Here is a 57,256-nt window from a genome sequence, read left to right on the forward strand (position 1 = left end):
GTGTTCCTTGGCCCATCTTTGATCTCTTGGAAGTCAAAACGTCAGAAGACTGTTTCTTTATCATCAGCAGAGGCAGAATATCATGCAATGACAGACACATGTTGTGAATTGACTTGGTTACGGTGTTTGCTTAAAGACTTGGGATTGTTACATCGTGAACCAGCTTATTTGTATTGTGATAACAAGGCAGCTCTGCATATCGCAGCCAACCCCGTATTTCATGAGCGAACTAGACACATCGAGATGGATTGTCACTTCATTAGAGACAAGATTCTAGATGGCTCTGTAGTTACCAGGTATGTCAGTTCAACTCATCAGCTTACTGATCTCTTCACTAAGCCCTTGTGGAAAGATCACTTTGTTCCTATGACGCGCAAGTTGGGCGTTCAAAATATTCACTCTCCAACTTCAGGGGGAGTGTTAGGAAATAAATCTGTCATATCTTTTGTATTGATGTAGAATAATTTGTACAGATTGTGTATTATCAATAGCTTTCTTTTCTTGTACTATAGATATCAATCAGTTCCTGATCTCTAGCATCGGAACATCTTTATACTGTAATTAGTCCTATATAAAGGATACCAGTTTGTATCAATGAAATTCAATCCACTCAGTCGTATCTTCTTCTTTTCAAGACCCCCTAGCTTCTTAAATTGTCCAATTAAAATTCATTATTTATGTTAATTGTACCTTATTTCATGCTAAATTTTATTAATGAACCCCTCCTAGATTAGCAAAATAACATCTTATTACAAAAAGTTAAGAGAGCTTATATTAATACCTTCTAAAACAACACTTAGACCTCTCTTTTTTCCCAAGTTTATTTTGATTTTTTCAACGCATGTGAAATTACCAAAAAGACATATAAGAGTGAAAAATGACAAAAAAAACAAGAGAATTATCAACTTGCCTATTTAAAAATAGTGAATATAAATGATTTTTTCCTTTTTCGTCAATTCATTATTTATGTATTTATTTCAGAAAATCCTAATTCGGAATAATAAATTGAATAAGATGATGTAATTACTTTCATTTTTTTATTATTAAAAATATAATAAATAACATTATAATCTTCATGTATCAATTGAAAAACTACATAGAATTTTTTAGAAACGTCAGGTAGGACCTAAGAAAAAAAATTGTTTAATAGATATTAGAATTTTTCGTGTTGATTTACTATTTGATAAGTTTCAAATCAATGAATGAAAAAACAGAACGATATTATAAATTATAAATTTAGTAGTGAAAGAGAAAATTAATTTGAGAATATGGATTATGTAATTATTAAGAATTTTTTGAGTTATTTATAATAATTGAATAAAATTAGAATTGGAACAATATTAATTATGAGTATTTTCGAAAAAGTATGGAGGTATATATAACATTTTAAGTATTTGTAAAAATAAAATGGAGGCTTACAAAGTGAAGAGGTCCAAATACCGTTTTTAGAGGTATGAATAGTGTTGATACCTGTTTTTCCACAATCCCAAAACCAAGGCTTGACATGCAAAGGTCCGGGTCAATGATCCTAAAGTCACATCAAGCTTAATATCAAGCCTAGTGTAGATTAAACAAGTCATGCAATTATTGTAGACCCAAGCTATGATTTAGGGCTTACACGAGGGGTCGTGGTTTGGAAGGTAACCGATCTTTGAGGCCCATCGTCGAAATACAATACATAAGCAAATTTTGGGCTTAGGAATCAAAATTCATGCATTATGTGACTTTAAATTTGACATTTGGGCTAGTAGATAAAGATATTTCGACCCAATAAAGCCAAAACTCATTTCTGACCCAAAACCCATCATATGACCCATGGCCCATACCCATTTGAACTGCCTCTTCTTGAATGGGTAAACACATTCTATTCTTTAAAACCGTTGGGACAGGTGTTCAGCCAATTCTAGCAACACCAGAGAATCAAAAAGAAGTAATCACGCACAAATCCTCCAAAATCTCTTCGATTTCATGACCGTACAATCCATTAGAGCGTGATTGAGGGGGTTTTGAAAACCAAAGCTTGAGCAACGCCGGTCTATCTCTTTGTCACCACCACCCCTATATGTTGAACGAATCTCTCCGGCGAGATGAAGAGGAATCCCAAGAACCACCAGTCCTCGAGGTTCCTTTTCTCTTCTCAGCGTCACTATAAAGAGGGAGGTATCCGCTGCACAATCCAACCGATCCCAACCCAGAAAAACCTAAAAGCTTCAAGCAAGGGAGCAAACTTTATCTTTCTTATCCAAACCATTACCCACCTCACCTTAATCATCACCCAAATCATGCAATCATATCTCTACTGAACTCCCAAGCATCTAGCTCCCATACCACACCTATAAGTTTCATTATTGTGAGTTTGATATGCTGCTTTTACAATCGAGTTCGTCATGACAGAGCTGTTCTTGGGTCTTCCCTGGATTGGCTTTGGGCCTAGCCGCTCTGCTCTAAAACACCCACTTACATTTTGCGACTTCACTGGAGAGGCTAGGCTTTGATTAGTGAAAATGGCTCCGTCATGAAGAAAGAGGAATAACAGCATGCTATCGCAAGAACCAATCCAACCAGAGGGTTCTCAAGCACCAGGTCGGTTAGTGAAGGCACTGTCAAGAATCTCTCCTAACTTTGCTTACTCAGTTCATGCAGTCCTTCAGTTAATTCAAGCTTGCTCAAGTTATTCACAATTGATGTTTGATACAAGTAACAGGGGCTCAGCTTCTAGCATCATTCACAATTGTTATGCCTTTTGTTTTACTGTCGATTCTTCAACTCTATGCAAGCCATGCGTGCACCTCAAAAGCTTATTCTTCTTATATATATAGCCATAACTCTGCAGTCTCGATTACATGCTTGATACCAAAAACTAGATGTCAAAGAGGAAGAGTTCTTGCTTCAAATTCTTTTCTCCACATCAAGAACTAGAATCTTCACTGCCTTAGTTGAAAGTGCTAATTCAAGAAATCTTTGTTACAAGATATTTCTCACATCAGAAATTTTTAGTGCCTTACTAAAGTTTTAAACATCTTAGCCGAATCACTGTTGTTAAAGGCAGAACTTAAATTTAATTTTTGTGTGCTGTTATGAGTTATGACATATACTCTATTAGTCTTACATATTGTTCTGTTATTGGGGTAGCTTTCACTGCAGTATGGTGCAGTATGGTTAGAGGAGACACAACAGGCTTAGCATATAGTTTGTCTATTATGCTCAGAGCGAACAAGCAAATATAGTTCTCATGCACAAGCGTTCATGCTCTTGGATAGCTGCGGTAAAACTGTTTGTAACTCAAAGACTAGTATATAATGCAAGAGTTTGTAGCTGTAAAAGCTTATTTATTGAATAACCAGACTGTGGCTTATATAGCCATTACAAACAGGAATGATTCAAAGATGCATCCACGATTTACAAGACTATATCGTGGCTAGGATAAAGGAAGAACAATTCAAAACAAACAACTACTCCCTACAAACCAGGGTTATTCAACATAAACACAACAAACTTAATCCATGAGTTGCTAGGACTTGGTCAGTAAGTAACCAAAATTCTAACAAACCCTCTCTTAAACTGAACTGCCATTCAAGCAGTCAGTTTACCTCATGAACATAGCACATACCCAGCAGCTCCCTCATCTTCAAGAATGCATCTAACTTCAAAGGTTTAGTCATTATGTTAGCCAACTGATCTTTAGAGCCACAATGCACCAAATCCACTACACCATCTCTGCTCAAGTCTCGAAGAAAATGAAACCTGATATCTATGTGTTTACTTCTTCCATGCATGACAGGGTTCTTTGAGAGCTTAATAGCTGAACTATTATCACAGTGAATAAAACACCTTTTCTGACTGAGACCAAGCTTCTCAAGAATTCGCAACATCCATGCACTTTGACAAGCACAAGAAGCAGCTGATATGAACTCAGCTTCTGTAGTGGAAAGTGTTACTACTGGCTACTTTTTTGAACTCCAAGCTATAGTTCCAGAACTTAATTTAAACACATAACCTGAAGTGCTCTTGCGGTCCTCAGTGTCTCCTGCATAGTCACTATCAGATAAAGCAACCAACTGTTCTTCTCCTTTATTCTTGTAGAGTACTCCCAAATCAGTTGTTCCCTTTAGATACCTGAAGACTCTTTTCACTGCTGCTTGATGTAACTCAGTAGGAGCTTCCATATAACGACTTATAAGACTCACTGCATACATGAGATCAAGTATGGTGGCAGTCAAGTACATAAGACTACCCACCATTTTCTTGAAAGTAGTAGAATCCACCTTTACACCACCTTCATCCTTCGTGAGTTTGCAACCAGGTTCAATGGGAGTCCTAACCGGGTTGCACTCTTCCATTTTGAACCTTTCAAGCACCTCATTGGCATATCTTTTCTGACTAATGAAAATCCCACCTGAGCCTTGCATAATTTCTACTCCAAGAAAGTATTTCATTCTTCCAAGATCGGACATGTCAAACTCCTGCATCATTGACCTCTTGAACTCTTCAAACATCTCCTCATTGTTCCCGGTAAAGATGAGGTCATCTACATACACACTGACTATAAGTATAGCTCCATCTTCCCCACACTTCACGAAGAGAGTATGTTCACTTGAGCACCTCTCAAAGCCTTCATTGAGAAAATATGACTCAATTTTGCTAAACCAAGCACGTGGGGCTTGCTTGAGCCCATACAATGCTTTCTTGAGCTTATACACCTTGTTCTCAGCACCCTTTACCTCATACCCTCTTGGTTGCTCAATGAACACCTCTTCATTGATCTCTCCATGTAGAAAGGCACTTTTCACATCAAGCTAATACACCAACCAATCTCTACTTGCTGCAAGTGCAAAAATCACTTTAATAGTATCCCATCGAGCAACATGAGCAAATATCTCATTGTAATCAACCCCATGTTGTTGAGTGTACCCTTTTGCCACCAACTGAGCTTTGCATTTGTCTACCTCACCTTTCTCATTCAGCTTGGTCTTGAAGAGCCACTTAACACCTACTTTCTTTAGGCAACTCAGTTAATTCCCAAGTCTCATTCCTCTTAATAGCCTGAATCTCCAAGTTCATTGCATCTCTCCATTTTGAGCTCTTGATAGCTTCTTCAAAAGTAACAGGATCATTTGCTGAAGTGAACATGACAAGCTGTTGGATCAGACCCTCCCTGGACAGGCCTTCACCACTCACATAGTCTTCCATCCAATCTGGTCTTCTTCTAACCCTCCCCTGGATCAGTGTACTCACATTAATTTCACCTGAGTCAGTAGATGTGGATGAACTTGAGCCACCACTACCACCCTGTGCATTATGTCCTTCAATATCACCTTCTTCCACGGTTGGACCCCCTTCTTCTTCTACTTCTTCTTCTATAGTTACTTCATTCTCTTCAGTGTCACCCCATTCTAACACATCACCAATAGCTTCTTCTTTTGTTTTGCTCCAACTCTATTTTTCTTCCTCTTCAAACACAACATCACGACTTATGACAATCTTCTTTGCCGCCGGATCATACATTATGTAAGTCTTGGATTCTTCACTGACACCCAGAAACACACACCTGAAGCTCTTGTCATCAAGTTTCTTTCTTTTGACATCTGGAATGTGAACATGACCTACACACCCGAATACTTTGAAATAGTGAACTGAAGGTTTGTATCCACTCCAAGCTTCTTCAGGGGTCATATCTTTCACTGCTAATGTAGGACAACGATTGAGGACATGCACCGCCCAATTGACAGCTTCCGACCAGTACTCTTTTGGAACTTCTTTATCAGTGAGCATACAACGTACCATGTTCATTAGGGTTCAGTTTCTTCTCTCTGCAACTCCATTCTGTTGTGGAGAATAAGCTGCAGTGAGTTGTCTACTAATCCCATTTGAACTACAAAACTTGTTAAACTCCAAAGAGGTGAATTCCCCTCCTCGATCAGTACGTAAACAACATATGAAGTTCCCTGTTTCTTTCTCTACCACACTTTTGAAACTTTTGAAACTTTTGAACATAGTAAGCGCTTCTGACTTAGCATGCAAGAAATATGTCCACATCTTACGGCTATAATCATCTATGAACGTAACTATGTACCTCTTGTGGCTGTTTGATTCAGGAGTGATCGGGCCATAAATGTCGGAGTGTACAAGTTGTAAAGGTTGAGTAGCTCTCCACCTGCCCTTCTTTGGAAATGGATCACGATGTTGTTTGCCGGTCACACACTCTATGCACAACTTGGAGGAAGATTTGAGAATTGGTAAGCCGTTGACTAGATTTCTGTATGCCAATGTTCTCAACCCTTTCATGTGCAAATGCCCAAATCTCCTGTGCCATAGACTTGTGTTTGTATCCTCAGAAGTCATCTGAAAACACGTTGATCCTGTAGGTATAGAACCTGTAGGTATAGAAGTAAGCAACACGAATATTCTATTTGCTGACATGTTTGTTTGCATGATCAAACCTCTTGTTGGATGAAAGATCTTACATGCACCATGTTGAATTAAGATGGCTAACTTCTTCTCTTGGAGCTGACCAATGCTAAGTAGATTATTTTTGAGCTCAGGAATATAGTATACCTCAGTGATTACTTGAGTTGTCTCTTGAACTTGCATTCTGATGCTCCCCTTCCCCATGACACTCATCTTTGTGTTGTTGCCAAGCTTCACCATATGCCTGAATGTCTCATCAAGCTCAATGAACCATTGCTTATCACCACTCATGTGATTACTGCATCCAGAATCCAAGAACCATACATCTTCTCTCTTTGACCGGTTCACCTCTACATAAGCCATTAGCAACATCTCCTCACTCTCATCAAGTTCAGCATAGTTATCATTCTTCTCCCAGCTAGGACACTCATACTGAAAGTGTCCTAGCTTGTGACACCTGTAACACTCCACGGTTTCCTTGTTGAAATCTCCTCTTCCTCTTCCACGACCTCTGCCCCTAAAAGCTCCACGTCCTCTTCCTCTACTGCTTCCCTCTCCATTGGTGATCTTTAAAGCTTGCTCTTCCCTTGAAACTCCATTGCTTCGATTCAATCTTTGTTCATGCACCAAAAGACTACTTTGCAGTTCTTCCAAAGTCATTGAGTCTAGATCATTTGATTCTTCTATGGAGCAAGCCACATAATCGAATCTAGGAGTTAATGATCTCATAATCTTTTTTACAATGTCAACTTGTGACATGTTTTCTCCACCATTCATCTTCAACTTGTTCACCAAGGTAAGTGTACGAGCAATGTACTTGTCCACCTTTTCTCCTTCTCTCATTTGAAGCACTTCAAAGTCTCTCTTCAAGGCTTGTCTGTGTGCACGCTTCACTCGGTTTGTGCCTTGATATTTCTGCTTCATGGAGTCCCAAATGCTCTTGGAACTCGACTTATTAAGTATGGTTTCCATGATAGTCCTATGGATGGCTTGGAAGAGGAAGTTCTTGACTTTGAGATCATCCTCCTTCAGCTGCTCCACTCTTTGACGCAGCTCTTCCTCTCTCTTTCTCTGTGCCTCAATTTGTTGTCTTCCCTCAGCCACGACTGAAGAGAAGGTTGCAACCTGTTGATCCACCTGTGCTGTGGTAGGGATGCCTTCATCCACAAGCCTCCATAGCTTCCTTTGACGCAGGAAGTTCTCCATCAACATAGACCAATGGTCATAGTACCCATCGAAGATAGGTACGGACACAAGGGCTGAACTACCTTCAGCTAGCAATTTCAATTGCGCAGCACTACTCTCAGCCATCGACACTCTCTCGTCTTTCACTCTTTTGTTCTTCACTCACACTCATGCCCGTTTCAGGGCTCTGATACCACTGTTTGTAACTCAAAGACTCTAGTATAGAATACAAGAGTTTGTAGTTGTAAAAGTTATTTATTGAATAACCAAACTGTGGCTTATATAGCCATTACAAACAGGAATGATTCAAAGATGCATCCACGATTTACAAGACTATATCGTGGCTAGGATAAAGGAAGAACAATTCAAAACAAACAACTACTCCCTACAAACCAGGGTTATTCAACAGAAACACAACAAACTTAATCCATGAGCTGCTAGGACTTGGTCAGTAAGCAACCAGAATTCTAACAAAAACACCCCGCGAGTATGGTTAGCACAACAATTGAAGTCGTGCAAACAAGCTTGATAAACAATAGTGGTGCTTGTGATGTATGCTTATTTAGATCCATATTCTAATTCATGCCAATAGACTTGGGGGCTGAGGGAGGTAGATTCAACTCTCCACCACCACAAGATATATTCATGCCAGGATGAAAATTTCATCCATTTAGTTATTATGTTCAAGCCCTCAAGAGAAGCATTTATAAATTACACCACCAAATCTTTCAATCCCATTATCATACCCAAGAAATTGCTACAAGTCCCATTATATCTTACAAACTTCCTCATTACAAGTCTCATCAAACCAAAATAGATTATGCCACAGCTAAAACCTCCATTCCAATGGTCAAATACATATTCATTTTTCTTTCACATACATATATGTTCCAAGTCCAGACAGAGTCAAAATTCTTTTAACAAGTCTTTCTCAAGCCAATGTTTGTACTTATTTTATCCATCCTTCGAGTTTATGGGGCTTGTCCGATACAAAGTTTTGTTTCCTAAATTAGATGCCTGATTTCCACACTCTGATCAGTGCAGTAATGATCTCAGCTTCAAAAGTATCCAATTAAATCTCATAAGCTAAAATTCATTTCTTCTTTGCCAGCCAGAGGTTCAACACCATAGCCTCACCTGCATGCCACAGCCAAATCACTGCTTGGTCAAGACAAATCCAAGTTTCAAATTTGCAAAAAAACAAAAACAAAAACAAAAACAAAAATCTAAATCAAAAGCCATACCGATGTTTGTAATTGTGTAATCATTTGTAGTGCTGCACCGACATGCCAGTTCTCTTAGGATGAAAGCCCTTCTTTTTATCATCTAATGATGCCAATCAAATGCCAACAGATTCAATAAAGGCAATCATGCTCCACTCTAAACATGTGTTCTATAACCAAACATTTCCGAACAATTTGGCAGCAACCTCATCCCCAAATTAGTGGCTTACCTCAGTTGTTTTGCTTCAATAATATCATCACCAATCAACCAGGTCCTTATTACCTTGAGACCTTCATCCTCTTTTACTACTTTGCACAAGCAAGTAAGCTGCACCTTTCATGTTGAAGATCACCAAACCTATGCTGCTATGTCAAAGATATGGCAACTCTGTAGATCACTGCTTGAGAGAAGAAGAATATAATGATTCTTGCAAAAACATATACAGCAAATCAGAACAACGAATTTAAGCATCATGTCAGACCAAGTAATTCAAGCATTCTAAGCATTGTTCTCATTTTTACCGTGCACATTTCAGAAAACAAGTGCACTGCTAAGTAAAGCAATTCGAAGGCAAGCAAACCAGTGAAAGCAGTTATTCAACAAACCAAATACCTCATCATGCGAAGCTTTATTTTTCTAAGTAACCAAGCACCCAAACACTAACCAGATACTTAGTCAGCTTTATACATGTGTATAACCCAAGCCAGCCTTGTGGGTATCATTACAAAATTTTCTTAACTTACTATTACACAAGTTTATCCATTCAAGCTTTCATGTCACACAAAACAAAACGCCAGCCAATCCATTCATGCTCTTTTCCAAACCTCATTTTCCCAACTACATTAGAGTATGCAAAAATATTTGGTCCGGCCAAACCATCATGGTACTGTATGCAATACTCAATGATCTAATATGGGTCACTGAATTTTTTAAATAGAAATTCATTCATGTGATCATCTTATCTTGTACTTCATGCATCGATCTTCTCCTCTGTGTTGTGTACAATATCAATAAGCTAATACCTCTAAAGCTTTTGTGGAAGTCATAATCATGGACATGCGATAATCAGGTACTGCGTCCATCCAATCCTAAAGTCAAGAAGACATGCATTCTAAGTTTTTCTCCAAGCCAACGCTAGCCTGTACACTTTTATTTGTATTCTGGATTATTTCTTCCTCCCCACAGCTCCAGATCATGTCTCAACACTTAAGTTTTTCTATAGACAAAACTTCTACTGCAAAATAAATACTAAACATTTTTACTCAGTGCCTACCGAACCATTTCACTTCCTAGACTTGGCCAAATCCTCTATTACTGTAGTATACCATGCTTATCCAGAGAAATTGACAAAAGCAGTTCCTCAAATGTCGTCTAATGCTCCCGCCTCCCAGTATCCTATATTTGTCGTCTAATGCTCCCAGTATCCTATATTTGACGATTACTACATGCTTAGAAACTCGAGGACTGAGTTTTAAAGAAAAAAAGAAGAGAATTCCAACTCTTAGTCACCACAATATATGCTCATGCTTACATCATACTTGAACATTTAACTACTGGTTACTGCAGTCAAGCCTTGTTTAGCAAAGCATTCATAGCTTTATAAATCCTTTACTACTATACCAAAATCATTCCATAGCCTCATCACAAGCCTCCTCAAACTAAACCAAAGTATGCTAGAGCCATAATTCCTATTGTAGTAAGTAAAATTCTTTTTACGTCTACTCAAGCCTGATGTTAACTCGTACCAAAACAGAGCCAAAGCTTACTACAGTAACCAAAACCTCACCTGTAACGCAAATTGATCCTTAAGCTCTTTCAGCAGAAAGCATAGCTCAGTATTGAATCAAATTCACTACCCCAAACCTTCTTGAAACCTAAGTATTTTCCTTTAGAACTAAAAACTTCCTTTGCAGATTATTGTTCCACCCTACAGAAAACAGAAGATATATAAAAATCACAGTATGACATGAAAAGCAAGAAAACTTTGATTATGTGAACCATATACTTTGTAGGTTGCCCTCCTTTATTTGAGTTGCAATTGAACCTCCTGCAAAACAATAAGAATAAATTTCAGTTTACCTTCCTAAATTTTACATCCAAAATCAGTTCACTTATTAAATTTTTATTTTAATCAGTTCACCTCCTATACTTTCAAATAACATTAAAGAATGACAAAATTTAGATTTTCTTGGTTAAAATCTGATAAAAAACTATCAAAGAAGGTTTCAAATCATATATGCAAGACCAAAACAAATTCCTAATAATTTTACAACAACACTAAAGCTTTAAAATTAGGTTTCGTAGCATAATTATCAATATAATCTATATAAAAAAATCTGAATTTTGTTCTTCTTTGATGTCATTTGAAAATATAGGGAGTGAACTGATTATTTAAATACAAATTTAAAGGATAAACTGATTTTTGGTGTAAAGTTTATAAGAGTAAACTGAAATTAATTCATATAATAAACATTATAACGGATGATCGTTAGCGGCACTTGTGAGGGAGTAGGGAGCAACGTCGTTGTGTCTGAGTGTCTGACGGCTGCGAGATTAATGTTTGGGTGTCTAGTTTTTTGGGTGCCCTTAGCAAACAAGACTAGACCTTTCTCTGGGTCTTCTCTTGGGTTTGAGCCTCCTTCTTGGCATGACTCTTGCATTGTCGGGCGGGGGTTCATCATAGAAATTGCTAGATTTGTAAGTTTCAAAAAATTTAGTAATTTTGTATATTTCGATTTTAACGTAGCACGTGGTAAAATGTTATGATGTTGTCTCATACATACAATCAATACAATGCTTTCAATCTTTTTGTTCAAAAAACAGATTTACAGATTCAAATCCGATTCGTCCAGAAACTCTTACTCATGCTAGCTAGCTAGTGACTGACTCTCTTGGCATATATTTCGTCATCCACTACGTAACTTCTCTAAATTAGTATTACACTTTGTCCGATAGTTATCCTAGTCTCCATACCACCAGTACCCATCAGCTCTTCTTTCATGACCAAATTGTTCATTAGTGCCCAGTGCCCACCTTTCACCGTATATTCGTCGACTCTGAAAACAAATTAATATTAATAAACATTCCGCATATTTGGACGGCCATCGTATCCAAGCGCGCGCGCTCTCTCTCTCTCTCTCTCTCTCTCTCTCTCTCTCTCTCGTATATTAAACTTGGCAGTTGGCACCCACAAAAACAACCAAAGGTGCAAAACTTCATTAGCTCAGTTAACTATGGAGGACGTGAAGCAGTCCAATACTGGCTCTTTACACTTGGTGGTGTTTCCATGGCTGGCCATGGGTCATCTCATACCCTTCTTCCACCTCTCCAAGCTCATAGCTCAAAAGGGTCACAAAGTCTCCTTCATCTCCACCCCAAGAAACCTCCACAGACTTCCCAAACTACCCCCACGCTCCCCCCTCTCCTCTCTCATCACTCTCGTCCCTCTTCCTCTGCCCCGCGTTGAGAACCTCCCGGACGACGCCGAGTCCTCCAACGACTTGCCGTACAGCAAGCAGCAATTACTAAAAAGGGCCTTCGACTTGCTGGAATTACCCCTGGCCGCTTTTCTCGAGTCCTCGTCTCCCGACTGGGTCGTCTACGACTACGCCTCTCACTGGCTTCCCCCACTCGCGGCCAAGCTCGGCATCCCACGCGCCTACTTCTGCTGCTTCAGCGCCGCGTGTATGGCTTTCCTTGGCCCGCCGTCGTTGTTGATCGACGGTCACGATGCGAGGACCAAGACCGAGGATTTCACGGTGGTCCCGCCGTGGATTCCGTTCAAAACGGACATGGCGTTCCGGTACCACGAGGTTGCCAAGTACGTGCACGACAACGTGTACGGTACGCCCGATACGGTGCGATTTGGGGTCGCCGTGAGGGACAGCGACGTCGTTTTGATGAGAAGCTCGGATGAGTTCGAGATTGAGTGGTTCGAGTTGCTCAGAGAGCTTTACGGGAGGAACAAACCGGTTCTTCCGGTTGGGTTTTTGCCGCCACCGGTGGATGAGGAACCGACACGTGTCAAGGATTGGTTGGACAAGCAGCAAGTTAACTTGGTGGTATACGTGGCACTAGGGACTGAGGCGACTCTGAGTCAACAAGAACTCACCGAGTTGGCTCTAGGGTTGGAGCTGTCCGGGTTACCCTTCTTTTGGGTGTTGAGAGACCCGCCCGAGTCGACTCAGTCGGTGTCGGAGATGTTACCGGAAGGGTTTGTGGAGCGAGTTAAGGACCGAGGGATGGTACATTTTGGTTGGGCGCCTCAAGTGTGGATACTGAGTCATGACTCGGTAGGCGGGTTCTTGACACATTGCGGTTGGAACTCGATGATCGAAGGGTTAGGGTTTGGGAGGGTGTTGATACTATTTCCCATGTTGAATGATCAAGGGCTAAATGCTAGGCTGGCGAACAATAAGGGGCTCGGGGTGGAGGTACCTCGGAACGAGCTAGACGGGTCATTTACGCGTGACTCAGTGGCCGAGTGTGTGAGGTCGGCAATGGTTGATGACTCCGGCGAGATGGTAAGAAAGAGGGTCATGGAAATGAAGAGTACGTTCGGAGACAGAAATAGGAACGGTCGACTAGAGAACGAGTTCATAAGTTTTCTCGAGGAGAATATGCCGAAGAGACTAGCTTAAAATGAAAGTATACACGAGAAAAACTACATGATAATGGAAAATCAAGGCCTTCCGAGTTTTATTTTATGATCGTTTTTTGTGGAGAAATTTTAAATACACTCCATTAGCCTCTTAATACACACTTTTTTTAATAAGATATATAGTACGTAAAATGACTAAAATATACATATTATTAGAATGGAACAAATGACGCAATACATAGACCTACATGTAGAAATTACTACATGTAGAAATTACATCTTCTTCATCGTAGACTATAACTTATATATTAGTTGTTATTATATATTTTTATTGTAACAATTCTTAATTTTTTTTCTTATATGATTGCAAGACATGTTGCATATTTTTGTTCGATTTAGATTGATGTTGGAGTTATAACAACAATATTTTTCCATTTAATTATTAATTCGCAATGATCATTTGAATATTTTTTGGCAAAAACTAATGAAACGTATGATTTAAAAATAGGGCTTCTTATAAAAAAAGTCAATTTTGACACATGAAATGAGAAAATAGCACCTAAGTTTTGAAAATTAGAAAAAAGTCCAAGTTCTTAAAATTCCTAAAGCGTTGCCCATAATATTGTAAATATTTACACCTGTGCCATTCTCTACAACCATTATCTCAAAAAAAAAAACCTCATATCGGTGGTGCGAGAGCCTAGAGGACGATACAGCGGAGGAGGTCCTTATTTGGCGGCGATGTCTGGGATATTGGTGGGGACGAAGGGGATCGCGTTTGGGTTTGGCATAGAGAGAGATCTGGTTCTTACTAATGAAAGGGAGACGTGAGGTCCATGCTGGTAGCCTCCAAGCACCGCGCCACCGTCTTCAATCTTCTGGCCTATATTTTTCTTCTGCTCGTGGTTTGGCTTCCATTGCAAACAAATCTCCGTCGTCCATGCACCTCCTCAACGTGTTTCCTCATTCCTCTCGCACCAGGACGATGACAACGACACCGCCGCAATTCCTCATCTGCGGCGCCTAGTGCAAAGGTCTAATCTGGGACTGAGAAGGGGGGAGTGAGACCGGCGCGCGTGTAGCAGAGAAATTACTTTGGTGCCCAGAGTAGAATTCCATCTCCAAATCCAAATTAATTAGCCACCAGTCTTAAATCCCTCCCCGCTGCCGAAGCTTTTCGAGACCATTTACAATTTCTATCATTTTGTCATTAAAAATCACACCACTTGTCATACTACCCGTCACAAAACAATGTTGGTGTGACTGATAGTGTGACAATTAGTTTACCTGTCACACTAAATTTGTGTTGTGACAGATAGTTTGATAGGTAGTGTGACAGATATTGTGATTTGCCGAGATAAATGATAATATATGTGAAATTCAAGATCACATAACAGTGGACAAGGTTCGTTATTTCTAGTCATTCTTCTTCTTCTTTTTCTTTTTCTTCTTCTTGTCACAACATAGTCACATAAATAGTGTGACATCGGTTGTGATAGGTAGTGTGACAGAGAGTGTGATAGGCAGTGTGACATCGGATGTAATAGGTAGTGTGACAGCGAGTGTGACAATAAGTGTGACAATTAGTGCGATAAGTAGTGTGACCGGGGGTGTGACATGTAATGTGATAGGTTGTGTGACAGCGGGTGTGACAGCAGGTGTGAGGTGTGACAAAAGGAGTGACAACGGGTGTGATAAGTAGTGTGACATGCCAAAAATAAATGTCTAAATATGTAAAATTATATTCTAATTAAAAGGAGATTGGTATGAGTATGCTCATAAATGAAGAGAATACCTAGAATTAGGGAACATTGAGCTCGGATTTCACCGAAATTGCTTAGACCACTGTCATTGACCGCGGTAACCCCTTGCGAGGGTTGCTACGCCTTGTACAGTGGTCGGTTCAGAGTGGGTATGGTATCAAAAGAAAGATGGGAGAGAGATCTTTTCAATGGTACAAGCACTCAAATCCATCGCCTGACGAAAAGTTATGGCTGGAACTAGAAGAAGGAAAAAAAAAAGATGAAGAAAAGACAAACAGTCCGGAAAAATATTTAAAAAGTAACTATTTTCTAATTTTGTTCTAAACTTGTTGACTATTTCTAATTTCCAATTAATTGAGATAACTTTTTTATAAATGAAAAATAAGTGGTGACTTTTTTTTATAATTTAAAGTGAAAAATGATACTTTTTTCTAATTTGTCCTTAAAAATATTACAAAAAAAAAATAGATATAGAATACTTATATCAAATAATATGATAATTAATGATTTTTTGATTCTTTAGAATAAGGGCATTTTGGGCACTTTAGAATGTGTATTTAGTGAAAAAATAATTTAGTTGGTAGTGTATTAAGTAGGGGTGGCTTAAGAGATTAGTGGAGTGTATTTAAAACTTATCTTTTTTGTTAGTTTTACAATCTTTTTGTGGGGTTCTCATAAAAAAGTCAATTTCACCTAAGATAATCACCTTAATTATAAAATAATCACCTAGGATTTCAATATTTACAAGATAATCACTTTATTAATTCTATTATACCGTTGCCACTGGAATTAGCAACAATTACAGATTGCCACTATCTAATTCTCCCCTCTTTCTCAACAAGTCTGAGATTTCTCCCAATCTACTCTCTCTCTCTCTCTCTACTTGTGATGCGTCGACGACCTCACCGCAGAATCCCAAACGCAAACGCCGACGCCGTTATCCACAACAAGTTCCTGACACTAATTAACGAAGCCCATTCCTTCGAAAAATGCCACTGACTTGGACAAAATCGCGGCTTTTGCATTTTCTCCAATTTTACCGTCCTAGATACAGTCTTTAACAACCTCGCTCGGATTCCCTTTGATCGATCTGATTCGTCAGGGAATCAATCGTTGATTTGCCGGAATTGATGGCTCCATGCACCGCCAAGAGATCACATTCCCGACATGTTTCGCTAGAGAGCCACCGACGCGCTGACCTCGAGTGAAGCTGGGAAGCTTCACTACCGTCCCCATCTTGACATTAGATATTAGACATTTTTTTTTAGAAAATTGCTGTCACACTAGCTATCACATTACCTATCACACTACCTGTCACACAAATTTTCTACTGTGATAGATAGTGTGATAGGTAATGTGATAGGTAATGTGATAGGCAATGTGATAGCTAATGTGATAACAAGTATGATGTGTAGTGGTAATGTAATAGGTAGTGTCGCTGGAGTTGTGACATCACATTATTGTCGATATTTGGATCATATGAGTTGATTTGAGAAATTCAAGATCACATAATAGACAAAGGTTCGTTATTTACTAGTCTTTTTTTTTCTTCTACTTCTTCTTCTTATCACAACATAGTCACATAAAACAGTGTGACAGCGGGTGTGATAGTGTGTGTGACAGCCAATGTGTCAGCGAGTGTGATAGGTAGTGTGAAAATAAGTGTGATAACAGGTGTGACAGCGGGTGTGATAGGTAGTGTGACAAAGGGTGTGATAGTAGGTGTGACAGACATTCTGATTGGCGGTGTCTGTACTACAACATAAAGTGTCAATATGTATTAGTTCAAGATCACAAAAGTTTGTTATTTCTAGTCATTTTCTTCATCATCATCATCATCTTCTTCTTATTCCTTTTCTTTTTCTTTTCACAACATAGTCACACAAAAACGGTGTGACAGTTAGTGTGATGGGTATTGTGACAGGAGTTGTGACAAGTAGTGTGACATGGGTTGTGACAGATTGTGTGACAGAGGTTGTGATAGGTAGTGTGACATGGGGTGTGACAGCGAGTGTGATAGGTAGTGTGACAGAGGTTGTGACAAATAGTGTGATAGGGGGTGTGACAGATTGTGTGACAGCGGGTGAGATAGGTAGTGTGACAGCGGGTGTGACTGAGATTGTGACAGATAGTGTAACAGTTAGTGTAAATAGATAGTGTGACAGGTTCTGTGACATTATGTGTGATAGCGGTTGTGACGTAAGTGTGACAGTATCTGTGACAGGAAGTGTGACATGCCGAGAGGAAATATGCGAAATTTTGTTAAAAATCAAATGAGATTGGTATAAGTATTCTCAGGATGAAGAGAATAACTAAAATTAGGGAACCTTGAACTTCGGTTTCGCCGGAATTGCTTAGAGCACCGCCATCGATGGCGAAAACCCTTTGCGATGGTTGTTGTGCCTTGTACGGTTGGTCGATTCGGAGTGGGTAGTATATCAAATGAAAATCTGGAATTAGAAAAATAAGAAAAATAAATTAAAAAATGAGAAAGGACATAACAGTACATAAAATATTTTTAAAATGACATTTTCTAATTTTATTGACCTTTTTATAATTTCCACTAAAATATGATTAATATTTTATAATTAATTTATAAATAGTAATTTTTTTTCTAATATAAGTTGAGAGATGATACTTTTTTTTCTGTCTCAACAAGTTATTTTCCATAAATTGGGGTACGACGGATGCTACAAGCACACCAAAAAATGCAAACAGTTGTCACCTTGAATTATTGAAATCAAGTGATCAACAAAAATATCCTGATGCAATATCAAATGCTACCATAAAGGCATAAACACATGAATTCAAATATTTACATTGAAATTCACTATTTTCTGAGGGCAAAAGTTACTCAATGCTGATTCCGCAATCCCTGTTTAAGTGCATTTTCTTAAGAGGTTTATGTCTACAGTTCACCAAGTGTACCACAGAAAAAGAACAATGTGGTTGCCATTTACTTCAGACTATAAAAATGGCAATGCAGCCTATCTATACAAGATTGGAGGAATAAACACTTCTTTCGAACTAGCGAAAAATCAGAGTAGCAAGTTGACTCTGATTAATACACAACTCATGTAAATCTAACCTAGCGATAACATCATGTACATGGATATGCTTACCTGAAGGTATACATGAGTATCCTACGCTGTAAAATGGTACAGAAAGGTTAACATCACCAGTTTTTAGCTCTGCATGGGTTAAATCAATATGAAGTGGAGCTTAAACAGCCTCAAAACTGTGCAAGTAATTCTTGTGGAGCTGCATGTATCCTCAATTGTTTGGTAAAATCTGAAGGAGGCAAAAGCAAATAGAAAGGAGTCCGAGTTCTGGGCCCTGGGATGTCATAGACATGGCTGGAATTCTGAAATCACTTTCACAGACTCCTATATTCAATGGTGGGAAGACAATATGTGGAACTTCTCTTCAACAACGTTGATGGTAAGACCTATGCACATATTGCTGAATACAAGCAATGTTTAAATCAGGAACTCATATTGACCAAAAAAAGAAAATTCAGGATATTAATTAGTAATATGCATTCCACAGGACAAACAATCAGCTAAAAAAATACATCTACACCATAAGAATTATTGCAGACATTAAACTAACCAAACAACAAAAAGGGACGACTTGTAGGCGTTTGCTACAACATACCTGGGATTAATATCATTGATCATAACATCAGCTGCGACTTCAAGAGCAAAGGAAGAATCTATCCTGTTCAAGAAGGCTTGGATTTTGAACTTCGAGGAAGGTTACCTTTGCGGTGCTGAGGGTTTTCAATAGAATACACAAGAAGGGAACCTTCTTTTGTTCCAGCTAAGAAGCATTCTTCTGGGGTCACTGTTAGAGATGTTATGATCTTTCCAGCTCCATTATATTTCTTAATGACCTCAAGTGAATTCATGGATCGTACAACTATTTGTCCATGGTCACCGGCACAGACCAAAAATTCACCACACCCACTCAACTCAACACAGTTGAGGCGGCCATTGGATTCAGAAGAAGCAAGATGTTTACCGTTAATTGAGTACAGATGCAAACTGAGATCATCATCAGCGTAAAACACTATCCTTCCATGCCGAGAAGCGGCAAGCTTTGACAACGCACATCCAGATGGATGTCTCAAGGATCTTACATATCTTCCATTCTGCAGTGTATGAAAAACACATGTTCCATCTTTCGATCCACTGATAACTATGTCAAGCTCCGCGCTGATATATAAGCATGTGATTATATCATCATGTCCACACAGTATACGGAAAGGGGTTTCGACAACGACATAATCTTTTCGGGGTAGCTCTGTCTGTATATTACGAGGTCTCTTTTCTTGTGTTCTACCTCGGTAAACTTCCCATACCATGATCGTAGTGTCATAACTCCCAGTTGCAAGATAGCTTCCATCAGATGTTACTGCAGCATAATCATTTAGCAGCTCAGAAAAATACTTGAAGACAAGCATGAACTATTCTCATGATGCATCTGAACAGGTACAAACAAATAAAGGACATCTGGCCTATGAATATAAAAGATTATATTACTCCTTTCCACTCTTTCCTTTATTTATACACAAATAAATTTTTTTATTTATAATAAACAATAATTAATATGCCGACCTCTTAAAATCAGACTGCCCTTCTATGCAATCATCCTGCAGTTAAACACTAGATATGTAAACTTTTAAAGAGCATGGGGACTGTGGCTATAGTTCGAAAGCAACACATTTTTTTATATTCTTTTTCGGGAAATTCAATTTACCCCCCAATGGTACTGCCCATTTGCAACTGACAACCTTAGAAAGCTCCATCTCCCTCCCTGGGTTCTATTATATTACATTTGCTTAAATTGGGATGACGCATGTTTTCTTTCACCTCATATGTACACACATGTTTCATTAAAGATACTTTTGTCTTCCCATTGTGAAAAATACCTGCCACACAACTGACCACATCCCTATGCTGTCTGATGCTTTGCACAATTCTGCCATCATTTAAGGATATAACCTGAAAACTATTTTCCCAATTGCCACATGAGATCAAAAAGTTCTCCGCTGCTGTTTGCATTGTTGCGAAGCATTGCGGTCCAAGTTCAACATTTTCAGCAGAAGGACTCCCAATTTTACGGGGAGAAAGGACATCAGAACCAATGCCAAAAGAAGGATCCTGTATTATTATAATGGACGGTAAAGTAAGCATACGCACGAGACTAAACAATATAAGAACACAGTCCAATGATCCAAGAAAGAACTAAAGCTGAACCTGGGAGCCAGAGAAGGTAAAATTTCCGCCAGATTGCAGTGAGGATGTCAACCACATCTTGACTGACAAGGTGAGCCCCTGGTTTACAACAACAATATTCGAGTCCACTGTACGAATATACAATGACGACGACCTTGGTTGACTTGCACTATTAACAATGGAAGTCATGTTAATAGAACCAGGTGCAAACCGCAGAGGATGAGCAATTGGAATGGGCGGTCCTCTTCTTGGGTGTTTTTTACGGAAAATCTGAATGGGTGTTTGCCCAAAATTTGCAATTTGGTCTTCAATTGCTGATCTTTGTAAATCGTCGTCCATAGTGTCCAGATCAACAGCGCCTTCATACGTCAAGTAATAAAATATATTTGCTGCCTGTAATTATAACATTTATCATGAGCACAGTAAACTTGCCTAAATTAACAATGATGAACTTGCAGGTTCACATGTACCTCTACTGCAGGTTTTCCACGCTGTTTGTAACCAAATACCAAATCTATCCAATGGTGCAGATTAGAGCTAACATATTCACTTTCAAGAGCCTCTCTGTTCTTGTTAACAAATTCTTCAGGTGAGCCCTGCACCAAAAGTTAGTTCGAGTTGTCTCAAAGAACCAAAAGAAAATAATGCATACACAACGGTATAGTAAAATCCATCTCTATGTCATTCAAAATAGGCAGGGAGCAGGGTGGAGAAAGAAAGAAATAACATAAAGCTCAAATCTTGGACAAAATTCTTTTCTGAGGTTATCACATTAATGAATGACAGAAATTGTTACCCAGGCTTCAAGATGCAAATGTAATAACCCAACAAGTGGGCACCTATCTAAGCAACATAACCGAGTTGCCGCGTTTGTGTGTTCACAGTTCTGGTGCTTCTGTACTTATGCTGAGATGGGAGTATCTTATGCCAGATGGCAGGTAACTATGTACATGAACAGCAAGTATAACTACAAATTGTGAAGCGAGAACACTGTTTACTGTTTATATTTTTCGCAAAATTGATAGCTAAATTAAAAAAAAAACACCGTGGCAAGTTATGCTGCTGGTAAGCAGTATGTTCTACAAAATATATTCTAGTAAGCAATTAGCATGATATGCTTCCACTGGGTTTCATAATATTAAGGAAAAGTGCAACTTTTGGGTCTTCCAATAGAAGTGGATTCCTAACAAAGCAACACTAATAAGCTGAAATATATTTTGGTCTTTGAAATTTACCAAAATCCATTTGTTCAGTGGTTCAATTAAAAAACTGTTTGCAGGAGCTAGTGGATTGTGACATTTTCCAGTAACATGGGACTACATGTAATTAGTTTTTCCGAACCTAGACATGTACTGACGTGTTTTGCCATTTACTTTAACCTAAAGTGATAAGCTTCAACTTGTTCTTAGTTTTTTCTATTGTGTGATTGTTTGTAGCTGACTCCGTAAAGTAGATAAGCTCAAGCCAGCTTATATTAATGTCGTGACTGGTTGATGAAAAGGAAAATGGCTCCTATCAAACACAGTAGACCAGTTAAGGTACTCGTACATCTTCAGTTCCAGAAATCTCATTACCCCTGCTGGTTGGCTGGCTAAACATTTCTCATGCCACTCAGTTATTGGTCACCGAAGATATGGTTGCATCCCGAACTTTCAGGCCTAATTAAAAAAACTGACATTACACCAACTTAGATTTTTGGCCAAGCCAACTATAATTCTATGACTTCCAGATTAAAGGGTAAATGACAAGAATTCATATGGGGTTCTACCAATCAAAGAAGGCTAAAAGACATCACAGAACATTAAGGCCTCTTATTCTACTTTCTTTTAACTTAACCAAGGACATGATTCAAAATGGTGAAGGCCAAATTACTTGGATTCAAATTTTTAGCAATACTTTTTCTTAGCAATAACTCCAGGAAAATAAAAAACAAACACTATCCCTCCCTTCTATCCATCAAAGCCCATACAAAAATAATTTGCAAATTTACCTTGAAATACCGTCAAATACATAAGTTCCAATGAGAACTTACCTCACATGTTGTTACGTGAACGATAATATATCACCAGAATTTTATTTGAAAGGACTTGAAATGTTATTAAAACGTAAGAGTAAAGGTGAGTTGAACAAAGGAATCTAACTATCCATCAATGTGGATTAGATATCACCTGTCCAACTATCGAATCAAGAACATAAACTACTACCATATATTCATTGGGCCAGTCTACTGTTTGAACAAAAGGAGGAAATGCATGCTGTGCAACGATTCTAGTAATTTTGCTTTATGTTTCCTATGTATCAAAATCAAAACATAACATGAACCCAAACAAATGCCCTCCTGAGGACAGACATTATCTCTGCTACAAAACAGATAGTTTGAGGAAACATCACATACCTTGGCCCAGGGAGGGAGACAAACATCCCCAATAGGTTCACCATCTTGTTTCACTCCTAAATGATAGGAGTTTGAATTCAAAAGAAACTCTGGCATATAAAAGAACTCAGGTATTAACTCCTTTACATCACTTGTATTAGAAAGGCAGTTCTGATAAGTTGACTCAATGCTTTGAAAGAGACGATCCGCATGGTCAAATTTACCACCCTGACAACAAGCAACAAGTGAAATATGGAATCAGTACAGTTAATGACACAACAATATGACCAAATGAACATCTCATAAACCAATAAGATTCAATCATTCAAACATCAGCAAGAGAGGTTGACATTTATCATACAGCATATATCACATGCTGATATTTCTTATGTTCTCATGTCACAGACATGTGTCGTTTTAGATGCATTTAGTAGTCGCTCGTTAAAACCACCATTGTGCACTGAAATGTGTCCCATACACACGCATCACAGTAAATAAAGGACATAATCCAAGCTTGCAGCACCAGTGGTATATTTGCAATGCAGCGGCAGAACATCATGTTCTGAAATGTCTAAATATAATTAGCCATCCCCTTAATTATAAACTAGTTCCTCCTAAATGTTGTGTGATTGTTCACTTTCATTTTGTTTCTCTTCTTTCACTTTGGGAAAATTCTATCGAAAATCAAAGCAAGAATAAAAAGAAGTGGGGGCGACAAAAAAAGCAAGGGGTAGTTTAAGAGGTAGTGAATAATTAAATTATTTTTGAAAGTCAAAGGTCAAAGTTGATCGCATAAAATCTTGGTTTGTTGAGTGTAAACGAGATTTTCTAAAAAAGAAACAAGTTTAGAGGACAAAGGAGTCACCTAGTTGTGATACAATGAAAGATAATTTGATCTAATTGAAAGACTTGTAGCGGATATTAAGAGGCTTAAAGAGAGATATTGCACCGAAAATTACCTGCAGATTGCGATGGAGAGAAGTAAAGGGCTCTAATCTGAGAAGGTAATAAAGCACTATCCCCATGCTTGAATAATGAGACCCATAGTAGAAACTGCAAAAATTAACAAGTAATGTTCCACGTGAGATAAATCAGAAAAGACCCATTGTTGGGCTTCTACTTCAGGGTATTTTAGAGACTACAGCTTATCCTCCATATTAGTAGGTTGGAATACAATTATAGTTTAGTCTATCTAGGTAGTTTGCCCAACTTTTCTTCCATGAGGACTCCTTCTCGACCGTTTTGTATTTTACTTTTCATGATCTTTCAATAAAAACCATTTCTTTTCAAAGAAGGGAGAAACAAATTCAGAAAACACCACTCATGGGACTTCCAAAACGACCAGTTTGTCAGCCATGTATCTTACCTAGGTATATCTGGATCAGTAAAGCTACAATATCTATCTTCAAACACCTGCATCAAAAGAACATATTTGTTAACATAAGGATTTTTATTTCCATAGCCTACAAATTGTCACATCTACCAAACCAACCTCAAATCGTTTTGAATCAAGTGCTCCCACTGGTTTTGAAAGATCCCGAAAGGTTGACGACTTGTTGAAATCAAGAACCTCCGAGGAATAATCAGCCAAGACCCAAGGAAAAACAGGATATTGCGTCAAATCATTATAAGACCTTCCAGCCAATGTGTTAAGGATCATTAGATATTCAAAATTTGTCACATCCCTTCGCCTCCAGCTCTCTCGGGCGGCTTCTGCCATTTCCAAGGATACACGTCTATCAACAAATGAAATAGCTCCACTTTTGTCCCTACCACTACCTTTTGGAAACAAATATTCGTTCCTGGTAGCAACTATCAAAGTTCCAATATCTTTTGCATCCTTCTGTGATGCAAAATTTAAAAATATTGGTGCAGCTGAATCGCTGAAGAAGATCTCTATTGCGGTGTAACGAAGCAGATAACGAGTCCAAGAAACAGATTTGATCTATACCAACCATAAGGAGACAAGAGAAAACAGAAATTGAATTAGATTTTCCACAAAGATGCCAAAGTAAAGATAAAATGGACTTTGTTTCCTCACCTTGCCCATATTCCATCTCCTATAGCGTTTAATATTTTTCAGGTCCTTTCTTTTGAGAACATTTTCACTTATAGCCTCAAACTTATCAATCATACTGCCCTTTGCAGCATCCAAACCAAAGCATATTGGTTGTTTTATAAATTTCTGCTTTTGATCAGATTTGGTCAGATCGTAATTGCTTGAAGCAGGGAAATTTCTGAAAATTGATGATCCTCCAGTACCTTCAACCAAAAATTCACCAAAGAAATGCAAGACATTTTTCATGACCGCCAAATGTCCAGCTAATTTTCTTTTTGAGGACACAAGCACACAAGGAACTGATGTAAGAACCTGAAACCGAATCACAGATATAAGATATTTTATTTTTAAACCAGGGATCCTGAATGCACATATTGTCCCACATACCTCACTAGTTTCCGTCTCATGTGAAGAGGAAGACACATCCTGCCTGTCTTGTGCCCAATCACTGGTGTCCTTCACCATTTCTGAGGACTGGTTGTCTGAGGTATCCTTGTGGATGGACGGCTTCTGTCCACCGAGCTCAGTATCAGTTTCAGTGGGTTCTGAACTCCCCTCATCAGTGATTTTCCACACTCCTTTTAGCAAAAACCTCTTCATTTGCTCAGGAATGTGGCCAACAAAACCAGATTTATTTTCATTAAAAGGAGGAATAACCTCCGTGCTGGACACCAAGGATGAAGGTTGGCACAATTTCTCATCAAAATGATAATTCTGTCTCAGTTTTTGTCTCCGTCGCCAGGTATCTTCTATCTTGTCAAGTTTCCAATGCCTTACAGCACTATTTGGAAACGGGTTAGCAGACCAAGGACCCCTCTCGTCAATCAAAGCACGAAACATGTGTATCCATTTCTCCTGTAAAGTAATCAGTTAGTTACCAAAAGTTACTGATAATACATTCATCACTAGTCCAAGAATAAAACAAATGTAATAAACAAGAAACTCCACAGACTCCTCTTTAATTTATTTAATCATTTGCAGAAGCTATGATAAGCAACAGAGGAATGGGTCACATACAGCCACATTTTGCTGCTCTTCCTCGTGAGTAAGCTGGCATGCAGCTCTTCTGCTGTCATCCAAAGCAAGAATGGAGGTTAAGCTACTTTTTATCTGATCTTCAAAAGCTTTTTTATCGTCTGATTCTGCAGAGGCATTTTCATCAATCCTGGACTGGAGTTTGTGCAGCTGCCTCTGGCGATCAGTCTCTAATGACTGTATATATTTTAACTCTTCTGCGACCTACAAAAGGAAATCCAAGAGTCAAACAGTAGAATGCATGCAAGATATAAAAGACCAAATAAATGGACAAATCATAGGAACCTTGGGTAATTCAAAAAACATGAAATAGATCACAACAAAAAAAAGAAGAAAAGGAAAACAAAAAATCATGGGTCAGACCCATGCGTGCCACAGACATGCGCAAGGACTTGTCTAGGTCACTAATGCATGATCACATGAAACAGATCACAGTTGTCCTAACTAAGATAGGCTGTCATAATCTGGGGCAAATGAAAGCAACCATAACATTTACACAGGAATGAGGTTAGAAATAATGATTAATAGACATGATAAGTATAAAAGGAACTTGAAAACGTACTGCTGCAAGTACTCGATCTCGCTGAATAAGATTGTGAATGGATCCAGGAAATTTTATGTTGCTACCTGAATCCAAGGAATCATCCCTCCCCATAATGCTACTAGCAAGCATTGATTTACCAAAGCTGACCATTTCTCGAATCAAGTGCGATATAACATGAAAACGAGCACCATCATCTAACATTCCACACTGCGACCTAACAACAAGCAACGCCCTGGCCACAATTTTAATGAAAGTTACATTCACAATACTCTTATAGTTAATATATATAGGGCTTCTCAGCTGCGGCGTCCGCACGGTGCGGATTCGGCGATTCCAGTGACGTGCGATGACAACGCGGAAGGGCCGGCTGCAATCCCCTCCTCCCGGCGCTCTTGTCTGTGCCGGCCGGAGACGCAGCACTGGCCCACGGCGGCCGGAATCTTGAAATTTCAAGTTTTCTGGGCACCGTGAGAAAATTTCAAGATTCCGGCCGGCGCTGCAACGTCCGGTGACGATAGGCCGCAACGGCGGGGCGGACCACGACAGCCACACTACCCACCTCCCGGCGATTCCGTTTGTGTCGGCCGGGGCTCCATCGGCGACCCACGGTGGCCGGAATATGCAAAAATCAAATTTCTGGGCAGATTTCGGCGAATTCGCCATTCCAGCCGCCGTGGGTTGCCGATAGAGCTCCGGCCAGCACAGACGGGATCGCCGGGAGGTGGGTAGTGTAGCTTTCGTGGTCCGCCCTGACGTTGCGACATATCGTCGCAGAAACAGCGAATCCGCACCGTTCAACATTTAGATTCTAATGTGTAGATCACCTCTGTAAAATTTCAGCCAAAATGGAGGTGTTTAAGGCATTCAAAACTGGGATTTAAACTTATAAGCATGAACGGTTCAGGTTTGACAGATTTTGTGCGTTCATTGCTTTTACCAAGTTTGATACCTTAATGATCACTATTTTGGCTGAAATTTTATAGAGGTGATCTATACATTAAACCTTAAAAGTTGAATGGTGGAGATGTGAAAATGTAATCAAAAAGTTGGTGAATGAGCTATCCCTTTAAATACATCAATACATAAACATTCTAAATACTTCATAATGCTTAGCTGCATGTTTCCCAAAATCTATGAGCTTGGCTAGAAGCAATAAAGGTGAGAGTTCCATACCAGATGAACAGCTGCAATCTGTTTTTGCTTTGCTCATCCTCGGCTGATAAGAAAAATGGCAGAAGTGGAATGACCAATTGAACACATCGCGATGCTCTTTCTAACGAAGATCTACAGAGATATAGGATTACAAGTCGAAAAATAATTCTTGGGCACCTCTCTCCTCGTAAGAGCATTGCCTTATCAACAATTTTGTTTGGTTTGCCACCTAATGCACTGCCAATCCCACTAGATACAACAACTGCAGCCACCTCAGCAGCAGGAATGTTCAGAGATTCTACTAAGCCACGTGCTCTCTGACCAAAAGATGGAAGTGATGTTGGCGATGATTTTGATAACGACTTGCTTGGTCCCTTACCATTCATCTCACTAATAATAATCCACAAACTGTCATACAGATCCCACCACTTGTCATTGACAATGCCATCTTCACTTTTGACAGGCTGCTTGCGACTCCCAGGAGTCCTTAAGATTGAAGCAATCGAAAACATGAATAACATAATATGATTTATGCAGTTTAATAGCAGTGTGCACTGATGAGGTCCAGGAAAAACCCAAAGTCACCCACTGCAAGAAAATAAATATAAACAAAAAGAACTCTGGACAAGAAGCTTCGAAATTGATAAAAGGAATACCATAACATATTATTATATTGGTGCCTAGAACAAATTGCTATACATGGATATACATGCCTAGAACTCTGGGCATCCTTAGTATCAAGACTTATGTTCCTTGAGTTAGGATATACATGGTCAATGACACACAAAGACACCCCTGCAGATGACATATATCAACAGTGACGTGTATTACACACTACCAATACGGAGTTCAAACATATTGTATAATGGAAATACTATGTAAAAGGTTTTATCGGTGTTGCAGTTACAATGAAATTAAACAAAGAACAAGATACTAAAATTTTGAAAACAAACCAACAAATCATCAAACTATGGCACATTTGGTGCTAAACCTCCAATGCAATGAAACCCTTTAAAAAGGTTTTTCCTAACGACTATTCTTGTCTCTGAACATTTGAATAAGGTTGGAGCTAAACCTCTCATTTGAGTGCAGAAAGTCTGCCATGGTATTCAAATTTTAGAGACGTGAATAGCGTTACGAAAAACCTATTCAAAGGGTTCATTACATTGGATAAAGAATGGTCCCAGGTACATACTATTACCATTGTCAGAGTAGATTAGTGGCAAAAGTATTCCAATGTTTATAAAGTTTCTATAGCTATTGTTCAACCACGGCTATATCTACAGAGACGGTAATAATGACTGACATGATTTAGGGCAGTCTTTTGGCTACATCTACAGAAATAAAATCTGAACTCAGGAAGTTATTACCTCGATATTTGGCTGTCAGTTGTCCCTTGCAGCACTTCAAACAAGGCAGAACCATAGTCTTTTTCGTGTTCCAACTCGAACGAATCAAGAGAGAAATCAATGCTACTTGCTGGGAACTAAAAAAGAATCAAATATTAATTAATTTGACCTCATAGACTACACAAAGAAGAGAACAGAAATTAACAAGGATGTGAACCAGCAAGCAATTTCATGTATGCTTAGAGAAGGGTCACTTTCTTATTACAGATAAGGGGTACTATTATTTCTTCAAAAATCTGTTAAAAAAGGACAATGGACCATGTCACCAAAAACCACTTGGACAGAAAAAAAAATTCAATTTATATATAAGTGACGAGACACTGCAGCATTAAATGGAAGCAAGGTCGCCATAATATAAATTTGACACATATTTCTATTTTGGTGTCTTCCCTTATTTATGTTTTTGAAAGGAAAACATTAATTTTGTAAGTAATAAGAAAACATTCAAAAATCTATTAAAAATAAATGAAGAAGTCAAACATTCGAGCCCACAAAAACCATAGACCAACTGCAGGGTAGAAATAATCTCACATGGTGACGTTCGGAAATTTCGGTTTCGTACAGCACAACAGAAAGTTAATGCAATAATGAACCGTGCGATATAAAAGGCATGACTATGTCATGTATTAAAACTCCATAGAGAAGAATAAGTAGTCTTTTGTTGAGTTTGGAGTTATCTATACATCACAAACGCAAGGTAGACAAAACCCTTAACAGAAAAGGAAGGAATCGGGGTTTCAGTGCCATGTGATCAAGGATTAGGGTTTAGAGCAACCTGCAGGCTCCAATTAATGCCGGATCAGCTACCCAGGAACTGGCATTCTAGGGAACACTCCATTGGCTTCTTATTCAGGAACCATGCTATATGCATGGTTCATTTTAATATCTTCTACAATGGTGGAGCATAAGATTTGTAGATAACTAATATTTTTCTGATTTACTTTTTGTATGCCTATGAACCTATCTCACATCATAGTGTAATACTTTCTTTACCTTTTTTTCTGGAGTTTTACAATGAAGATTCTATAAGAACAAAAGAACTAATAACAACAAGGTGAATAAGGAACCCATAATCTACGCAAACAGAAAGAATCTACCAAAAAGAGAAAGTCGAAAAACATAGTTATAATTTATAGCAAAATTGAATACCGGAAGGGTTTGGTCAATTTCAGACATGAGCATCTCATCAACCAGTCTTAGAAGGTACAATGTGTTGTCCCGGCACGGTTGCGACATAATAATACTTTCTTCAGAAGACAATTCCAACAACCTCCTGATCAGATCCTCATATATGTCACGAAGCAAGTACCGAAATGAAACTCCACCCTGCCAAAATAATAAACCTCGAGTCATAATAGGATTTGTAAATAGAACTACGGATCAAAGGAGCAGTGCTGATTTATACATACTTGTTCATACTGCATTAGTAGGAAAGTTACTGTCTCCTCTAACTGGTGCCACCCACCTTTCACAGAATGAACATGGTAACAAAGAACAACACAAAATAGATTCCTCACTAAATCTTGTTCTATTTTCACACTGTCATCATGATCTTCTGGAGTAACTTTATAGTCTTTGAACACACCAAGCTTCACACAAGCTGTTAACCAGCCATTCCACCCGAATTCCTATTCATGGCACATAGTAATCAGAGTACACTTAAAATAAGATCAAGTAAACGATTAAAAAATATTCACCACTAATACCATAAATGCTTCAATGTTAGAAGGATCTGAATCAAGAAGATCAAGTAAATCTCTGATAATTTTCATTCTTGAAACCGCATCCTCACAGCAAGACAGGAATCTAAATATAAGAACCAGAATTTGAGGAAGAAGAAAATGTGAGATATGTCCTTTGGTTCTCTGCTTCTCAGCCTGGATTTGCTTCTGTAACACCTGAAATATGAAATTCACAGTAAAGTAACCTGCAAAGCCTAAAAAGAAAACTAAACATGAATACAACTGATAGTTTCACTTCAATAGCGACAGAATGAATTAACCAGATTACCTGTTTAGGGCTAGCACCACCAAGAAGAACATCAAACAAAGTGGCACACAAGTTCTCTGTTTGAGGAAACCTAAATAATCTATCAGACATGGCTGTATAAATTGGCTGCCTTGAAATTTTTTTTTGGCCATCCAAAAGAGATCGGGACCTTCCAACTGCAAGATTGAAAAATCTTGGTCCCTTCCTCTCAGATGGAAGATCAACTAAAAGCCTTCCAAGAAGCTGCAAGCTAAGTAGTCTGATAGGTTCGTGTTCCCTGCAAGAAATATATAAGGACACAAATTAAGTCACTCAATAACCACTTTTTTCTCCAACAAGAAAATCAGATCTTATTACAGAGTGACTAAGAAATCCACAACCTGAACACAGAAAACCAAATCAAAATCCTTTTATAAAACTGCAAGCATGACACAATCTAGAAGATACACTCCAAAGACAGAGGCATGCATAAGTAGACAGTAGACACCAACTAAAATGGCCAACATAACACCATAAAGCACACCAGTACATGAGTAATTACAGAAAACAAATTTCAAAAAGTGTAACGATCCAAGGACAGCAATGTTATTCCAAGAAAATATCCCAGTGAGGGATCCACCCATCACCGTGCGCCTTGACTGGCAGGAGTCGAAGCCAGGAAGCTTTCCTGATTGGACCAGGAACCATTTGGCCGTGGAATCTCGAAAATTAAAGCTTGCATTTCATATTTATCCCTACATTTTGATCTTTCTAATCAAATTCGGAAACTCAGTCTTGGAAAAGATGATCTGGAGTAGAAAACGCATCCTATAATGCAGTCATGAGGTCGGCCTGACATGGGAGAGATACTAGAATGATGTGTGATTCAAATTTTCGACCTCTAAAATTCAAAGGCATGGCCATGAAAACACCTTGGTTACCCTTTTGTTTAGCCGGTGCAGTGTCAATGTACAAACCAGCACTGAGTCTTGATCTGCAGATTTGAAAATGGGGAACCCGCCAATAAATGTGGCATCATTTATCTGCACTATCCCTCAACCTGTTTCCATCCCTACTCCAAAGCACCACCGAAGAAACTGCCAGGCATCATATAAAATAGTGGAGATTTCCAGCAATTGATTTCTTTGTAGAGGGTAGACCAGAGAATTAGAAATTATTAGCAAGGAACAAGTCCTTCATTGGAAAGTGGCTTCCAGGATTTCCATTGGAGAGGGATTGCTTCTGTTATGCTATAATCAAAGTATGGGTAGGATGAGATTGGTTGGAATGGAAAACGGATTTCGAGAGAGTCAAGTTGAAATCTCTACTAGGACATTTTTAGCGGGATTAAAACGATTCCCTTTGTCATAAACTGGTGGTGCAAAGTGGCAAAAGAATTGGCTTTTCCAAAGATACTCGGGTGGCGGATGTACCCTACAAAGGTATTTTTCCGACAGTGATCAGACTATCAGGATACCAAACTAAACAGATGACAGATTTGCTGTTCCAATTACCCATCTGATAAGCTGGGATTTTGGTATTAGGCTAAATCTAAATGATGAAGAAGTATTTGTGTTTTATACAGTGTTTGAAGCTACAAATGAAAACCAGATGAAAGGAGATGTAAGCTAGAGTGGACTGTAAATTTTTTATGCAAATCTTTTCATGTCCTAATTGATGAGAGCAGATCTAGTCTATGTTCCAGCAAAGTTACTTTGGACAATTAGGCTCCTCTTCGGGTGAAAGTGCGAATGGGAGGGTGAATATCTGTGCTGTTGTCCAAAAGAGAAGGCATCACACAAATTTTTTCTCCCCACAGTTAAGGGAGAAAGCAGTGGACCATAACTTTGTCGTTTGGGAAGTGGCAAATTATTTACACTTAAAGGTGGAGTGGATTCGTTAGATGCTTTAATAAGGATTGATCTGTAATTCAAAAAGCGTGCCGCTTTCCATAGGGGTAAAAAGCTTAAAGTCTTTGGGACTGTGGGTTGTGAACTGTATTTAGGTGGTTTGGATGGAAAGAAACAAAAGAACACTGACGCTTATGGTGGTGCGGATCAGGAAGAGCTGTGGGAGATAGTTAAGTTCTGGGCAATTATTTGGGCCTCAGTGTATTGGGAGTTTTACATTACTCTCTTTCATATATTATTCTAGACTGCAAGCTGTCCTGATCTATGACTTCATGTATATTTTAGCTATAATTCAGCATCCCATTCTGTTGCTCAGTCTCTTTTTCTCATGGGGAATCTCTGTGTCTTTGCAATATACTCTTTAGTTGATATAAAGATGTTTTTTCTAAACAAAAAATTAAAAAATATAGCATTAAACGTATACCTTTGGAGAAGATTGGCAAATATGTGACAGCCACCAATCAAATTGACCTGTTCAAGAAAATCTGCAAGCAGTGGCTTTTGAGAAAGTGCTCGAATAACCATATGTAGAACATCTTCAATACAGGTCATATCCTGACTTGTCTCAAAGAAAGCTATTAGAGCTCTTATATCTGCTCCAGCAATTTTCTGCCTGCATAATCCCCAGGAGTCCATAACGTTATATATGCTCATAGAAAAAGACAAAAGATAATCAGAGTATATGTTTAGGAACATATAAATTACGGGTAGGAAGATCATACCTGAGGCTCATTTCACCAAGGCTCAACAAAAGGAGACGAATTTTATGTATTTCATCATTATTGGGTCTCTCTCCAAGAACTTGTTTTGTGATGGGATGAATGAGAGGCATGTTTCCAATAGCAAACCGAGATTTTGGATTTTCCCAATAGAACTGGCGTATTATATCTATAATACGAGGTAGTCCGCAAAGGCTTTTAAGCATCCTTGGATTATCATCAAACTGCCGGATGACAAACATGTATAACTCTCGCTGCACCTTATAATCCGTGTACAGCCAAATGAGAGGGTTAAGAAATATGCTAGACATAGCATCTTTGGTAAGCAGCTCTCCCAAGCCTGCACACAATATGAAAAGAATTCATATTACAGAATTATGTAATTCAGCAATTACTGCTTTAAAATTTATAGCATTTATACCACAGTTGGCAACGACATGAAACAGATGTTTTAGAGCAAAAAGTGCTTCCATATTTAGTTGCTGAGGAGGAACAGACTGCAACAAGAATCCCAGTATTGAGAAACCAGAGAGAAGATGCATCTGTTGTTGATTGGCTACATTCTCATCAAGCACAGAAGCGATTAGCTCGATGACTTCAGCAGTCACCCGATCTCTTGTTATAGGTATAGGCAATGTTTCTTTAAATTGCCCACTTTCTTCATTTTCATATTTTTCAGACTGTGCAATAAGAGGGAAGAAAACTGATACCCCTCCCACACAGTAAATTATCTGTTGCAATAAGCGTCTGGAGCATTGCTGTGTGCCAGCCATCATGGTTGCTTCAAATGAGCTTTTATCTGATGCATGATCCAGTATTGGTGAAACATTAAATAGTGTCCTGCCATTACTTGCCTGAAAGAAGAAATCAACTAGTCAGAGTGATGCTCTTTGTGATATATAATTGACTTCTTTGAGATAGATCATTTGACGGGAGAAAAAGAATTCAGGAGACAGACCTGAGCATTAAGTCCAAAAATAATTTTTGATGCAAGACCATCTTTGACATCAAGAACCCCACCGAGCTTAGTTTCATTAGATGATGAAGCTTCATTATCAAGGAATGAATACATGTAGCTTGGTCCAAGAGAAAAGATACCCTGAACTTGCTCAGAAGAAATAGCATCATTGAACAGATATACAGGACCAACCTGACCGAGAAAAGGATGTGAGTCCCTTATAGATTCTGAAGATAAATCATCATCAGACAGGGGTACATCAAATTTGGTGCCAACTCTACAGCTTGTTAGCAACTCATTAAGTTTTGCATATCTGAAAAGAGAAAAAATGTATGGAAATTAACGGTTAATTGCTGTTAGAGGGGAAATCAAAATATAGGGAGAATAAAGTGAACTCTGACCTGCATCTTTCAGAAGAAACAAGTTCACCATCAATATAACATCTCAATAAGCTACCCCCTGAAAAAGCTCTTCCAATGCTATGAGTTATACATAGGAAATGCCATTTCTTTGTGATAATTTTCATCTGTAGCTGGACACAGTGTCGCTTCAGATTGATGGACTGGAAAATTCAGAAATTAAAATCACCAGGGCAATAAATCAAAACATGAAGCATGGAGCAAATGAAAACACTTGTAAAGGAATGAGTTAAAAATGCACTCAAAATTTGCAGCTATGGTTAAATTACTCATTCTCCGTCATACAAATCAAAAAAGAAATATCTCCCAAGTAATTTATACCTCATAGAAAAGCTTGTCCTTTGCTAGCGCCGCCATGCACCCTCTCCCATTGTCTGTAAGAAAGCTGAAAAGCCCCATTGTCCCACTTCTGGGGAAATTTTCTAGCCTTAACCAGCATGAAAAAGAAAACCCCTTGTTGAGAGGCCACTGCACAGGCGTTTTTATCACAATCCCCTGCAAATAAATTATATATATATATATATATATATAGAGAGAGAGAGAGAGGGGTTAGATACGTCAAAAAGAGATGAAATAATTAAAAAGGCAAAAGATAATTTAGAACATAGGGTCTATATAATTTAAACTAGCCGATACTTAAAATGAAAATGATAAACCAAAAGACATAAGAGTAACTAATTCCATTTAATTTATAGAATTTCTCAAACCCAACGAAAGAGGACAAGCACTTCAATTACTGGTTACTGTTTGAAACAAGTGCTGGTTACTAATTCATTTGATTATAGAATTTCTCAAACCCAATGTATAGGACAAGCAGTTCCAATTACTGGTTACTATTTGAAACAAGCACTTCCAAAACTAAAGATGCACTTAGATAGTACTTTTACCCAGGGCCTTACATTGTTTCAATACAGCTCCAGCCAGCCCATAGTTACCATATTTAATTTATATTAAACTGAAATACTTTTTCCAATCGAGGTATCCCCAACATCTATACTACTTTTTTTTTCCAACTTCCGGCATTTCAAAATAATTTCTGTATCAGCATGACAATTTGAGTCAGAAGTAAATGTTATTAAACTTTCTCGAAACTTACAGAATCATTCCCATTGAGGTCAAAGAAGGCAGTTGGTCCCTTCTCCTTTAGCATTGACAAAACACTGGACAACAACAGTGAGCAATACTGGTGCTGATTCCCAATTTTCTCACTTCGGAGGAGGGCAAAGATTTTGCGTATGTCCTTTCCTGATGTGCTATGCCCTCCAACAATTTGAATTAATTGGGCAATTTTCAAGATGACACTGTCATTACCTTCTTGTGAAAACCAATCGAGTAGAAAATCAAGCATTCCTGCTCTGACACAAGATGCTCGATTGGAAATGGAATCCTTCATTAATTGCTGAAACACATCAAGCCCACTATGCTGCAACGAGTCACTGCTCTGCCCAATCACAAAATAACAAATAATGATATAATAGGACATAACTGTACAAATGAAATCTCCAAATAATAAAATGGTATCAAACAGAAGTATAGTTTAAACCGAGGAAGTCTGGGCCAGGTAAAATATCAAAAGAGATGAATCCCCAACCTTTTGCAGGACGCTGAGATAAAGTATGATCACATCTTCATTCTGAGTAGAGACAAAAGAAAAAAAAAGTCAAAAAAAAAGACATATTTTGAATTTAATCTAAAGCAAGCTTTGCATCAGTTTCGAAAAGCAAGCAAATTATTGAATATTACAAACTGAAGATGGTTTGCACCATGTAGACACCTTTATTTTAGGGCTTTCTTTCAAATCAAACTTTCCATCAACAAGCATATCAAGCAGCACATTCAAAAGTCCTTCACTTGAACGAGACTGGCAAAACTCCAACAATAGACTTTGCAATGTCTGGTACCCCTTTCCCGCAAGACCTCTAAATGTGGACTGCAAAATATATGTTTAAGTCAATTAGCAAGGAGGAAACATGATTTATGAACCTGAAAAGGTAATTGTAGATAACCCACATACCTAAATTTGTGGACAGTCACTCTTAAACATTTTATATTAAAAAAAAACAAAAATATAACATAATATGGGAAAGAATCAAGCCGGTATCCCTCCAAGCAAAAAGCTTTAATGCAAAACTGTGGAACAGCCATGTCCTAAGCAGAAGCCTAGTCTAGATGAATTGACCAAAAGGGAGCAACCTTACTATATTAGACAAGGAACACAAAAGAGGAGAACCAGCCCCACACACAGACACAAAAACAACATAGTTCTGCATTATTTAACTTTTTTGTAGTAAACATAATTTTATTTAAAAGGAGAGGGAGCGTACAAGATGGTCATCAAAAGATCCATAACGCAAAAAGTAGAACCCCAACAACAACCAAATTCCAGCAGCCAGGAAATGGAAAGAACAAACAGATCCCTATATTCTGAGGAAAGTAGTGCCCATAAGGTAACCCAGAACAGAACTCTGTCCCCCAGACATTCAAACTCCTTTACACTCGGATCTTTAGAACTTCTTTTGAATCGAACTTTAACCATCAGCACCCCATTCCGTTCAGCAATTTCTTTTCTTTCCCAAAGCATAACAGAGACATCTGCTCTCTTGTATCTACTTCTCATGTTCAATAAAACTGGTTCAATTATAAAGTGATAAAAACAAACACTGATTTGCTAAGGTTGGCATGGGTACCTAGTTCTGACACAACTAGAAACCAACTTTTGATACACTCTTCATGACATCCTACCCAAAACCTAGAGCCAACTCGCAGGAGAGATGCATAATTATATATCTTTTATGAGAGATTTGACGTCCCAATGTGGAATTCACTCCGAACACGCCTCCTCAAGTGTGGTGTGACTTGAGCCAACAAAATCACCACTATTTAGGGTACTACAAAGCCTGTCTTGGCTTTTACAGTTCTAACTCCATTTCCCACCCATTTAAGTGATCTACTTCCTTTTTCCAACTACAGGATAATGTTCAAAGATCTTGGATTATCTTCCAAAGAGATTCTGAATAAGCAGTTAGTCCCAAACTTCATATCCTATACCTAGGAATGGAAACACTTCGACTTTGAGCATTCACCTTTTCAAGATCAATAAATAAACTCAAACTCATTTCTTTATTTGTAGTCAATACCATACAACAAGTTGACCACTTCAGCTGTAAATAAAACCAGTTGTGTATGAGAATGTGAGAGAGAGAGAGAGAGAGAGAGAGAGAGAGAGAGAGAGACGTTGATGGGATGAAGCCACTTCCATTCATTCTTCAGAACTTTATATCATTTTATCAATTCTCTCAATTAGATAAAGATGCAATGAAATGGAGTCTAAACCAATAAGCTAAGGTCCCAACATATTGTTTGCAATTAACATGTTAACATATACGAAACAATCAAAGATTCAACAAGGGCTAAATAACAGAAAGTCAAAACACAACCAAATGAGAAAAGGAAACTAATAATAATCTTACTAAGATTACTAGAAAATGAAAAAAAAAACATTATTAGACATGAGACAAGATCTAGGTCAGAAGATAAATTACCTTTGATGTGTCATTGCTTGCAAGCAAACAGGTAAGGGTTTCAAGGACACTTAGAACCAAGGTTTCCCCGTTGGCATCATCAAGGTTACCATTTAGTAAAGACACAACGTGCAAAAAGCACTCTCCCTCACGAAACAAAGTCTGATAGGACTGAACAAAAAAAAACAAGTTTACATTGAAACATCATATATTTACACAAAAAAGTATAATCAGGTATTTAATCAAGTCAAGGGATTATACTGCATGATCAATGTGGAGCATATCTTGCATTCCGACTAGTAGATTGATCGATAGCTCAGCAAAGTTTTTTTCCCGGTCCTTTATTTGAGTGAATGTTTCCACATACTTAGAACATAGCTGCAACTTTGCTCTTTGATCTTCTTCAGATGATGGTACAATCTAAAACGTAAAAAAGAAACATGTGAAGTACAGTTACAGATTCTATATATTTGTAAATTGAACAGATTAAACAACTGAGCATATAGTTTTAAGAATACCTTCATGAGATCAAGTATATGGTTTAGCGCTTTATTTCTCAGACCTTCTTCCCAGAATAAATCAAACAACCGACTAATACATTCAGAGCTATGTAAAACCAAACTTCTAGCATCTTCTACTGTTGAGAAAAATTCCATATAAAGCTCCATGGTTGTTTCCATGCATTTTATCCATCTCTGTGCTGTCTCATGTGCATTAGATCTGTTATGACATTGAACCACTTCACCAACATCACTCTCAACAGAAGGAATAATATTGCTAGACCTTCTTGACTTTTGGGATTGAATGCAAGCAACCTTAAGCACACGAGGAAATGAATTAACTGCTTTAAAGGAAGCAATAGTTTTCTCAGTGGAAAGATTTAATATGCGAATCAAACACTTGGAAAGTGCACTAGAAACTTCAGGATTGCAAGCAGACTGTTCAAGGGCATCTACCAGCGCAGATATTTCAGGCTGCCACAACATCAAATAAACAAGTAAGCAAATATACACAGAACGATAACATGCATATGGTAACTAGAACCACTACATTAATTTCAGGGACATTAATAATAATTTCATCCTGTACATGTATGCCTCGAACATCGTATTGATATGTAGTTCATAGGAGAGAATTAAATTCAGAATATAACTCGAGGCAATATCTCTTTTTTGGATGCCTAGAGCATTGAGGAAAGTGAATGATACAGTTAGAAGATAAAAGTTGCCTTGAGAACCGAGAAGGAACACAAGCAAAGTTTGATAGACTTTTCCTTTTTAGAAACGGCTGAGTTGCAAATTAGCATCAGTCATTAATCTCATTATCCTCGTTCATAGGTTTGGTCTTCAGTTCAAATTCATAGTAATGTCTAATTTAGTTATGTTATCAAGTGGGCCCCCACAAGAGGGAATTCCAATGTGTAGTATCAAACAATGTAGTGTTATATTACTTTCCAGAACATTGACAGTTGGACTACCAATCTATATACATGGGTATCAAAATGGTTGTGTGTAGTGTTCTGAGAATCCCTTGGACATTTTTTATATTCTTCAATGTACAAGGCACGTGTGTATTCCTGTCCCCTGACAGCTTAAGCATCATGATATGAACTTAACAACAAACAAAATCACGAATGGATTTGCTTATTACCTTCATTAGCCTTTATAGACACCAAATTTTTTTTTTTTAAAGAAACTTTTTATTTAAACAAAAAGGCAATAAACAACAGGGAAGCAGACAAGGACTCCACTTTGAAAATAAAGCAACCACATAGAACAGAGCTTAGCATCCCATCTGATAAAGCTAACCCAAGGATTAGATCATAGACACCAATATTTTTTACATCCATACTTAAATGTATGACAACAGTTTAGTAAGTAATCCAAAAAAAACACTGTATGCATGCGCATAAAATCATATCTTGATTTAGCTAAAACAAAGCATACAGGTGGCAAAGACTAATTGACACAAAAGACTACCAAAGTTCAAAGTTTTAGGCTGGTTGCCAAGCATGAGGTTGGACACTGCAGCTTTCCTAAATAGAGGCGCCACACTATTGTCTTTCTACTTGCTGCTGTCACGTGCAAAATGCAGGAGTCTTGTAGTATTACGTGGGAAACACACTGCTTTTGGCAAAAGGAAGATGGGTAAAGTTCTTTTGGGATGCTTTGGTGTAGTGTGATTCAGGTGCTTTTGAATGTTGAAATTGAAACTTTTGAAGGCTATAAGATGCAATGTTGGAAGAGCTTTAAGACCATGTTAAGTCTGGTAAGCTTTATGGGCTTCTGGTTTGGTACATTTCAATTTTAAAAACTGCACTTCGTCATATTAGGTTAGATGGAGAATGCGTTTCGCTTAGGGTGTATGTTGTGATTAAGGTGGATGGCTTGATGCCTAGTTGAATGTGATGTAAGTTTATGTTTTTCTTTTGTCTAATGTAGCCCTCTAGTGCTCAAGTCTACTATTTCAGTATAAGCAACTTACATCGTATCATTGCTTAGGTTTTTGGGCCCCATTATATCCCAGAAAAAAAAAATATATATATATAGGGAGAGAGAGAGAGAGAGAGCAATTTATCATTTGGAGAACTTACTGAGTTGCCAGCACTCCCATTAGAAATTGCAACAAACTCTAGAAATGAAATCACATCCATTTGGAGAACTTCAATCCCACAAACTCTTGCTTGATTTATGATGTCACTAGAAGAAGAAAGTATTTCATGTTTCCTCAGGGACTCGATGCATGTACTAGACTCTCTGGAAAGATCCTCCGGAGCTGGTCCAAAGTAGAAAAAATTCTCAGAAAATATAAGCTCCCAGATTTTCTCCTCTCGGAATACACTGAGTGAACTAGGGAATGAATCAAGAACTATCCTAAATGCATTTAAGACACAGTGCTGCAGAGCAGTGACAAAGACCCTGCAGAAGGGAACACCAAACAAAAATAAGTCACAAAAAAGAGGAGAAGAAAGAATGTTACAGAAGTGTATAAAACAGAAGCAACAACATGCTTTTATGTCTGGCAAGAGACTAAAATTTGATCAAAAACTTTGAGAGCTTATATTTAAGAGATAACAATATGCTAATATATAACAAAAAACATCTAACTGGAAAAAACATAAAATGGTATAAATGCAGATATAGCACGATGCCAACCTTAAGTGGCTTGTCAAATCATTTTCATTTGAACAGGCCTTAATGCAGGGAAAGACCGTTTGAAGAACCTTCATGATCCATCTGATTGAATACCCACAATACGATGTAGAAACTGGCACAGTGATTCGACCAGCGGATAACTCAACATCATGAGATTTTACATCCTCGGAAGAGGGAAGGAAAGAACAAAGTACTCTGCTCAACTCAAGAACATAATCACTCCAAACTTGAGGGTAACAACCATTGGCCAGAAGAGCAACAGAAACCCCTGCAATGTGGCTGTCAACAGTATTGCCAGTTCCAAGGTCAACAGCGGGCATTTGAGAACCTTGCTGACCAGATATTGCTTTACTGTATTTTTTATACTCTTGAAACATGAAAGCAGGGGAACAAAAACTAGTTGCAAATTTCTGAACCCTTCCATCTTGAGATAAAAATTGCATGTTGCCAGTATTACCAAAGCTGATTAATTGTCAAGGAAACTAACAGCAGATTGCAGATAACAAATAATATGTACGCAACAATATTGCAGTCGGATAAAAAAACATGCAATATTGGATATTAGCCAAGAAAGAGAAGAGATTATTAGAAATCTAAAGCTAAGATACACCGTTTAATGTCAACAGGCAGAAGATTGATTAGGTAACTACTTTCTTTTCATGAAAGGTATTTAATGTAAAACATCCACACCTCATGAGTGCATTGGAGTCCAAGTAATTCAGTGGGTAAACAAATGAAATAAACAGTCAAGGAACAGGAAAAGGACACAAGAGCTTTTATTAATGAGACAAAAGAAGTTTAGATAAGGTGATATTCACACACCCACTTTTGTTACTATCACACCTTATCTATTTTTTTCTTACTTTTAATTGCAAACTACCACTTCAAATTTGCTTCTCATTGGCTCGTATCATCAATGGGGTGTGTGAATTACAAAAAAATGGTGTGTGAATAACACCATTCTTCCCATTCAGAAAAAAAAATAAAAGAGGCATTAAAGTTTGAAATTAAACCAACAAAAAGCACTTGAAAAGGATACACAGCCTCTTTGAGAACTTCCAAAGAGAGAACATGCAGATGGAAGACTTTTATCAAGGGATTCTCAGATCTGCATTAGATTATTATTAGACACTTGCCTTAGCAAGAAACATATAGCAGGATAGTGAGTGTAACAAAAGAGCCACCAGGTCTCTTCAAGCATAAATTTTATAAAAAAAATTAAATAAAGTCAATGGTTTTAAGTTTCAAGGAGAACAAATGATACATTATTGTAGATTACTACAGACTGCATCTCTAGGTTGGACAAGATAAAATCATTATGAAAAGTTACTTGGTAAATCTACATTTGCTCCTACATGTACTAAAATCAATGAATTGAAACAAAATGTTGCGTGCTAGTTGTGACGTTTACAATAATAAAAAAATCTTGCACAGATGTTATAGCACAAGAGAAATGAGCAATCAAATGCACAACAGGAACACATTTTGGTTGAAAGAATGCTAGAAAGAACATGAGGAGTAAGTTTTACCTCTTGTCAGCAGCAGAAGCAGAACTTTTCAATATTTGCCCATTATTTGACGGTATTCCAAGACCATCCAATAGAACTTCAAGTCCTCCAATGCTTTTAAAATGACTTTGAGCTCGAGGGTTTTGTGACAATGTGGAGTGAAGAATTCTCAAAGACAAATACAGAAGTGAAGTATCTGTCCACTGTTCTTTCATGCTTAACCTTCGGATCACACGCAGCAGCTCTGTGACAGATTACACCATCAGTGAAAGAGTGCATTTACAATGTCAACAGAAGAACGACTATATAAGCAATATCAAGTAAAGATGCCAGAAGATTTGTGATTTGCAGGGAACTAGAATAAAATCTTCAAGTAAATCAACAAGGGTGGTGGAAAAGAGAATAAAGAACTGGAACTGGAACAGGGATGAGTTAGTGTAGCATGTCTCCATGAATTATGCGTACTGACACATAGAGAAGCAGTACACGGATACCGCCCACTAGACATGGTCATTTTTTCAACTTTTTTTATTAAGTAAACTTTTTTTTTAATTCAATTCTTTATGGAAAAAAATGAGATAAAAATGAAATGTATTCAGTACTTGAAACAATTTCTGTCTAGTCCTTTATTGAATTTTTACACTGACGGCAAGCAAAGAAATTATTAAACATATATATCTGTCATAGATGAAATAAAACACAGTAATTAACAGCCAAATACAGTCATTGACCCTTCAACAAATGGAGCAGTATGGAATACCTTTTAAACAAGTAAAGCTGATCTTCTGGAAGTAATAAAACTATCAATTACTTACACTAGATTCTTCCAGGCTATTGGTTGGAGCACTCAATTTATAAAATGTGGATACCAAAACCCTTTCTTTTTTATTTCTCTTTCTTTTCTTCGTCTTCAATTTTTTTTTTCTTGAGATGAAATGAACTTTATTACCAACTCAGAAAATAGAAGCTGTGTAAATGAAGTGCACACAGGAAACAGGATATTCCAAAAAGCTGTAAACGTAGATAGAACTAGCTGATGGATGCCTTCAAAAAACAAAGTTGGTAATTGTGACAGATCCCTATGATACTTGAAAACATTCTTGGAAGTAAGGGAAATCAGACCAATGAGACTCGGCACATTTCTGTAGCAAACATTAGATATCTAACAGGGACACCAGCCACCGGTTATAAAAAGGCAGAACACAGGGAAATGACATATACATGCATTTTATGACTGAACTTAGCATCTCCTCATAAACATAAATGAAAGATATATAAAAGTTAAAAGAAAGTAATATTAAAGCTTGAGATGATAGAAATCATAAACATTTTAAAGTCTTTATAGTTATAAATATAAGATTGCATCTATTTTAGAAAGTTTTACCAGGCTGAAATGCAAAATATCTGATAAGACATATCTAAAATTTGCCTACCTTACCTACTAACCAATTAAGTCCACCAGCTTCCATCACAGACACAACTGCACGCTGATGCCAACATAATAATATGTCACTAGAAGGATCCTTTGAAGTACTAGAACAGTCGACTGGAGATGAGCCACTCCCCGAGAGAAAGCCTATAGTATTACTATACAACTGACATTTCCCATTTACATTTGAATTCAAATCAATAAAAGTACTTATTATTGACACAACATATACAAGTATTTGTTGCAGGAGTCCCGCCTTCTCCACGGTAAAATTAGATAACTTTTCGTCAGCTGAAAGTGCCCCACTTATTGTTTTAAGTTGGACAACAACCCCTACACAAAGAAGCACAAATTAAGACCAGTACTTAACACCTCAGCATTCAACAGTCCCAATACAGATCAATTACAAGAAACTCATCAATTTGAGTGGATCAGATACAGTATAATTCAGCATTTTCAGGCACGAAAATTAAGAGAATATCATCTAATAACCCGTCTCAAATTGTATCAAAATTGATTGATATATAAATAATTTTTTTATTAAGGAGAGGTCGTAACAATATAAATGTGCAATATAGACTGGCACTGCTAGGCTCACGTCAAGAATCCGCATTCAGTCCAAACTTCTTATATTCCATTAACCACGGTTTTATGTGTTGAAAAAGCTTACAAGAAACACGATAAAAGTTTTTTTGGAAGGATCACTATAAAGTTACATGTTAGTAACTTTTTTTTATAATCATGCCTGTGATGCAATCTAAAATCTAGTTGCTATGTCATCAGCAATTGAATAGATACTGAGACTTATTGCTTATATACATAATTACGCATTGCTAAATATTTTTCAAATCTTGATACCCGCATATATGATACCTAATCTTGTAATTTTGTAAAGGTAATGTCCAAACACCCAGGACTTTATCTATGTTCACCACCCAACGCCAACAAAAGTAAGCAGTAAGGGGGGATGTTTAATTAAGATTTCATCTCTCAACTGAAACCCAAGGCTTAATTCAACTAATTCCTCTATCCTTTCTACTAATCCCCGGCCAATTCTATCTCTTTTGATTAAAATAATCATACTCTAGTACAATATTGCACCAGAAAATATATTTTTCTTTCTATTTTCTCAAAGTGAACTATAGTGTTAGACAACAAACACTGAAATACTCCTGAAACCAAACATTCTTCTATCTCCTCTAGATATGTTCCGGCGAGTAATAAATTCTGAGGGAAAATTAACTATTTAGCATGACTGGGTTCATTTCAGACAAGATCACTAGCATATATCAATACAGACAATACCTTTCATTAATGCTGTAAGCTTTGGAATACCACCATAGTATCCCAAAACTTGGCAATTTTGCAGCGAACGAGTAACAATCAGAAGAGCATCAAGGAGTGGAATCCCTTCAGAAATGATATTTAGGATTGTGGAATGGCCACAAAAGTCTGCTGATCGAACTGTACTGCTGTTTACTGGATTGACCATCGCAAAGAAAAGAGTAAATGACATATAAAGAAGACAAAATTTGAACTAAAATTGTAATCAATAAGGTGGAAAAAAGCCAGCCCTATGGAACTATTAACCACATATCAAGTACACTAACTTCAATATAATATGAGAACACATTTCAGAGAATAATATAGCAAATACTCTAGAAACAAGCAGGCACAATTATTCATTGCCAATAACATTGACAAAAGATACAAAATAGATGGAAACAAGAACTTCATGTGAAAATAGTCTTAACAATCACAAATTGATGCTTTTTTTTATTCGGCATTTGGTCCCCATGTATCAAAAACAAAAATTAACAAACCAAAAACAAGAAATACCAAACTACAATCTTCCTAATTCAGGACAAAACAACCAAAGGAAACACTCAAAACAGTTTTTGTTCTCTAAAATTAAAAACAAATATTGAAAGAACATTGCTACAGTAGCCATTCGACTGAGAAAACATGCCTTTCCCTTCTATCAAACCCTAACCATTACCAAACTTTAACTCCAATTGGCTTCTCTTGACCTCTTCTTGTCTAGCACTTTCTAAGTTGTCTTATGAGACTAAGGCACTCCTGGTATTTGTTCTCTGCCCTTCCACCAGAAGTGAAGCAAATATTACTACAACAAAACTATTCCAGCAAGACCCAACCATCTGAACAGCTTCAGGCGTTCAATGTTTTATTTTTATTTGAAAAAGAAACAGTTTATTTTTATACTGAAGAAAAACAGTTTTGTTTTTGATACTGAAGTTCCCTTAGACTACAGATGCTTTCCAATCTGACATAAAAGTAGTAAGGTATAATCTCTCAACTCCCTACAAACAGAAGCGCACAGACACCCAGAACCTGACTCTCCCCCAAAGTAATTCCACCTCTTCACCGCTTTAGATTTTAAAGATTATTTTATTTCTTTCCATCCACACCATCCGGAGCACAGTTAACACCCCACAACCCCCTAGGACCTTGGCCTTTATTGCCTTGCTTAAAGCAGAAGGTTGTTAGCTAAGCAAATCAATCCTCCCTAGAAGACATGACTAAATAAAAAGCTCGAAGTTGATCGCCAAGGTGACCTCAAGCAAAGCAAAAAAGAGCAGGTATTTTTATAGGAAAACGTAAATTTAAAGAATAGACTTCTTTACCTCAGCTGTGCTTAGGTGTCCTAAATAAATGTTTATTCATTCTATAAAAAAATTTGTAAGCAAATAATAATTCTGCAAGGTGAGCCTAGTCAAACGCAAGAAGACAACTCTCAATTGCAACTTATAAGGGATAATACACAGAAACCAGAACATATCATAAGATAAACAATGAAAATCTCCATGGCAGAAAGCATTCAATGCAGCAGCAAATGTGCCCTTAATCAAAAGCAAACATATATTCAACTTACATTCAACAACCATATCAGTTAGTTGTGCAATCTCTTCAGTCAATACTAAGATGACTTCTGCAGGATGTCCAGCAAAGCAGCCTATAACTACATCATCAGACTCAGAATGTGAAATGGTAGTTGAAGAAGCCTCTGAACTTTGGTCAGCATTTAGTGGTTCCCAGTTCTTGTATACAACTAAGAATTGCTTGAGAAAGACATGAAGCAGCCTCCTCTTTTCCACCTACATATTCAGTGAACACCATAACAATTCCCAGAATTATAAATATATATATATATATATATATATATCAGATCTCACAAGAAACAAGAGAAGCTTGTCGTCTTATTGATCTTGACAAAGTCTACCAAAATTGTGCAAAAGGTTGTTATGTCAAACATTCTACCAACATCATTTCTTCTACCAGCAACCCACCTAAACTACAGAAATCATCTAGTTTATCTGGTTGTTTAGAAAACAAAAACAAACAAAATAAGAATATATTCAAGATCATAAGAGGATTAGGCCTCAAAAAGACCTGTTTATATTAATCAACTCTATATGGATTAGGTGATAAAACCTGCTATAAGTGAAAAGTAATTACGTTTGTTTTCCTACCCGTCGTGTATTACATGCTTGGTCACCAGCTCATGATTGAAAAAAGTGTAAATTCAGTTGCTAAGAAATAAATTCTGCCAACTACCTACTTGAGGTGCTATTACTCTTTTCTTCTGAACATGTAATACATATGGCTCATCAAGAAAATGGGTCTACTGTCAGAATTAAAAGAATCCTAGAATTGCTTTTGGCAGGACAGTGAACCAGGACATATTTCTACCAAAATTTTGTAGAAAAACCTACAAAGTGCAAAGCAGTAATTTTTACATGAAAAACTTGAAAATTTTCAAGAAAAAGAATCTGACACTGTACCTTATCAGCAGCTTTTTGATATCTACCCCAAAGTATATTTAGAACCGCCTCATCGCCAACTTCACTGAAAAAAAATAACCAAACCGTCAGAAGACCCATTGCTGCTATAGTTTATGATTCTACACAATGATGCGCATAAGATAGTGTAACAAAAGGATTGTGTAACACACAGAAAAATGAAGAAAGGAAACAAAAGGTTATATAAGAATTAGCAAACAAATTCAGCATCTTATCTACAACTGATACAAGATCACAAGGTCCTGTACACAAGTACACAAAATTTAGCAGGAATTATCTCTAATTTTCAAACTGTACAACATTTTCCTACAATGTGACAACTTCTTGTAAAATTTCATGTAACAGTAGTATAAGAGTTTCAAACTCATGTAGCCAGCTGAGAATAAATAGCATGACAAGTTCACATCAAATTCAGTGATAGGACAGGGAGTGAGACCTGATAGCACCGAAATTAAAAGGCAACCAGCAATCATTCACAAAATGATATGGAGTTGTCACCCAAAGAAAACAAAGCCTATACTACAGGGGGTCTACAGCTTCCCTCGAGTCAATCATTAACGAAATGTTGTAATCTCTAAATTCAGCTGATATCTATAAAATTGTCAGATAATTCACCCTAATCCAAAGCTCCTCCAAACCCACACCTCAATCTTCCAGAATTTTCTATTTCTTTCCAACCAAGGTAACCATATGACAGCTGGCAGCTAGTATGCTGCATCTCCATAGAATTTTGGCCTTCATGCCTATTCCAAAACCCGATATACTCAAAAAAGGACGAATAATAAGATCTCAAGAATGCTGAAACCAGATCTATTTGCAGTTAATAAAGAAAGACTCCTTGCTGGCATTCCCCAACTCAATCTAGACAAAAATAGCCTCTCCTACATCAATTACCAAAAATTGATCTGTAAGCTTGGGCAGATGTGTGGTAGAGCGTAACGGGTGCGTTGGAGGATGTAAATCATATGGTAAGAGAATTCAGTGGCCTTCATACCTTCTCTGTAACAAGTACTCTTTGCACTTAATGGAGCAACACTTCTAGCTGGGATCTCCCAAAACACAGCCAATAAAACAGCCTCTCCCACAAACAAAAAGCAGCTTCACATTCCACAAAGACATTATCTACACTACTATCTTTCCCTGCAATTTACTCAAGAGTAATCAATGGGGAGAGAAATAAGAAATCTGGTCTTCTTTGCTGACGAATATCAGGGTACTAACCATCCCACCAACCAGCCTGATATCTTGATTTAAGGCGCAACTTTATACTTCCATATAATACTGGCAGGCATTCTTGCCAACCAGAATGTTTCTCCAACCAAAAATTATTATTGAGAAGTGTAAATTCCAGAGCATTCCACCTCCCATCTTTTCCATCCACTATATAGTGATACAATTTGACTGTTTCCAATAACATCAGCAACTAAGACAACACCCCTATTTAGAACCCAGCCATTACCCTGATAACCACTATCATGGCATGGCACAAAGATTTTCTTGCAGTAGAAACCTCACACCCATTTCCCCAAACATTAACGCATACAAGCTCAAAATGTAAGTGTGATTAATACAGTTCTTCTAAAGGTCTAATTTCACACGGCTTTAGCATTTCAGTGAATTCTTTAGACCAGATATGATGATTTATACCTAAGACCTATCTCATCCCCAACCCAAGCCTTTACCAACTGACTTAAGACCATTTTCATTGAGAAGATGAATAATATCCTCCTATATCTTAGATTTTTTAAAAAACTATGTAACAAAAATTCAAAGTCGATAACATGATCCAATATAACCTTTCATATAAACACGTAACATATGACAATTTATATATACTAACGTGCCAAAGTATCATAGGCAAGCATAAGTACCTGAAGCGGATCCTCAACCCAGGGGCTGAGAACCTCTGTGAGTGTGACCCTGACCAAGAATCTGCATCATGACCACCAGACGTCCTTCGAATAAGATCAGCAACACCCTTGACAATATTCATGCTCTCCCCGTCACGATGTACATATCATTCAACACTCTACAACCCGATAATTGGGATGCCAGTTGTAATTCCAGCCCATCACCTTCAGCAAACTCGCCTAAACACAATTATGTCAGCTAAATCTCAAAAACTCCAAAATTAATACAGAACCGAACAATTTGATGCAATTTCTTGGTTTGTGTTCATCCTATTTAGCTCTCTGCCAGCCTTCAACAGCCTACTAAGGTTGTTGTTGGCCCTGCCTCCTATCCACTCTTATAAGCTAAATGTTGATTGACTTCAAACTGCGAAATTGTTTAGCCACTGCAAGTTTCGGCGAAAAATCACAATCAGAGCAACTTAATGAAGTTTTTGACAAGAAATTAGACTAGTTAACAGTTGACTTTGTGCTTTCTTGCAATCACTCTAAAACCACTAGCTCGTTTTCCATTGAATCCTTTGAAAACAAATAGACACACTATCCAACTATGAATGAACTACTGCTACTAACAGCGAACTCAAATCAAAATTAGCTGCGAATATTGAGAAATTTGAGAAGCACAATATTAAGCAAAGCATTACAATACGAGATGAAACGAACGCATATGAATTATAACTCACAGAACAACAAAATATGAAGAGAACGATTATAAACGACCAACACAAAGTTGAATTGGATGATTTCATAATGGAATTGAGGAAAGGAAATGTGAGAACCTGATCGAATCGCAGAGTTTGGATTGGATGAATTCTAGGGTTTTGTAATTGAGATCTGAGCCTGGTATGGTTGTGAGCGCAAGGTTTCGATCTTGCGTCGGTGTGAAATTGGAGGAGGAGAAAAAAGGGAATGAGAAAGATGAAGAGAGAAGAAGAAGAAGAAAAGAAAAGGTTGAGGCTCAACATGTAGTTAAATTACGTCATTACCCCTGGTCCTGGTGGGAGGTGAGTCAAGTGAGTCAGGTGGTGAGTGTGTTATTGGTTAGGTTGGTGGATAATCTTGCTGGTTATGCGGACAAAAACAGAGATTGGACGGTGTCGTTTTGGATCATTTCCTTTTCTACTTTTACGAATCTCACGGTCTGTTTTTTTATACGAAAAGAAATATGTTAAAAAGAGTAGCCTCTAGGAAATCTCACACCGTCTGTTACTTCAAGAAAGGTGGTATTGACCAATGTAGTACTCCCAAAACAGCCGGCACCCTCCATCTAGACAATGTAGTCTGGCGATCAATAAACATGCCTACTCGTCAACCGGCCGAGTCGGACTTAGCATATTTAAATAAGTGATAATTTGGGTATTTTTTACAAATATGAATATCCAAATTCGCCCACCTAAATCGGGACGGGCCTTGCGGTCTTGTATTAGAACAAACATAATACTCTTATTTAAGAGTTTATAACAATAAAAGAATTATTTAAAAACATTCTCAAAAAAAAGTTACAAATAAATTCTAGTTTCGAAATATTGTCGATCGACACCAGTAGATGTAATCGATATATATATTTAGAGACCCTGTAAAAATTATGTCCGTTTGAAACATAGTTAGACCGTCCGTACCTACGGTCAACCAAAAAAGAGGTGTTTAAACATAATAAAACCTCATTGACCGGGGCTTTACCAAATGGGTTTCCTCGTTGCGACCACGCACGATCAGTGACAAAAATTAAGTGATTTCAAATATGTAAATAGGTTTCAGCATTCGCATCTTGATAATGAATCCTCCTTTATGGCATATTAATGGTGTTTTTGGTTTACCATAAATTCTGACGGTCAAACGAGGTCCGAATTTGATGAAATTTTAAAATAGTCACTATATATATATACCGATCACATCGGATGGTGTTGATCAATTCCGAGAAGTTTCCTTCATATAGTCGTTTCATAATGCAATCGTTTTATTATAAACCTAATATAAAGGTTATGATACATTAGTGGACAATTCGGGAATCGACAACTCCAGTTCGAAATATGGTTGATCAACACCAGCAAATCTGATCGGTATATATATTTAGGGAACCTGCAAAAATTTCGTCCGTTTTGGACATGGTTTGATTGTTCGTACCTACGGTTAACAAAAAAAAGCGTTTTGACATATTGAAACCCATTGACTGGGGCTTTGCCAAATGGGTTCCTCAGTGCGATCGCGCACGATAGGTAATAAAAATTAGGTGATTTCAGATATGCAAATGTCTTTCGGCATTCGCATCTTTGTAATGCATCCTCCCTTAGGGCATATTAGTGGTGTTTTCAGTTTACCGGAAATTCCGACGGTCAAACGAGGTCCGAATTAGATGAAATTTTTACATGGTCACTAAATATAAGTATCGATCACATCGGCCAGTGTCGATTAATCCCGAGGATTTTTCTTCATATAGTCACTTTATAATGCGATAGTTTTATTTTAAACCTAGTATAAAGGTTATGATACATTAGTGGACGCTTCGGGCAATCGACAACTCCGGTTCTAAATATGGTCGATCAACACCAGCAGATGTGATCGGTATATATATTTAGGGACCCCGTAAAAATTTCATCTGTTTTTGGACATAGTTTGACCGTCCGTACCTAAGGTCAACAAAAAAATAGGCATTTGACGTATTAAAACCTCATTGACCGGGGCTTTGCCAAATGAGTTTCCTCGGAGCGACCGCGCACGATCAAAAAATTAGATGATTTCATATATGCAAACGTTTTTCGACGTTCACATCCTGGTAATGGGTCCTCCCTTAGGATAAATTTGTAGTGTTTTCGGTTTACCATAAATTCTGACTGTCAAACGAGGTCCGAATACGATGAAGTTTTAACATGGTCCCTAAATATTAGTACCGATAACCAAGGTTATAAAAAACGCTAGGCGTTAATCGGGCGGACAGCTAAAAACCAGCGCCCAGAGGATTAATCGGAGATTAATAAGGGATTAATCCGCCCAAAATTGAGGCGGCCAAGGGTCTCCGGGCGCCTAGGCGCCGCCTAGGCAGTCCTAGACGGGGATATTTAGAACATTGCCGATAACATCAGCTGGTGTCGATTAATCCGGAGAAGTTTACTTCATATATTTCATATAGTTGCTTCATAATGATACAATTTTATTTTAAATCTAGTATAAAGTTATAATATAAAGGAATATAAAATTTTAAATCTAGTATTATTAACATATATAATATTTTATGTATAATTATTACCAAAAAAAGACATATAATTGATATATGTATGATATTATATGCATGTATAATATTTTATTTCTTGGCGGGGTTTTACGGGGCTGGTCTTGTAGGCTTTTGACGGGCCTGGCCGGGTAAAAGCCCTCGAGCTTGTGGGCCTCCGCAGACTTTTCGGATCTGCGGGCTAAATGATGAGGCCTATGCCTGAGAAACAATGGTGCCAAGGAAAATTTACTTTCAGCCGGATGCTGCTATCACAATGGCTAAAGGAAAAACACGCCGCTCAACATACTAGTAAGAGAATTCAATGAAGATAAATTTCGTTAACCACAGAGTAAGCATAGCTTATAAGCGGCAACTCATGACAAAATTGTTGCCTGCTTGAATTCCCCGCCTTCAATAGACCCCAGAAATATTTCACCTAGTTTGCGAAGCGCCTCTTGCTCCTAAAATCAGAAGCTCATGCCTTAAGAATATCTAACTTCTCATCCAATACAATATCATTTTCAAAGCTAAAGGGGTTCACATTACCAAAGATCGGAACCCGCATGATATTGAGTTCTCCCTATGCACAAATGAAAGTATGGGTGTGAGGGTTCCACCTCTGCACCATGTGGCAAAAAGACTAGACAGTATCTATCACAGCGGGCAGAAGTAAATACACAATGAGATCCACCCATTGTGACCATCTGGTAACAAGCCACATGGGTATTCGAAGTTGATCGGAACTGTTGGATAAGCACATTTCTCAATCAACAGCCTAGAGGGTGTTTTCTTATTATATATGCAAGAGAAACCATATTTTCTTTGAGCATAATAGACAATCAGAGAACTGAACATGTTTGTTTCTTGTTTAACGAGTTATCTTTCAAATTCCACTTTAATAGTGGTCAACTCTGTAATAATTTGATCTACAACTATTTCAAGTGATGAGACATATATAGGCCCCGTTTGGTTAACAGAAAATTATGTTATGGAAAAAGAATTCATTTCAATTTCCATCTATAAGTATTGTTTAATTGAATACTTTGAGATTTTAATGGATTGTTTAAAATCTTAATTGAATACCACAAGATTTCAAAAGATTCTTCAAATACAAAATAATCTTATAGAATCCTATTTGAATACACCCCCATTAATATTGGAATAGAAATTAAAAAAGGATTTAACTAGAAATTGACCCCCCTCTTAAAGCTTCAAATGAATTTCCTACCTAGGGTGGTATTCTATTTTCATTCCAATCGATAAAGACTAATTTCATTTTAATTTGTATTTTATTTCTTTATAAATTAGTTTTAATAAAAAAAATTGATCAAATATTCCATTCTAATGACTTACCAAAATAATTCTAAATTTTAGAATCCATATCTAATAAACACTCATGGAATTAACAAAAGTTTTTCCATTTCCATATGGGTCTACAAATGAAATCAAATATTTTTCCTTTTCTCACATTCTCATTTAAACAAACGGGGTCATAGACAAAACCAGTTGGTTTTAGAGAATAAAGATTTTAATTTTCACAATTTTTGAGATCTAGTTTTGATTTGGTTATATGTAAGAAATTTTAAATATGAACCCCGGCCCTCGTCATTTCATTCCTTTATTTTTTTTACTTTTTCTTCTTATATTACTATGTTCAATGGTGAATTTGTTTGGATGAGAATATTTTATTTATTCCGCGGTGATAAACAACATGTTTAAGAGCTCACGACTCAATGCCAAGCAAAGGAAGCACATCCATAACATGATGTGCAATTTGGTGCCAAACAAAAAAACACATGATGTGCAATTATATCCTTTTTGAAAAACCTTATTCATAAAGATTATGTTGCATTGTTCTCTTTCACAAACTCCCTTTGACGGTTCAACAAAAGATCATTATCCCAATCTGAAATTGTTAGAACACTCATTGTGGTGTGTGTTTTACTAATTAAGTTATTGAACTAGATTTAAACCAATGGACTAATTGAATTCTGTCAATCCTGTGAAATATTACTCACTTCAAACAAATCACCAACTACATTCTCCATAACATTGATCAATATAGCACAATCACATTCAATTTCAAGCTCCCTATATTGCTGGTCAATTGCAAGGATTTTTTTTTTGGAGCAAAAAGTGTGACTTTACTCACATGAGAAACATTACATGATATAAGTACGGGATTGTTTACAAGTAACAATAAAAAACATAATATGAAAACCAGGAAATAAAAGCGCTCACTACTAACTAGCTACGTTGCTTGTAACTTTCATGAAAATACATATTTATAACTTTTAAAGCGGAAGAAATGGGAAAATGTATTTCCTTCTCCCCCAACCTAAAAGTATGGTGGTCTCATTAAAACCTAATTACAAGGATTGTTTTTTTTTTGTGATTGGGGAATCAATGCTTCCCCAATTGTGCCCATATGGCTGAAAACAGAACTACAACATAAGTCCGATGGATAAGCATTTACGAACTTATAATCAATGAAACTTAAAATTCCACTAGACTCCAAAGAGCTAGTAACAGAATATTAAGCCTTAAAAAACTAAACTAAAACTAAACATATGAGCAAAATAGAGCCCCCTACAAAGCAGATGATAGAGCGTTAATTAAAATGTCTATAGTAAACCCTGTAAAATGTCATCGTTAGTATAGAATAAATAGAGATCGTTAAGTCTGGAGAATTGAAGGGAACTCTAAACTTTTAGTGTTAACAAATAATGGGGGTTTTGAGATTGATTATTAACTACTAATGAAAATAAATCCAAAATTACTATTTACATGATCGACTTCTCTTCAAGGAACCAGGTCCTTCAGATTTAGACATCAGCTGGAAAAAATTGGACATTAGCCAGGAACAACTGGACATCAGCTAGAAATAACCACAACGGGTACAAAATGACACCACAAGGGCGAAGACGATCAGAAAAAGCTTTTCAGGAGAAGTGAATGACCAAGGGAAAAGACCCACCCCCACTCTCAAGCCCACTGTTTAGATGCATGTGTTTGTAAATTGTAACGATAGAGATTTACTTTTCAGTTAATAAAAAGTAAAATAGTACAAGGTAAAAAACAAAGATAAAATCAGAGCCAAAATTATAAAACCTCGCAGTGTGTGGGTGAGTCGCTTGTTGCAGATTTCCATTGTAACTCCCTCTCTCAACTCCCCGACGTCGCTCAGTTGTGTATCACTCTCAAATGTCTTGTTGATTCTCTGCATATATGCTTTTGATTTCATCAAATCTTTTCCTCTCCGCGGTGAAGAAATTTAGGGATATTCAAACATGAGCAATATCATTTACTAGTGATTGATGTTAGATTTGATTTTATGCGTTACATTTTTTCAAATGTGAGTTGGGGTTTGTCAATAGTATTATTAGCAATTGCACACCTGGTGAGATTGGGTTTATGAAATCTTAAATTCTCTAAGTTTAAGAGTTGTTGATTCTAATGATAAATTGTGGTTTTAGCTCTAAAACTGGTTAAAATGGAGTTTGCTTTTCTCGGTTTGTTTCTTAGGGTAGTTTTCAGTGGCGGATCTAGGATCCGAACACAGGGTGGGTTTGAAATTGGGTGAAGGCCAAAAAAAAATTTTGTCAGTACAATATATAACCATATAAACATTGACGTCTATAAAATATTTAAAAATAAAAATTAGTGTCAATGAATGTAGAAGATTATTCTAAAAATCGATGATAAATTAAAATATTCTAACAATTGTTTTCTCTAAT

General features: G+C 37.5%; 2 protein-coding genes across 4 annotated transcripts; one reads left to right on the plus strand and one right to left on the minus strand.

Moving 5' to 3' along the window:
• The first annotated feature begins 11,972 nt into the window (after window positions 1-11,972).
• LOC126796403 (UDP-glycosyltransferase 91C1) lies at window positions 11,973-13,655 on the plus strand. Its single transcript, XM_050523230.1, has one exon. It carries the CDS (start codon window positions 12,051-12,053, stop codon window positions 13,455-13,457), a length of 1,407 nt encoding a protein of 468 aa, XP_050379187.1. The 5' UTR covers window positions 11,973-12,050; the 3' UTR covers window positions 13,458-13,655.
• Window positions 13,656-17,958: 4,303 nt separating this feature from the next.
• LOC126796390 (BEACH domain-containing protein B) lies at window positions 17,959-51,208 on the minus strand. Of its 3 annotated transcripts, none has more exons than XM_050523217.1 (41): window positions 51,091-51,208; window positions 50,273-50,491; window positions 48,384-48,447; window positions 47,474-47,696; window positions 45,886-46,059; window positions 44,590-44,913; window positions 43,173-43,395; window positions 42,683-42,751; window positions 41,644-42,105; window positions 41,082-41,406; window positions 39,007-39,462; window positions 38,750-38,908; window positions 38,510-38,659; window positions 36,742-36,897; window positions 36,559-36,600; window positions 36,064-36,408; window positions 35,289-35,462; window positions 34,950-35,110; window positions 34,549-34,861; window positions 34,012-34,444; window positions 33,594-33,930; window positions 33,296-33,484; window positions 31,004-31,259; window positions 30,700-30,891; window positions 30,403-30,621; window positions 30,143-30,319; window positions 28,955-29,070; window positions 27,606-28,070; window positions 26,451-26,664; window positions 25,871-26,092; window positions 25,241-25,708; window positions 24,836-25,165; window positions 24,287-24,739; window positions 24,161-24,207; window positions 23,754-23,847; window positions 22,816-23,022; window positions 20,891-21,016; window positions 20,442-20,813; window positions 20,114-20,345; window positions 18,838-19,596; window positions 17,959-18,642 (listed from the first exon to the last, which is right to left on the minus strand). In XM_050523217.1, the coding sequence occupies exons 2-40, from the start codon at window positions 50,392-50,394 to the stop codon at window positions 18,905-18,907; spliced, it is 9,783 nt and encodes a 3,260-aa protein (XP_050379174.1). In that variant the 5' UTR covers window positions 50,395-50,491; window positions 51,091-51,208; the 3' UTR covers window positions 17,959-18,642; window positions 18,838-18,904. The 3 variants fall into 3 exon arrangements, with proteins under 3 accessions (XP_050379174.1, XP_050379173.1, XP_050379175.1); XM_050523216.1 differs by having other exon boundaries at window positions 50,273-50,697; window positions 51,091-51,121; XM_050523218.1 differs by lacking the exons at window positions 45,886-46,059; window positions 47,474-47,696; window positions 48,384-48,447; window positions 50,273-50,491; window positions 51,091-51,208 and having other exon boundaries at window positions 17,960-18,642; window positions 44,585-44,732.
• Window positions 51,209-57,256: the final 6,048 nt, after the last annotated feature.

This window comes from Argentina anserina, chromosome 5 (genome assembly GCF_933775445.1).
Source record: "Argentina anserina chromosome 5, drPotAnse1.1, whole genome shotgun sequence".
Lineage (NCBI taxonomy): Eukaryota > Viridiplantae > Streptophyta > Magnoliopsida > Rosales > Rosaceae > Argentina > Argentina anserina.

Excerpts from the sequence above, each read along its gene's own strand:
- LOC126796403 (XM_050523230.1), top strand. The coding sequence starts at position 12,051 with ATGGAGGACGTGAAGCAGTCCAATACTGGCTCTTTACACTTGGTGGTG.
- LOC126796390 (XM_050523217.1), bottom strand. The coding sequence starts at position 50,394 with ATGAATATTGTCAAGGGTGTTGCTGATCTTATTCGAAGGACGTCTGGT. Across the intron at positions 41,407-41,643 it reads GATTTGACAAGCCACTTAAG|GGTCTTTGTCACTGCTCTGC; the intron begins GTTGGCATCGTG and ends TCCCTTCTGCAG. Across the intron at positions 33,931-34,011 it reads TCATGTCGTTGCCAACTGTG|GCTTGGGAGAGCTGCTTACC; the intron begins GTATAAATGCTA and ends TATTGTGTGCAG.